Raw genomic sequence first — 72,089 nt, forward strand, 5'->3', positions numbered from 1 at the left:
AGGTATGCAAGTGAGGCCATACACAACCATCATGTCCCCAGATGACCCATCGGCTGATCACAGAACAAATCCAGCCAAACCCAACCTAGGTCAGAAGAACCATCCCCACAAATCATGAGCTAAACAAATGGTTGCTCTTTAAAACTAGTATTGGGGAGGCATTATTTTCTCACATGAGGAAGGCTAATTAATACAAACAAGGTGTATCTGAGCTACTCATGCAGGTGTTTGGAAAAACCCTGGACAAAGCCCTGCCCAGGAATGCACTGCGAGTGAAGAGTCTTCACTGCCTTCTCCGTACGCTCAGTATGTCTTCTAGTTTGATTTTCTATTGTTGTGATAAATAACGTGACCAAATGCATGTTGGCAGGGAAATGGGTTGTTGCAGCTTATACTTCCAAATCCGAGTAGATCATTTATGGAAAGTCAGGACTGGAACTCAAGCAGGAAATGAAACAGAAACCATGGAGGAATGCTGTCTACTGCTTTGCTGACTGGCTTATGTTCAGCTAGCTTTTTTATACATCCTGGCAACACTTGCCTAGGGATGGTGCTGCCCACTGTGGTCTGGGCCTAGGGATGGTGCCGCCCACTGTGGCTGGGCCCTACTATATCAATTTGCCATTGAGACAATCCCTTACAGTTGTGGCCACAGGATCAAAGCAATTCTTCAGCTGAAGTTCCCAGGTGACTACATTGTGTCAAGCTGACCATAAAAGCCAACCAGAATAATGTGACAGGTTGTTCTCAGGCACACACACTCATTTGCCCCCAAGAAGTAGAACAAGGTGAAGGAGTCAATTTAACCTTTATAAACATACTGAGATCCCCTGGGTTCATCCCTTGTCTTCCTTGTCGCCATACTTAGAGCGGTCTGAATCATATTCCTGAAAAACTTCAACTTTCCTCTATCCCTAGACTGCAAGCCCTTGAAAACTGGATAGTACGGAGGAAGGTACCAGTAATTCAACTGCCAAATGAGGAGAACGATAAACAGAGAAGGTATAGCTGGTCGGGTAGATGAACCCTGATAAGCAGGTTCACATGAGGGAAGGACAAGGAGAAATCTTTATTGGCTCTTGGTGGGGACTTTAAGGATGTATTCGGACACCTGGTAAGCTTGTCAACAGCAGACCTTGGATAGGAATTGAAGATCAACACCGAGGGATGCCAGGTGACCCACCAGCACTGAAGGGGAAGCACTGAGGCAAGGGCAAAGACAGCAAGAACTGTGTGACAGGCCAGCAAGTAGAAAACCCAACCTGCAAAGAAGAGTCTGAGTGGGATACTGCCAGGCACCACAAATAGGAGAGTGTGTCTCTTTTAAGTCTGGTGGGCAAGACCAAACATGGCATCAAAACACAGTTACTGAGTTCCTTGAAAAGTGCTGGGAAATATACCCCCAGATGCTATAACATGCAAGGTTTCGTTTCCCTGAGGAGCCTCTGAGGAAATCACCATGGCTAGAGCTATAACCTGGTAGAGTGCTTACCTACATGCAGAAAGCCCCAAGGTCCATCCACACTACCACATACACTGGGCACGACGGCACGCACCTGTGATCCCAACATTCAAGTGGTGAAAGAGGGAAGGTCGCCCCTGACTACCCTTCGAGATCAAGGACAACTTATAATACATGAAACATGATCTCTACATAAGATGTCACCAGTGGCTGAGGGCAGGTCACCTAGGATCTGTAGTCAGCCCAGCACTTTGGACTGATGGTCCGGAAGCCTATAGGTTGATGAAGCATGGCGAGCTGAAGGTCTCACTTTGTTATCTAAGTTCTTTGAATTACCATCTCTCCGCCCTGAGGGGGAAGAGCTTCACCATGCTATTGCAAGAACTCTAATTCCAGTGAGAATTTGAGGGGTAAAATTGGTGCGCAATTTTGGAGACCACTGGATCTCGCACATTTTTCTGCCCATCAGACACATGCCACAATGGTGGTTTCTGTTTCTCGTTTCTCTTAATGTGGGAGCTGTAGAAACGAAGCCTTTTCTATCCACATAGTGATGCTAGTGATTTATCAAATTAGCGCAGAGGTTAATGGCATAAACAGGTTTTGGTTTCAGCTCCTAGAACATCATTCAATTAGGTATTTGACCTTGAAAAAAAAGAGAAACTTAATCTCTCCCCCCTTAGTTTTTCATCTGCAAAATCAACTTAATGATAGCTTCTGTGTTTTGAAGAGTTAATGAGTTAAACATTGCACGGCAATTTGCATAACACCAGGTACATTGGTAAGGGCTGGTTTATAAATATTTAATGTTATTCCCTGTGCTGTGCTGTTAGCCCTCCCTCTCTATTATTTCAACTCCTAGCAGCACCACGGAGAGATAAAGCACAGGATAGCAATGAAAGATGAGTCAGGACCGCTGGCCTGAGCTACAAAGCCTTGCCTTGTGAGGACAGCAAGAGCTACTGGGGAGGTTTCACTGACCTACACTGGCCCCAGATTGACAGGCAGCCAGAAACCCCAGAGCAGTGACCCCCAACCACATCACCTCCCCACTTAAGACTTCTGATTGCTGTGCCTCTCGGCAAATAGGAGACGTTCCGAAGTCCTGGCCCAGGCCCTGGTCTGAGGGCTACCCAGTTCCATCTGGGCATTCTCTGACTATCTAAAATGTTATTCATTTGTTTCTAGAACCTCTTGTTCCCCCCAATAGACTGCAGAATCTACAAGAACAGAACATGATGCCCTAGCCGTGCCTGTGCCCAGCACCTGCAATGAAGCCGACGCACACCAACTAGTGACGCACTTGTGTTGAGTAAATAAATGTTCTTTAATATGAACAATGATCCCTGGTGCCTGCTGGGAAACGTATAGTTTACAGGAAGCTGTGTGTGTCCTGAGCTTACTATCCCAGTACTAAAAAACGGATGCTTGTAGAATCAAGGGGCTTTAACCCTGTGACTAAGGACACACATTTACATGTTCCCTACTCTGGGACAGGGCCTGTGAGTTCCTACCCTCGGTGAGCAAAGCACTGGCCGGGCCCTGTGGCCCAGCAAACATAGTAAAGGAGAAACCATGCTGAGCCCTGGTCTCAGAAAGGCCGTCTGCTGGCTTTGAAACCTCGGGCTTGTTTCTTCTCTCTGTGGTCCCTTCCCACGCTCAAAAGCAATTTGGGGATTCCAAGCCTCCTAAAATCCCATACCTCGATTGAAAGCTGCCCACTGTTCCGTAGAGAAACCCCATACTCAGCAACCAGACCCTCTTAGCTCCTCACCCCAGGCCCACTGCCAACCATGACGCAGAGGTCCCCTGCACACAGTCACCCCACACTCAAAGTCCCTGCAGTCCCAGCACAGGCGCCTGGCGATGTATCTGTTTGCTTGGCTTGTGTTTCCTCCACGCAGCCCTAAATAGCACTTGAAAAGAAAGGCAAACTCAACGACAAAGTTTTCTCCCTCTCCTGTGCAGGCGGCCGCCTCCCCCATCTTTCAGCTGACCCAGAATCTCTAGTTTTGCTGATTTCTTACTGTAACTGCCTTCTCATTTACCACACAGTGGAGATCTGATCCCTTCCTACTGAGACAAGTAGTTTTGCCTGCTCCTTTGGGCTTTTAGTATTCTTCCAAATTATTCTGATTGATATAGACCTCCATCCATGCTAATTATGCATAGCTTCTCTTATAAAGTGTGGTTTCCATGGTGACAGCGAGGGGAGAACAGGTGTGCGGAAAGCTGCGCTATATTAAATGACAGTTACCCTCTGCCTCTCCTTTGCAGATTGCTTTTTCTCTACATTTATTTATAGCAGGCAGTAATTAATCTGTGTGAATCTCATTGCTGGAGGGCGGGGGAGGGGAGAGGGGACACAGAATGATTAACAAGAGTCCTAATTATCCACGTACCTGTGAGTCTGAGAATTCTGTTTGCACAGGATAATTCCAAAGTAGAGGAGTCAAATTTACCCTCGCACAGAGACGCCGCTGCAGGACGAGAGAGGCTATGCCTATGAAAGGAGACAGTCTTCCAGCTGCCGAACCTCTGTGTAGACATCTGGGCTAAGCTAGTCTATGGAAGGTTCCAAAGCAGACACTGGGACCCTCTTCAATGACCCATCAAAGTATAAAATGAGATCAGGCCAGTGTCCTAGACTCCGGGGACTGTCCAATTCTACATACCACAGCAGAAATGCCACTCTCGAGCAGAGGAGAAAGGTGAGAAAGCTGGTGGCTGACCTCCTGTGGGGTCCAGAATGCTGCTAAACTGAACCCAGGAAAAAGTTCAAGACAGCAGACAAGGCCCACTTCCAAGGATAACACTGAGTCACCATAGGGCTTGAGCTTCCCACTGTGCCTCTGAGCCTAGGTTTCTCTAACTGTATACGACAGTGTTAAAATGCAAATTCTCGGGGCCAGAGCAACGGTTTAGTTTGGCTTGCTGTTTGAGGGGAAACAGTCCGTCGTGACCGTAGTAGCGTGAGGCAGCTGGTCACGCCGCATCCACAGTCAGGACATGGAGGAAGATGGAGGCCAGCGTTCATGGATTCTCCTTGGGTTTCCTTTGTATTCAGTCTGGGATCCCGACCCATGGGGAAGCACTGCCCAAGCTCACATCTCAGTTTAACCGGTTAAAGTCTCTGCAAAAACAGCCTCGCAGACACACCTCGGGTGTGCCTCCTAGGTGAGGACAAATCCAGCAAGCTCTCAGTGAAGATTAGTCATCACGCTACTCCTGTGGTAGACGGTAAGAAAAGGAAGAAAAATAGAAGAATGAAGATTATTCGCCTGATGCCAGAACTCACAGATGGCATCCCTGGGTAGCCCGATATCACATGTCTCCAGCAAGCAAGTCAGAGAATTCACCCACCCCTTCCAAACTTCCCACTGCACTGCGTGGATTCCCTCAGAGGTGAGGTGGGAGCTCCCAGGATGTGATAACAGCACAGGTCACGTCACAATTTTTCTGTTACCCTCAAGCTTTTGGGAGTGAGAATAGATCTAGTGTCATTTGAAAACCTCTTACCCAAATAACAATGGAGTAGAAAATGCAAGCATCTGCTGGAACCCCAAGACCTATGCTCACAGGACACAGCCCTCACGTCCGAAGCTCTGACTCTGGCGGTTTCCTCCCCGTGGATATTTTATTTCTAAAATGACCTGGAAAAATTGCACAGAATAAAAACAAAACGAGAAAATAAAAAAAACCAACGTGCATCCCCTTTAAAAAGGAAATCGCTTCCAAGTTAGCCGGCCTTATCGGGGTGGGGAGACTAAAACCCCTGTGTGACTTTAGCACAGACAGCTTCAGCAGAGAATGAGGAAACATTGAAGAAAAATATGGCTCGTTCTCAGTGGATCTCCTAAACACCACAAGAAACATCAAAAAATTATTAAATTCCCAATTACTGCCGCCTGTGCGTATGTTTTTCACAGCTGGAAAGCAAACTTGAAGCTCAGGCAGGACAAGCAGGCAGAATAGAGACGTACGGGAGGCTCTTACCAACTCCCAGAGGGGTTCACGCAATTCAAAACTGGAGCTAACAAGAGGTTGTCCGTGGGGAAATGCCCACAACTGAAGACAAGAAGTACCGTTCATTGCTGACATTCAATGTCCTCCATGGGACTGTGGACCTGGGGTCAGCTGAGAAGAGGCAGGGACAGGTATTAAGGATTGGTAGATAAATAAATACCATGTTCTGGCCTGGAGAGATGACTCAGGGGTTAAGGGCACTGGCTGCTCTTCCAGAGGTCCTGAGTTCAATTCCCAGCACCCACATGGTGGCTCACAACCATCTATAATGTGATCTGATGTCCTCTTCTGTCATGCAGGCATACATGCAAATAGAGTGCTCACTTGCATAAGTTATATAAATAAGTCTTTAAAATATATATATATATACCAAGTCATACAAGGATGCTGTAGTTTAATTTCTGTTACTGTGATAAAAACATCCTGCAAAAAAACAGCCTAGGGTAGAGTGAGCTTAATGTAGCTTCTAATCCCAGCTGATGAGACATCTCAAATGAAAACAGAGGGGGAAAATGAACGCACATTCACTTTCTGCCTTGCTTGTCTCAGCCCAATTTCTCCTACACAGCTCAGGACCCCCTCTGCTTAAGGAATGGTGCCACCCATAGTAGGCTGGTCTCTCTTTCTACATCAATTAACTTAATTAAGACAATATCACCAGAAACATACCCAGGGATCCATCCAATCAGTCTTACCAGATGATTTCAGATTGTATCAAACTGATGATCTGAATATCATAAAGTGGGTATGGGATGAATGAAGCTCTAGAGGGAGACTCTCACCAGTAAGTTTCTGGTCTGTGACAGTCACTCACATGTAGTCAGACATAGCCAATGGCTTACTGAGTTCTCCCACTATAATAACCCCCTTCCACAGACACAAGTCACCATGATCAAAAAATCCATCAGCAGACCCCTTGATTTGTTTTGACAATTGTTTTATTACTGTTACTGTTGATTTTTATTCACCTTTTATTTCCTGTAATGTATGACTAGGTAAGACCAGAGTTCAAATCCCACCCAGCTACTTAATTGGGTGGTATACTCTTAAACCAAGATTAAAGCTTACTGAGGAGAAACACAAATCTCTTTAACCTGAACTTCCCTGCAATTAACTTCATACCTAAAAATAGTTTTACAGTAAGGGGAGAAAAGAGGGAGGTGTTAGCCTAGCTGACACCTCTGGGGCAACGGCCAAGGTGACTTTACAGAGACAGTTCCAAAGTGTTTCTATGAGTTATAGGATGTGTCATGCCACAGGAAAGGCACCCAAATCCACTGTGTTTCTGCAACTTATTATCCTTGCTTAATTAGAATTTGTCAAGAAGCAGCTTAAGCAGCAGTTATCAAAAGGGCATAAATATCTCGGCATCGACCCTTCTGCCCCTGAATTTAAATACTTTCCCCCAAAAAAAGACACAGGAAAATGTCAGACTGCGTGGCCACTCTGCCATATGATCTGGATGGGGTGCTAACAGCCCCCAGGGTTAAATTGTAGCCGGGTCTGGTGACACATTGTCAGGTACCTACCTCAGAGCTTCACCTCAGCCACTGGGCAATGCTTCAAGTGTCACCGTGTGGTCCCTCTCCCTCTCGAAGGGTACCGACTATTATTAAATTAAAAACAGCTGAATCTGGCTGAGACAATTCATAGGTGACAATAGTGATGAGCCCCTGCCCACAGTGGCAGATTTTTCACCTAAGGTAACCATAACAACGATAAAATAGTATTACCAGGTAGGGGCTGCTGGTTACTGATACAAACGGAAATAGATCCTCTGTGTCCCACACTGCACCATTGCTGGGATGTCTGGCATCCTGTCTCTCCATCACATAGCAAAAGATGTCATGCTACTTGGATTACAGTGCTGGACCCTGAAGGCCAAGTTTAAGTAAAAACCCAGAGCCAGCAAGATGGCTCAGAAGGTAAAGGTGCTTGCAGAGCAAGCCAGATGACCTGAGTTCAATCCCCAGGGTAAAGGGGGTGAAAGAAAAGAACTGACTGCCCAAATTTTTCTTCTGACCTTCACACATGTACTATGGAGCACGCGCACACACACACACATACACACACACACGCGCGCGTGCACGCACACACACGCACACTATACATACATACCATGATGATGGTGGTGGTAGAGGCAGTGATGATGGTGGTGGTGATGATGGTGATGGTGATGATGATGGTGATGTTGATGATGACGACGACGACGACAACGATGATGATGATGATGATGATAAAACAAATAAATAAAAATCCAGGACATTCTAGGTAGAAAGAATCCATGACTCCAGTCCCAGACAGTCTAGACTCAAGGACAAGACCATCCATAAAGACATCTTCAGGACCACAGCTCCGACTTGTCCTGAGATAAAATATCCTCTGAGAAGGGAGAGGCTGGTCTAGGACAAGAGCCACAGTATGCCCAGGGACACAGTCAAGGGCACATTGGTCCAACCCTTGGCTTTCCCAACATACTGTTGTGTTATTCTCTTGAAGAGATACAAACAAAAGTTCATCTGAGACTCAGCACAAAGGTGCAGCTCCATCCAGTTCTAGATTGCTGAACCAGGAATTTGGAGTAGGATAGGTTACTCAAAAGAACATAAATGAGATTTTTTACTTACAGAAGTATGGGTGTGCTGGTTGGTTCAACTTGGCATGAGTTGGAGTCATTCGGGAAGAAGTGACATTGATTGAGAAAATGCCTCCCTCGGATTATAAACAAGTCTATGGGGCAAGTTTTAGTTTACTACTTAAGGTGGGAGGTCCCTGGAGGTAAAAGAAAGCAGGCTGAGCAAGTCTCTAGGAGCAAGTCGGTAAACAGCACTCCTCCATGGTCTCTGCTTTAGTTTCTGCTTTTGTGAACAATTTCCTCTCCAAGTTGGTTTCAGTCACAATCTTTATCAAAGCAATAGAATCCAAAACAACACAGTGGGTAACCAAAACCAGCTCTCACTGCCAAGCCCCACCCCATCATGGACTTTTACCTCTTGGACATTGTACCACAGAACCCTGTCTTCAGGCAACCTTCCATCCCCTGTGCATTCTACACACAGCCCTCCCACAGCCACATGCAGCTGCAAGGCAGGAGGGAGTAATGCAAGTGAGGGTCCAGTCGCCCTCCCCTTTCTCCTCTCATGTATAGAGTATGACTCTGTTGTCATGACCACGGACCTGGCTATCACCACATCCTTCTGCTATTTCATTGCCATGACTGCAGAGGCTGCATCACCTCTGCTCCCTCATGGTGATAAGATGGTCATATCATACCTGGGAGAAAACACATCTATTCATGGGTGCATTGTGAATGACACTCTGACTGCACAGGTGGACAGTCCCCAAGGAGACTAAACGGCCTGCTGAGCCTGAAGTCTTCATTGGCTGACTCTTCAGAGGAAATGCATACATTGGTTTCTGGTTTAGGGGATGAAGGCTGAGTCTGTGATATGCCTGAGGCCCACCCTGGCATACCATGATAATCATGCTCTTACCTCACACAAACTAGTGACTGAACTGAGATCCGACTCACGTCCTGACTCCAAGTCTGTAAACCAAGCTACCTTGCAGGAGAATGCGAATGATCTCACCAGCCTAGGCTCGCCTTTAAGGTTGTTCTCTCGGATGGCTTTGCTCTCTGGAGATCACTGAAGAACTCTGGGGAATGGGAGGGCAAGCGCACTATTTCAAAATGATTTTCCAAGATCAACCACAACCAAGGTGCTTGCTCATTTGATTTATTTGATTATTGGTGTGTTGCCGGCAGTTCTAGCCTGTGCTCTGGTTGGGAAACATCCTGCCAGGACCCATCTGTTAAGGCTCGATTGACAGACTGAGGCTCTATGGGAGTTGGGGGTGATGGTAGAAACTTCAAGGGGTATGGCTTAGTATAAGAAAGTTAAGTGAGTAGATGGGTACCCATGAAAAGGCTACTGGGGTCCAGCCTGTACTCTCTGCGTGTCTCTCTCTGTCTCTCTGTCTGTCTCTCTTTCCTCCCTTCATCCCCCTCCCTCTAGGTTTTATATCAAATACCTCTCCCGTGCTACAGTTTGGGTGTGATTCCAGTGGATCGCCTAAGTACATTGGGAGCTTTGAACTTACCACTCCAATCCTGGAGGATAAGAGGAGTTTTAAGTGGCAGAGAGAGCCTAGAGATCTCAGTTCCTAGTGCTTTCCTTGGAAACAGAAAGGGGTGAGTTCTATAGCCAGAACCTGTGTAAATGGGAGGGAGGAAGGAGGGAGGGAGGGGGACAGAGAATGAGGGAGAATGAGATAGAAAAGAAAGATGTGGGCATGATGGCAATGCCTTTAATCTCAGCACTGGGGAGGAAGAGGCAGGCAGATCTCTGTGAGTTAGAGGTCAGCCTGGTCTACAGAGTGAGTTACAGACAGCCAAGGATACATAGTGAGATACCGTCTCAGAAAAAAAGAAAAAACAAAAGAAAAGAAAGTCAGTCCAGGCAATGTAGTAGGCACTTACAATCCCAGGAAGGAAAAGACGGAGCCCACTGGAATTACGAAAATATCCCCTCTCACAAGTGGGGTTATACCCACTTGGACCATACACGTGAAAATTTTTATCAAACTGTTAGAAATATGTACATATTACTTGTTAAAAGCATATATCTCAATGAAAATAAAATAGAATAGGCTGAAGAGATGGCTTAGCAAGTGAGAGCAGTTGCTTCTCTTACAGGGGTCCTGAGCTTTTTTCCCTGCACGCATGATGTGTGCCTTTAAAACCACCTATAACTCTAGTTCCAGATCTGACACCCTCTTCTGGCTTCTTCAAGGACCCATACAGCCATGGCACGCACACATGCATGTGCATGTGCATGCACACACACATACACACATGTGCACACCCACATACACTTGCACACTCATACACACTTGCACACACATACACATGTACACACATGCAAATACATACACATACTTGCACACACATTGTATACATGCACTTGTGCACACATGAATAAAAATTTAATATAAATATATCTTTAAAAGCATGATACAAATAACTATGTAAGTAGAAATCATGGAAGATTTATGAAGATTGGATGAAATCCTAAAGTCCACAGCAAGAGATGGGACAGGATCCAGACTTCCTGAAATCCTCATTCTCCCCACAGGCAGTAACTCTTCTGGGACAGAAAGTGAGGACCTTGTCATGCCAAGCAGGGCAGGCATTTCCTGTCAGGACTCCAGAATCCATGTTCAACAACCTCCTAGAATTTGGGGTGTTCATTTGGACAGTGAATCAGGGCTCTTGGGGACAGGAGCCCTCTAGCAGCTCAGGATTTAAATAATGATGTGTCAAAATCTGCCTCCAACGTCTCAGATTTAATCTTCCCTGTGACCTTGTAGGCTTGCAGGATTATTAGAGCCAGCCACACAGAAGCAAAGAATATTAAAGTTGTTTGTCAAAAACCTCCTGCTTCTGTCAGGAAAAACTCCAGAACAGAGGAACATATGTGCTGGAAAGAGAAGAACCTCTCTGAGTGGAAGGAGGGCGGGAGGGTGGGGATGATGTGATGTGCCCAATGTTTGCCAAAAACTGCTAGGCTAAAAGGGTTGAGCCAACAGCCAGGGTTCGCAGCATTAACACGGAGTCCAGGGGCCAGCTCTTTGCTATACTTTCGAGATTAAAATTATGTGTCCTCAACATTTCCTTAGAACGAACATTTCTAAGTCGCTTGCCTCAAATCCTGCTGACCTTAGAAACCAGACATGCTATTGCTCTCGGTCACACACAGTCTGGACCTCAGCCTCCTCGCTTGTCCATTGGAGAAGTGTTCTAAAGAGTGAGGCTAAAAGAACGAGGGCTGAGAAGGTGGCTCAGGTGACAAAGTGTTTTCCTTGACAGCACAGGGGTATAAACCCAACCTTCGAAACACACACTAAAAACAGAACAGAGTGGGCATGGGGCCCTTGTGTCTGGAAAGGTGGAGCCAAACAGATCCACGGACCTCACTACCCAGTCAGCCTGGCCTGCGGGAAACATGCTTCCTCAGAAAATGTGGACTGCACCTGAGGAAAAGTACCTGAAGCCGTCCACTGACTGTCATGCATGCACGCGAACATGTGTGTGTGTGTGTGTGTGTGTGTGTGTGTGAGAGAGAGAGAGAGAGAGAGAGAGAGAGAGAGAGAGAGAGAGAGAGAAAATAACCAAGTGTGGCAGTAGAGACCTTCAATCCCCGACACTAGGTAAGCAATGGGAGAATCATGAGTTTGAAGCCAGCCTGGGCTATGCAGAGAAATCTCTCTTAAAAAAAAAAAAAAACAAATTATTGACACGAATTCTACAGAAAGACCTAGGACATGGTACTTAGCCACTGTGAGCTGTACATGTTAAAGCCCCAGGGACTCCTTTTCCATCCGCCCCTGAAGGCAGATCTCAGACTACACCAAACTCAAAATCAAGTGTGCACTCATGCAGACCCATAATTCAGCCATTCAGGAGGTTGACCATATGTTAGGGCCAGCCTGGATAGCTTAGCGAGGTCTTATCTCAAATATGTTTTAAGATCTAGGGAATCTAACTCCACAGTGGAGCACTTCTGTCCCTGCTACTACAGGGAATATATTATTATATTCTAAATACTCCCCTGGGAGGAGAGGTTGATCAGCAGGATCCCACAGAATGTGAAGTTGCTTCTATTCCCAACGTAGTCCTGATGACTCAGGACGAGGCAGAGCCTTGCACTCTCAGGTTAAACAGACTTATTGCAGCCTTACCACATCTGTCAGGCTCTGTGACAGCTTGAGAAAGCTTGAGTTCAAAGTGTCGTGTGAAGATGGCATTGACAGGCACCTGGGTGGGAGACGCTTGTGCTTCGCTCAGTTCCCTGGAGTCAGCAAGGCCATGGGGACAGACACACACACACACCTGAAAGAGGATCAAAGGACAAAGGGCTTTTGTTTCCTATTGCCGAGTAGCCTATCAGTTCCAAAACCTGGAGTCTTAACTTCCTTCACATTGCAAAAGGTTCATGAGCTGAGGGGTCCAGGAAAACTTGCTCCCATGATGCCTTCTCCATCACTCTCTGGTATGTTCACTGTCCTCCATGTCACTATACATGACAATTGCAAACCTCACATGGCCACTAGGTCTGAGACACACAAGGTAGAGATTGCCAATCTAGCTAAAGGCTGAATCTCAAGCACGTATATTTTTTAAAGTGAGAGTTGAAGACCCCATTAATACTGTAACCCATTAACAGTAATAGACATAGATATGTGTCACTTCAAGGCAAAATAAAAAACAAACAAACAAACAAACAAACAAAAACCCCTATAAGATCAGCATCGTTTATGAGAAAGGTGAAATCCTCCAGCAGAAAAACATCTAGTCACTGAGGTCCCTGTGCCTGGTTTATCCATGACGGGATGGAACAGGTTGACACTTGAATGGGACCCTCCATTGGTTGAGAAGGGGCATGAGGAAAGAGTGGTAGATGTCAATTCCCAAGTGTACAGGTTAAATCTCCCACTGCATACAGACAGGAACTAAGTGTCTATGGCTACTGTGTATCACCTTCCCTGACAGGCATGTGGCTGAGATTGGCAGCAAGGACCAGTTCCTGAGCCACAGCCAGCCTTTGCCTTGCCCATGACACCCACTTGAGGCTTCATTGACCCCCCCTCAGGTTTGTTGATGCTAAGAAAGGGTGACTAACTGGAACCACGGCATTCATTTGATACCTTATGCTTCCCATACAACTCTAACCCCTCTCAGAAATGAAGTACCTAACCTTCCCACTGCTGTGACAAGGCAACTTCAGGAAGGAAGGGCCTTCTTTGGCTCACAGTTAAAGGGAACAAGGTCGCACGCACCCCAGTCAGGGAGCAGAAAGAGACAAAGGCAGTGTTCAGCTATCCTCCTCACTCAGTTTGAGAGCCCAACCCACAACATGGCGGCACGAGCATTTTGGGTGGATCTTCCTACCTCGATTATTCTAACTAGAAATGTCCTCACATATATACCAAGAGGCCTGTCTCCTAGATGCTGTCAAGTTGGGAATAGTAGCCAACAAACTTTGGTTGCACACACACATGAACACACACACACACACACACACACACACACACACATCCCCAATTAGTACACAGTAGTGGCTCATGACAGAACACAATCTGAAACTCGGAATAATAAGGAAGTACGCCCTTATGAACTAGAACACTAGAGCATCTTTTCTTTTATTTATTCTTAAATTTATTTCTTTTCATGTATTTTATGTGCACTGGTGTTTTGCCCACATATATATCTTTGTGAGAGTATCACATCTTGGAGTTACAGACAGTCGTAAGCTGCCATGTGGGTACTAGGAATTGAGCCCTCGTCCTCTGGAAGAGCAACCAGTGCTCTTAACCACTGAGCCATCTCTCTAGCCCTAGAGCATCTTTCAAACTATGTCACCATGTATCCTTCCCACCCACAGGACAGCCTCTCCCAAAGCAACGGTAATTTGTTCTCGCCTGTCTGCCCCTTTATTCTCAATGCCTAACACAGAGATGATCAAACACTAAGCACTCTATAAATATTTATTGAACCAATGAGCGAGCACAGCCTGCTAACTCCATCCGTAGCCATATTGGATAGCTAGGGACTGTATTTCTCCTGTTGTTCTCCGTACCCCAGCTGGTGCCTCCGAAATGCTCAGTGAATGTTTGATGAGTGAATAAGTAAACAGACCCAAAGCAGAGGAAGGAGGAAGATGAAATACCTTAGATTTGACGACGAACCTTGCTTCCACCCCCGTGTCAAATTTTGCTGAAGTCTTGCACTCTAGATCTCAAATTTCCTAGGTGTTTTTTTTTTTGTTTTTTTTTTTTTTTTTTGGTTCTTTTTTTCGGAGCTGGGACCGAACCCAGGGCCTTGCGCTTCCTAGGCAAGCGCTCTACCACTGAGCTAAATCCCCAACCCCATTTCCTAGGTTTTTGAGAAGCCAAATCTCCTGTATTGCCCTCAGCAATCTGCCTGTTTGCTACTCTGGGTGAAATGTGGTACCAGCAATGGAGAAATAGCGGTATTGGATGATTTCACTCACAAGATTTTTTTTAAAGGTAGACTCTCATTTTGTAGCCCAGGGAACTGGCTAACTTGGAATTCACTATACAGCCCAAGCTTCCAACGAGGCTTTCACACCTACCCTCCTGCCTCAGCATGCTGAGAATTACAGGTTTGCTCCACCATACACACCTCGTCTGCAAGATTTCACGGCAAGAAGTAAAAATTGGAAACCAAAGTTTGTGAGAGTTCAGTAGAACGTTGTCTGAGAAAACACCACTGGAGCAGGAGAGGCAGCTCAGTGGGTAAAGCCCTGGCCTTTCAGGATCTGGAACCCACACTGAAGGCCAGATAGAGTGACACATACTTGGAATCCCAACGGTGGCATCTTCCCAACTTGGAATCTTCACGGTGGAGCGTGAAGACAAACAGGTCCCTGGACGGTCACTGGCCAACTCGCCTAGGCTGCAGCCAAGCCAATGAGAGAGGCTGTCTCAAAGGAAAAGTTGACGGCATCTGAGACACAACACCAAGAGTTACCCTCCGACCTCCACACCAGCGCACTGATGCATAGATGTAGAAGCCCACTGAGAAGACGTCACAAAATGAAGCACATTATTTAGGCTTTGGCAATTTCATCTTTGACCCATACCCGCCCCATCCCCTAATACAAGATCTCACCGGACTATTCCCTTTCCCCGTCCTTCTGACCCCAACACCAATAAGCACAGTGAAATCTGGTTTCCCTTTGCTGTGCATCCCGTGGCCTTCTCTCCTTATGATTCTATAAATCAGTTCAGCCTGCTCATGTCTCTCACCTACTGCCTTTGCTAGCTGCCTCCTGGGAAACATTCAATGATCCCCCTAAAGCTTCCTGCCCTGCCGAGCTCGGGAGAAAGGGCATTCTGTGCAACGAAGCGTGCCTCCACTGACACGGGTCCCCAGAGATCCTCTTCGAGCTTGAGATGCCAATGATGCCCAGACCTGAGACGCTAATACATCTTCTCCCTGCACAGAAACAAGGGCTGCAGCCTGACCAGCTGTGCCACTCACTTGCCTGGGAGATCATTATGTAAAGACCCACAGACCCAGCCTAGGAGACGCTTAAACTTGGAGAGCTCCAGAACTCTTGTAATTCTAGGTTCTGAACCCCAGGCTCAGACTGTGTCTTTATCGCAGTCAAACAGAGCCTTCTCCTAGTTACAGCAGGACGAGAGGGTCAAGTCAGAAAGCTGAGTCTGTGAGATTAGGCCAGACGCCATCAGAATTCCTGACACCAGCTAGGCCTTCTCCAGGTGAGGAGGTTATCCATGGGTACCAGGGTTTCTATCACTGTGATAAACACCATGACCAAAAGCATGTTGGTGAGGAAAGGTTTTATTGGGATTACACATCCATCCTTGAAGGAAGTCAGGACAGTAACTCAAGCAAGGCAGGAACCTGGAGGCAGGAGCTGATGCAAAGGTCATGGTGGGATGCTACGTACTAGCTTGCCATCATGGCTTGCTCAGCCTGCTTCTTATAAAACCCAGGACGACCAGCCCAGGGGATGGCTCCACCCACAATGCGCTGGGCCCTCCCCATTGATCACTAAGAAAATGCCTTACAGCTGGATCTTCTGGAGCCATTTTCTCAACTGAGGCTCCTTCCTTTCTGATGGTTCTAACTTGCGTCAAGTTGACATAAAAGCAGTCAGCACAATGGGGTAAAGAGAAACCTATGAGCTCAGACTTAAATCAGGTGCCAGGCTCCAGGAGAGGGACATCAGAGAAAGAAGCCAGGAGACCTACGAGTTTCCTTGTATCAGCTATTCTTCCAAAAGAACAGTCTCCAGTACTGTGACTTGGAAGGAAGTCACCACCTCATTTAGCTGTGTATAATCCTGGAGTCATTCTCCTTGACTGACATAGTTCTCCATCAGCCACAGCTAGCTGCTGAACGGGACACAGGCCTGGGAAACTGTGTCCAACCTCACTATACTTTCTTTCAAGGAAGAAACGTACATGCTGTACTCTTTATGAAGGGAGTTGCCTGTCCCATGGACAAACACAGCCTTTACTCTCTGTAACACTCTATCCCACACCCCTGCTTTCTTTTACCCCATTGCTTCTGGGAGTTGCATGAATTAAGACTCTCTCAGGCCCAACATAAAAAGCCCTGGTGCTCTGTACCCTGGCAGGTAACCAACAAATCCACAATTTGTTTCCAGGCCTCTGGTCACCCCGCATGCCCCTCACCTACAAGCTACTTTGGTCACCCTGTTGGGGAGTGGCTGTGGTGGTTCCTACCAGTCCATGACACCTCCTTCCTCAGCAACAGCGGCCCAGTAGGAATAGCCCGTGCCTCGTTGTTTGTGTCTCCTGTGAACTGCTATTCAACCTTAAAGCCTTCTTTTTTCTTCTCTAGGAATTCCAGCTCTGTATAAGTCTTGCCACGTTTGCCTCTAAGTGACCCAAGCAGGCCTTTTTTGTCTGCTTCTTTTTTTCTTCTTCACCTCTTAACTGATTTAGAACCAAATTCTTATAACAAGCCACATCCCTCGGATCTGCCAGATCTGCCTCAGATCTACCAAGTTCTTTCCAGCCACACCGATTGATTTCCCCGTGAGCTGAGCACTTGAGTGTGGACATCAGAGTTGGAAGTACCTAGCAGAGGATGGATACTGAGCCAGGGAACGCTCCCTCTGTAAAGACATCTAGACCTCGGCCTCTTATCCTAATGCCCCTTAGCAACAGCCATGCAACTGCCACTACAGCTGGGAGACCTGCCTCCCTATCTCAGAAAGATGACCGCCACATCGAGACTCCACCCCATGAATGCTCTACACATTCTTGATTATACTGGTTCCTGTTTGAGTTTAAATGTAGAAGACATCAACAGACCCAAGAGTGTATTCTGCCCAAGTCCAGCCTGGTGAACCAAGGTTATTCAGGTTACTTACAGAATTGTGTGGATACACAAAAGCTTCACCACTAACAAACGTCACCCTAGTTAGCCATTTACTTCCTACATAATTTGGAAGCATCTCATGAAAGCCTGGAGAGCCACCGTAGCCTTCCCCTCACAGGGAATGGTCATAATCGCAGTCTCGTGAGGGTCTTGTTGTGTGATCACAGTTGCTCTGATCAAGGGTAGCAACGGCAACACTCAAGCCTGAGGAAACATCTATGTGAATTCTGCCTTTGTCAAACATGTCCCATCTTACCATATGGAAGAAGCAGGATCTTAATCTCTCTCCCTCTCTCCGTCCCTCCGTCCCCCTCTCTCCCTCACACTCATGCACACACAAACACATACACACACAACACACGCACACACAAATACACACACACACACAACACACACACACTTGAAGAAGCCCTAAAGGGCAGCGTGCTCTGGAGTATCTGAATGTACCACTTGCTAGCCCGGGGACAGTGTCGGTGTCTCCAGATCATAGTGAATTTGAGGGAAGAACAGGAGCGGCCATATTTACTGACCCCGAGTCATTAGCCCGGTTTCATGTTGCACTACAGAGATGGGAGAAGGGGTTGGAGACAGAGAGGAGCTAACACCGGAAACTTTAAAGGGAATTCTTTCCCCTTCCCCTCCTAGCATAATGAACCAGGAGAGCCCCGACCGGTGCTGCTATGGTGACTGGAATATGAAACTGAAGCGCAATGGGAGAATCTGGGTGGAAAATAACAACACTACAGCTTATTACATGGGATGGGTTTCTGCTCCCTTCGAACTGCACAGACATTAACTAATTAATTGCCGTAGGACCCCAGAGTCCACAGAAGTCTCTCCCATCTATATTTTATAAGGAAAGAAAACAAGCCCTTTCTGAGCCAGGCAGAAGTGAGTTCTTTGTCGTCCCAGGTTCTCTTCCTTCCGTGCCCGCCACGGCCCTCAGGGAACACACATTTTTACATCTTAGCACAGTTCTAAAGATGCTATTAATAGCCCTAAAATCTGAGTGGATCTGAGCCGGAAGACACGGAAGAGCAGCACAGAGCCAAACCTTTCATTTCACGGGAAGAAACTTGTTTCAGCCAAGGACTTTCTGAGGTCAGAAAGCAGCTGAGGGGAGCCGCATCTAGATTGGTTCTGCAGGCCCAGTCGAGGGCCGCCTCATTCCCACAAGCTCTGCAAGAAAGCCATTACTGCTGGGCCCACAAACAACCGGCCATGTGTGTAGAAGACTGTGGTCGGTAGGGGCATGAGTATGTGTTATTTTTGCACTCACGCGGATCCATGTGGAAGCTGGAAGGGAGTATCATGTGTCTTCTTCAATCATCCCCATCTCCTTTTCTGAAGTACAGTCTGCCCTTGAACCCGGAGCTCAGGGATTCACTAGACTGACTGGCCAGCGAGTTGGGAGGGTCTGTCCTGTCCACTCCTCCACCACCCACCACAGGCACCGCCCATGCCCAGCTTACTTTGCATGTCTTTGCTGGGGATCCCAACTCAGGTCCCCTACTTGTGCAGGAAGCTCTGTAACAAGGCCTTTCTCCAGCCTCTTGAAGACAGTTTTTTGGGCGCTTGACATTCAGTCACCAGACTTTCACTGGGCATGGGACGCGTGATTCCTGCAACACTACACACACAGAAGGACATCTGCCCACTCATGTCAAGTGGGATATGGTGGAAAGTCAGCTCTGTGAGTGAGAGGCACTCGGAAAACCTCTGTCCCAGAGAAGGCACAGAAGTCCACAGCTTAGGGCACTTAGACATTTCTCAGCCACAAAGACCGTTCAGAGCACAGAGTAGATGTGCAATAAATAAGGGGTGACCAGTCAGCTGCTGCATTCCAGCCACCATTCAAAGGCTGTCTGAAGAAGGACGGGATGTAGCAAAGTTTCCATACAACATTTTTTTAATTTAATTTTATTTTTAATGATTTATGTGTGGCTATATACACACAAGTATAAATGTTTAAGGAGGCCAGAGGCATAAGATTCCACGGGACTCAAGGCATAGACAGTCATGAGCTGCCTGAGGGTGCTAGGAATTGAACTCAGGTCCTCTGCAAGAACGGTCCCCTCTGTCCAGTTTTAAGCCTCGGGGGAGATCTAGGAACCCAGTCTCCCGATTCACTCTGCCTTTGTCTATTTACCAAATAAACACATGTTGTATGTGGAGCATGGTTTGAGGGTTGCAGTAGGTACGAAGATCACAAAGTATTCCTCATCTGCGTTTGGTCCGCTCAGGGCAACTCAGAAAGTCTTTCCGTGCACAGCAGGTTGTAAGAGATCTGGTCCAGTTTCTTCGTGTCCACAGTATGATTTCCTAGTGGCAGGAAACCCAGAGCAAGGCTAGAGCCAGAGGGGTCAGGGTTATGAGCTGTCTACCGCAGCATACTATGCTGAAGTCAACTCCATTGCAGGACCTGTGGTTTTGACAGCTGCCATCATTGCTGTCATCGCCACCACACTGTGAGCATCAGGTTGTCACCATGCGCCACTACCATAGGACTCTGAGAGCCAAAGTAACTCACACTGTTGTCAGTGATCCCTCTTGGCGCTGGGCTGGAATCTGAATCAGAATAGAACTTCTGAGGGCAGAATGAAACTGAGGCAGACAGAGAAAGAGAAGGAAGGCTCAAAGACAGAGGCAACAGATATTTGCCAAGCCTAGCTCTTTACAGTCTCTGGGTCCTCTTATGTTACTTGCTTGAGTCACCAATAGCTAAGCAATTTTTTTTTAAATGCGGTCAAATTTCTTAAACCTCTTGGGGCCCATGCCAGTCGACTGATTAAAATATTCTAGAAAAACATGAGCTGCCCTCTCCAAGACTGTCTGGTTGAGGCCTTGCCTTCCCTCTCTGTTTTAGCTCATGTGTGTTCAACTCTACCTGGCAGAGATGTAGCACTGAAGGACAGGATTGCCTGCGTGGGTGATTTAAGGCATCTACAGAACCTGATGGTGGGGAAAAATGCACTTATGGGAGCTTTGGATCCCAAAATCCAGCTGTGGAATGGTCACTAGAGTATCATCACCCCAGGCAGCACACGCAGAAAGTCACGGTCACACCTCTGGGGAGCTCTGTTCCCTGGCAGACACTCTTCTAAAGATAAGCTATATCAACCTCTGCTGAGACCCACAGCAACACTCATTTCCACCCAGGCCTGCAAGCCCAGCTCCTTTGTCACCACATACCACAGTGCCTGAAACCCACGCCTGTGTCCAGACATGCACCCTCTGCCCAGAGAGACTTGAGTGCCTTTCAGACACGTCAGTCTCTCTTGACTCTATCCACCCTCCAACACAACCACGAACACCTCCCTCCATGATGTCACTGTCACCTGTTGTCCACATCTATCAGTCTGTCTTTCTCCCCCTCTTCGACAGTAGTCTCCGGGTCTCTAGCAATTAGCCAAGAGCCTACCTCATGTGAACTTCATTTGGAAACTGAATCACATTATTAAAGTGATCTTTGAGGCCGAGGGCTCGCATGCAGACAGAAGATACTAATGGGCATTGACGAAGAAGAGGCTTCCACTTAATGGAATTTACATTGGACGGATGACACGTGGCCCCTCAGGTTCCCTGGTCTCTAATTCATCGGGCAATGCAGCTGCAGAGCCTCCAGAGACAGCTGAGGAAAGTTTATGCGGCTCCTTAAATTGCTTTTCTTACAGACCAGGAGCAATGTGGGCTAAGTAGGCTGTGACTCAGCCAGTCATCTGCCCACAGGACACTCAGGAAGTGGTCACAGCACATCTCCAAGTACCTAAAGGATCCAGGATCTTGCCAACATCTCCATAGCACAACAGCTGAGGAGGGAGGGCAAGCCCAGGCTATTGAAAGTCCCTGCGCTCCCAAAGCCCATTACTGGTAAACACAGAAATCCAGCTTTTTAGTATAAACTATTTTCAGCCTTCTAGTTTGTCACCCCCTTCCTTTCCTTTCCCTCCATCGACTTCCCCACCATTCCCTGACACCGAGTGTGAGCCTCCGAGCACTAAATGCGTGCAAATGGAGTTTAAGGGAAATTAAACAGCCAGGCTCTCCCAGTACCTGTTCAGAGCCGACACAGACTTCCGATTTCCTGCTGATACAAATAATTATCCCGCTTTAAAATCTCCTAGGTTTTTTTTCCCCTCTCTCTCCTCTCTCTTTCCAAGAGAGACATTGCAAAATTGCCTTCCACAGTGCCATTCAGAGAACAGGGAGGAGAAATTTACCATATAATTTGTTTTAAATAAACTTTTTAAAGGTATAGATAACAAAAAAAAAAAAAAAACAAGGCTGAAGACTCTCAGTACAGCTGCCTGATTTTCACATGTAGCTTATCACCATCTCTCAGGGTCAGAGTTTAATCAACAGCTCTGAATCTGGGTATAGACAGAGGGTGGTCGTGTGGGCATAGGGAACATGGGTAGAGGACCCCTGATGCCAAGCAACATCACTTTGTCTCTTCTGTGCCAAGGATGGGGCAGCCTCTGGGGTTGAGAAGGACCATGGGATGGTGAGGCTGACTCTAGCCCTCAAGAGGCTCTCTCTGGTGGAGAAGCAGACAAGGAAAGAGTTAATCTTAGTGGACCTCGTGGAATGGCCATGGGACCAAGGAGACTGGAAGGGATAGATAACATACTAAAACTAACTGGTCCGATGATGCTCTCATGATGGACAGACAGACAGAACTAGTTTTGAGAGAGTATTGTCTCCTGTCCCCAAGACAGAGCTGTCATGGATGGGCTGGTAGCCTCTCTGACCCTCTTTCCTTATTACGGTGTCTGTTCTCTGCTGCTCCTGATGCTGCTGCCAGTGGATCGTCCCCGACCCTTCTCCAGAAAATGGTCCAGGACACAGGGCCTGCATTGTCCACAGATTACAATTCTCACTCCCCCACCGGGAGCCACCTGCACCAGTGGCTCGATGACAAAAGGTCATATGATTTTGTACTTGCCCTTCTCCCTTGACTAAGTCAACTGTATGTTGCAACTCAGTTCCTGGTAGGTCAGGGCTGAATCTGAGAAGTCATCCATGCGTAGGTCCATCCATGCTCTATCTCTCTTCCCTCCCCTTCTCATGCAAGAATCATACTTGCCATTCCTATTCCAGACTGAATAGACAAATATCCCTTCCTCAGAGATCTCACTTGGAATTTAACCCTGAGACTTAGCCTCCAGCTTCCTGGTTGTGGTAGAAACTAGATTTTCTTGGCAAGGTCTGAGATAGAGCAAGACCCTACATGTGTGAATACTGTCCCCTCCCAGTGGGTCCTAGGACAACCACACTTGGCCTTTGTTCCAGGCACTTTCTTCAGAACTCATCTAGCCTGGCTAACTGCAATTCCTGCTCCTAGGAATCCATGACACTTACATTTCCCAGCTATCTCCAGTTGCCAGTTTTCCTCTAGTAGAATCATGGCTAAACCACTCCTCCTGGAACCCAAGTTCTTCCGTGAGGGTTCTACCCCTGCGTCCCAACTCTACACACACACACACACACACACACACACACACACACACACACACACACATCCTTGCAAACCCTGGCTACATTGACTCTTTCAGCTCTTTCCTGAATCCTCTCCACTTCCACACTTTGCCCTCTTGCCTCACCATCAATTGTTTGAAATGCCCCCCATGACCACACAGTAGTGGAGAACCTTTCTCACCCACCCCACATGGACAAGTGAATCCTTGTTGTCCCAAGGGGTCGTTTCATTTGGTTTGTGCTAACCCAGCTTTCTGCACAAGGCTTTCTCTTCCTCTTGAACTATGTTCCCTGGATGGAAAAATCACTCGTTGTGGCTTTAAGTCACGTGTGTGTGTGTGTGTGTGTGTGTGTGTGTGTGTGTGTGTGTGTATACACATTCATGTGGGTGGATGCACCCATAAACATACATATGTGTATATGTGCACATGCATATGTGTTGGGCCTAGAGGTTCAAGTCCGGTGCCTCCCCTGATTGTTTCCCATCTTATCTTTTGAGACAAGGACTCTCATTCAACCTGGAGCTCATCTATTCATCTAGGTTGGCCAATTAGCCTCAGGGATCCTACTGCCTCTCCCCCTACCCCCAGCACAGTCTGTACAAGCATGCACCACCATGCTCAACTTTTTACCTGTATTCTGGAATCTGAACTCAGGTCCTTGGGACTGTGTGACAGGCACTTCACTGAGCCACCCTCTCAGCCCAAACATTGTATATTCTTACCTGGGAGGCAACAAAACAGAGATTCTCACGTTCGTTGAGCATTTACCACATGACCAATACACTGTAGCTTAACATTTTGTGCATGTTGTGTGACTTACAATAATGCCCACATGTCCCTCATGTGCAGCTTAATGAATTTTATCCATCTACACCTGTGAGCCAAGATGCTGTCCAAGGCAAGAAACTCTTCAACAACTCCTCCTGTATCTTCCACAGGAGTCAGCGATGCTCAGAGCTCTTTTGCCAAAGGTTGGTTTGGCCCATTCTTTTTTTTTTTTTTTTTTTTTTTTTGGTTCTTTTTTTCGGAGCTGGGGACCGAACCCAGGGCCTTGCGTTTCCTAGGTAAGTGCTCTACCACTGAGCTAAATCCCCAGCCCCGGTTTGGCCCATTCTTGAGTTCACACAATTGAAGTAGAAATAGAAACTCCATAAAAAGTAGAATAAAAAATATGCACTCTGGCTTCTTTCATTCAGCAGAATACCTGACTCATGTATGTATTTATAGTTAGCTGGCTGATGAAGGGTATCGCCCTCAGTATTCCACCACACTGTACTTATTCCTCCTGCTTTGAAGGATGTTTCTGTGCCTAGTTTTCTGATGCTATGAATGGGGCTATGCATATTCTGTCTTTGGTGGACACAGCCACCATTCCCTTTAGTACATCCTCGGAATGGAAGTCAACAGCCATGGCACACACAGTGCCATCGTTAGTTGACTCTACTACATGATTTCTCCTCAGGCTTCACTCCTATGTACACTTTTGCCCAGAAGCACAAGAGAACTGTTTCCACTCAGACACTTCATATTGTAATTTGTCAAGTCTTTCTATTCTATCCGTTCTACTGGGAGCGATGTGGTATCTTATCATGGTTTTAATGAACGATGCAGTCAAATGAACGAGAACATGTGTTTATTGGCCACTTCTAAGTCTTTGTGAAGATATATCAGACAGTTGGTATATGAGGAAATTTCAGTCAGGCTTGATGTTAGCCCCAAAGGGCAAGTGTTGTTATCTCCTTCCTATAGAAACTCCAAAAGTACAAGTTAAGTTGCCCAAGGTCATATACGCAAGAAAATGACAGAACTGCGACCTTCACACAGATGCACAACTTTCTACCTGAAGATAAGCTCTCCCATTATGAGTACATACAGTGCCATAGTCACCAGGGTTTTAACTAGCCTCTGAGCCCTACGCAAACCTCAGGGCTTCTTGAGACTCCGACAGAGTATGTGTAGTACCACCCCCGTCCTCTAGAGGTCATGACAGTGATGTAGCTGACAGAATAAGAGCTCAAAGTGTGCCATGCCCTCTCTTGGCATCTCCCTAGGAAAATTATCAAAAGTCTACTGTAAATAGAGAGTGGGACTTCCCTGCATGCTTGCTGCTGAGTTTGCTTTTCATAATACTGCAACGCAGAGATGTCTCTGGGCCAGTGGTTTTTAACCCATAGGTTGCAACCCCTTTGTGGGTCACATATAAGATATCCTTCATATAAGATAATCATACTATGATTCATAACAGTAGCAAAGTTACAGGTATGTTTGGGGTTCACCACAACATGAGGAACTGTATTAAAGGATCGCAGCATTAGGAAGGTTGAGAACCACTGCCCTAGACTAAAACTTATCAAAAAATCTTGAGGCAAAGTATGCACCTTATAATGTTAAAAATGCCAGAAGAAAACATGGCCACCAAGGGTCAAAACACAAGCTGACTCAGCCTCTCACCTGTTATGTGTCCAGTTTCCAGGCACATCCACCCATGAGCTAGGAACCCCAAGTTCATTACACATTAAGGGAAGTATAAATTAAAACCACAGTAAGCTTATCACTTCACACCCTCTGAAATGGCTAAAGCTTAAAAGATTGACAACACAAAGGATTGGGTCCCTGCCCTCTCTCCCCTTTGGGGACCCTTCAGACACATTTTATCTGCAGACTTCAATGAATGGGAACAGGTTATCGATTCTCTGTTATTAAAACCCAGAATGTGAAGTCACAAGACGTTTAGTTCAGTAGCTTGCCCAGTAAATTTTGGAGGGATATAATGTTATTAAATAAGTCTCTCGTGAGTTCTGTTGGAACAGCTCGAAAATAATTAATCAAGAGCTCCCAGAGTCAGTGTGCTCTCCGGTGTTTCCCCTTAAGTTTCCAAAACTTACTAAATTCTTTCAGAAACCGGTCTCTAGGCCAAAGGCAACTGGTACCATGATAGAAACCACTTTGTCACCTGCCAGCAACTAACCAAAAATATGACACCCTTGTTGTTGAATAGCCAGACAGAATCTATCTAGACAACTTGTATATAATAACTAATTGTTGAATGTGCTACGAAGCAAAGAAAGATAATGTTGTCTTAGTTTGGATTTTATTGCTGTGAAGAGACACCATGACCAAAGCAAGTCTTATTTAATCAGGGATGACTTACAGATTCAGAGGTTTAGCCCATTATCATCATAGCAGGAAGCATGGCAGAGTGCAGGCAGGCATGGTGCTGGAGGAGCCAAGAATTCTAGATCTTAATCCAAAGGCAGCTTGAAGGAGACTGGATTCTACACTGGACTGGGCTTGACATATAAATGACCTCAAAGCCCACCCCCTGGGACACACTTCCTCCAACATACCACACCTACTCAAACAAGGCTATGCCTCCTAGTAGTGCTACTCCCTATGGGCCAAGCATTCAAACGTATTAATCTCTGGGGACCAAACCTATACAAACCACTACAAATGTGATTGTTAAAATCAAATAAAACAAAAGGCTGAGGAGGACTATATGATGTAGAAACCTGGCCTCAGGTTGAGCAGATGGGAATGTCTACTGAAGAAAGCCTATATATACTGAAATTTTAAAGAATAGAAGTTTCGGGGTTGGGGATTTAGCTCAGTGGTAGAGCGCTTGCCTAGGAAGCACAAGGCCCTGGGTTCAGTCCCCAGCTCCGAAACAAAGAACCAAAAAAAAAAAAAAAAAGAATAGAAGTTTCTAGCCAACGGTTACAGGGTAGGGATGAGCATAAGCAATCTATTTGTGCTGTTCAGAAAACTGAGACCAGGCTCCTGGACTGAAGAAGGCAAAAGTGGGAGACATACACCAATAGCCAGATGAAAATCACAGGGGCCAAACCACATAGGGTCCTCCAAGTCATGCAGAGGGGTCCAAGTTCTGTTACAAAGATTAAAAACAACTGAAGGGCTTAAAGTGGGAGGAACAGCATGAGACGAGCTGTAGTCTGCTAACGGAAGGAGATCAAGGCAGCAGGAAACAGACAAAAGGAAGTGTGGAGTGGGTGGGCCTGAAGCTATTTTAATCGGGTCGCTGCTGCCACCACTCCTCCTGAAAACAGCCTATTATCAAAGCCACCTACTAATGAGCAGAGCTTAGAACCTTCAGCCTTCCACATCTACCAAGAAGGCTTCCTTCCCAGGCCCATACACAACATATAGAAAACAAGGCACTGCTTGAGGGGGTCAACAGATGTGGGGTTCCAGAGGTCAGACAAGGTTTAGTCAAACTAGAGAATGTTTAGATTATATGACTTGACTTCCCACTTTGGAAAATACATCCAGGAAAAGGCCTCCCAATTTTTCCTGAATCCCATATTCACTGCTGCTCTCAAAGCTTTTTGTCTTCCAAGCTGTCTTCATGGCCAATTCCCGTTCTAGCTATGATAAAATATCACAAAAATAATAATGGCTTGAGGAAAAGGGGGATCATTTTAGCTCACAAACCCAGGTAATGGCACAGAATGCATCATTTCAAGAAAGTTAAAGCAGAAGGAACTTGAGGCAGCTCGTCACACCACAGCCACTGTCGAGAGCGGAGAGGGATGAATGTACGCAGGCTCACCCTCAGCCTCCTTTCTATACTCTCATACAGTCCAGAACCCAAGCCCAGGAAGTGGTCCCACCCACGGCTGGGTCCTCCCACACCAGTTAAGGTAATCAAGACAATTCCCCCTCAGACATGACCACAGGCTGAGCTAATCTAAACCACCCCTCATGAAGACTTTCTGCCCAGCAGATTCTAGGCTACATCAATGGACAACTAGAGCAATCATCACAACCCCTTTGCACGTTTTAAGACTTGGCTCAACATTTCAAAATCACAGGAAAGCTTTCTTCACCCTTCTAAGTCCCCAGCTCTGTCACTCCCCACCCACAATAGTCCATTTACTTCTTCAGGACCAACTCTCAAAGTGAGATTTTCTTGTTTCTCTGTTTATTTTTTTTGTAGCTCCTCGCCTCTGTAGTGTCCACTGCCTTAGGGCAGAGCTGCTTGGACCTAGATTGGTGTCAGGAGACAATGATTTTGTGTGAGCCATTGCTATGGGTGCATAAGGCCTTGAGGATACGGATGGCATTTGGAAGAGGAAGATAGTTGAGCCAAGTACCAAATTCTCCTGTGGAAGAGGATTGTAGATAGACGGCACCTGATGAGGCACTGAGTAGTAGAAAGAACAATATTCCCAGGCATCGTGCATGTCACAAGAGCAGGTATTATGGGTAGTATGGGAAAATGTGTGCACCAGAGGGCCCAAAGGACACTAGCTTCACCTGGTTCCAGATAGTTAAGACGAAGAATGAAAAACAGCCCTTACTTGAGACAACCAAGGAATGGCCATATTTCAGTGGGAGACGGGAAACAGGAAAATGCAAATAAAACATTGAGTTCCTGCTGAGACCTCCAGTAGGTACAATGGAGTGTGGGACTCATTTAGAACTAGAAGACGTATTGCCCCAGAGGAATATTTGAAAAAGCCTAGAGTCATTGTCATAACTGAGAGAGGTGGGTAGAGAAGATGTGTACTATTAAATAGTAACAGAGGAGTCATCCATAATGGACTTATCCATCCCATAACTTCAATACTACCTGAAACCCTGGCCATATTTTGGATGGTGTTTGGATATAATGAATGGATAGACGGATGGATGGATGGATGGATGGATGGATGGATGGATGGATGGATGGATAGACGGATGAGTGGATGGATGAGTGGATGGATGGATGGATGGATGGATGGATGAAGACACCAATAATAGAATACAAAGCTATATAATTAATTAATATTTTTTATTCTACTTCAGCCCTTTATTTACTCTACTTTTTTTCTAGCTTGGTTTTAAAAGATATGTAATCACCAATGAAAATAAAAGTATAATGAAACAGAAATAATTAAAAACAAAAGATAACTCAGAAAAAAAAAAACCTTTATACTGTCTCGGTATTTTTCCCATGCTCCTGTAAGTAGCAGATTTACCAAATTAATTCTATTTCACCTTGGCATTAATATTAAAATTATTTTTCACTTCTTAAACACCCACCAACTGGTGGTGGGTGAGACAAAGCTAGATATAAACTGAATGGCAGGAAAAAGCAAGCTGGGACATAATTCTTTGGAACCGAAAAGTCACGAGCTTTATTACTTTTGACTGGATGATGAAGAGTTTATTTATAACCCCCAAAAGTCCTTTAAGTTTAACAATAAATAATGACTCATTCCTCCATAAATACTTCCTCGCAATGATCTGTGAGGAGATATTATTTTAAAATCTCATTAGATAGATTTTGACTGGCCTGATTAAGCCTTGTTGAGTAACTGAGTAAACACAGTAAGTTACATATTGGCTCAAACTGTCCCAATGGACTTTTTAGTCATCCTTTCTCAAGCCAGCCCCCTGGTGACCCTCTGTTACCTTGCTACCCAAATGCAAGTCAGAGGTCTACCAGATCTCCCAATCACTCAGCCAGCAGGCACTGGGATGTTAAGACTAGAACAGTTTCTTTGTTCTGAAAAGCTCTCAAGATGTCTACACTAGACCTTGAGAATCCACTGTAAGTGTAGTGTCACATGACAAGCATAAAGGGCAGGCATGGTAGCCACCTGGTGCTGAGGACCATGGCTCCCTGGGAGTCACAGGGAATCACCTTTAAGAATGCAAAAGAGGCTACTGGGTTCTGAGAGCATCCTCGGACACAACAGGAATCATGATTGCTTTCTTTGCACCTTTGCTCATGGGTGACAATTTCCACATCACATCACAACAGACTGCTAGGCCAAATGTCCAAAACGTTTTTTACTCAGGACTGGAGAGAGGATGAAGGATCCCTCTGTGGTAAATGCATTTGGGTAGCAAGGTAACCGAGGGTCACCAGGGGACTGGCTTGAGAAAGGATGACTAGAAAGTCCATTGGGACAGTTTGAGCCTTTATACAGTTGAGACTTTATCCCTCAAGTCACCCTCCCAGCCCAAGAGCCTGACCATGGTATAGGCCCATTGGAAGTCTGCTGAATGCTTCTTATAAATCTCAGTCGTATCTATCAAAAGCCCATTTCTCCTTTTCTGATTGTTGTTTTAAGCCAGCTCACAGCAGGGAAGCACGAGTCAGAGCAAACATGAAATTCAGTCTAGGCTAAGACACCCACTCACCCACTTGCTCTCCTGGTAATAAAACAGAAAACATGCTGGGACAAAATGGATGAAATAGATATTTATGCTCACTACTTTTCTCATTAATCTGACCAAATACCTGAGGAGACACAACTTAAGGCAGGGAGAGTTTATTGTGTCTCATGATTCAAAGCCATAGAGTCCATCACAGTGGGGGAAGGCACAGCATCTGGAGTGGGAGGCAGTTGGCTGCATTATTTCTGCATTCAGGAACTTAAAAGAGAGATGAATTCCAGTTCCCATCTGGCTCCTTATGTTTCCCCAGGACAACAGCCTCTGTCACCAAGAGACACATCCCTTTATTAGGAGAATGAAGAGATTAACAGGGTAGAGCAGGTCCAGCCATGCAGGGCCTAGTCATGAGCTTCATAGCCATAACTGTGTTTTAGGTTCTCACATTATGGAATCACTGGGTAGTACCTCGTTTCTTTACAGGCTGAGGGAAGGACCACAGCATCTCTAGTCTTACAGCACCTCCTCTTGCAACATCAACAGCCTCATCCACCAGCACAGCACATCCCAGATGGGACTATGCAATAAAAGAAGCTATACAGTGAGCACTCCTCAATATGACTCTGGGGACCCAACCCAAAGAAGATGGAGGAGTACAAAGAATTCAGAGTTTAGCATCGGAAAATCTAAGAGGGTCCCGCTTGCTGGATGGATACAACACCCTGAAAAGTCCCCTGTGGCAAATTCTCTATGCCTGATTTCCTTATTTATAAACAAGAGATGATGATGCCCACATACAGGTGACACCCCACAACATCTAAAAGGTTAGTTCAAAACCAATAAATGATGGCAGAGGTCAATTGTGCAAATAGAACCTCAAGGACAAATCGTCCCAAAGGAGCCAATGGATTGAGCCCTGGCTGTGAAGAGAAGCAGAAAAGGATCATGGAGCCAAGGCTGGCAGGATTCAAAAGGAGCCTCATTCGTTCCCATTATCCATTTCTCCTTAATTAATTTAGCCTTGGGCACACATCAGTTTATGTCCCTCTCAATGAGTCATTTATCTCTTCACTTTATCCCCTACCATGATCCAAATGCCTATATGGCCTGCTGCAAACTCATAAATTGAGAGCTTTATTCTCAAATAATATTTAGAGGTAAGGTCTTCAGAAGTTGATCAAGTCACTGGGCAAAGTCCTCATTAAAGGGAATAATGCCCTGTGAAAAAGAGGCCTTTACCCTTGTCTTAGTTAGGGATTTTACTGCTGCGAACAGACACCGTGACCAAAGCAACTCTTACAAAGGACAACATATATTTGGGGCTCGCTTATAGGTTCAAAGGTGTGGTCCATTATCATCAATGTGGGAGCATGGCAGCATCTAGGCAGATGTGGTGCAGACTGAGCTTAGAGTTCTACAACTTGAGCTGAAGGCTCCTAGTGGAAGACTGACTTCCAGGCAGCTACGATGAGGGTCTTATAGCCCACACCTATAGTGACACACCTACTCCAACAAGGCCACACTTCCTAATAGTGCCACACCTTGGGCCAAGCATATACAAACCATCACAACCCTTCATCATATAGATGCACACCTATGGGATGGAGAGCAGAGCTTCACCAAACACAGAATCATCAAGCGACAACCTTTGGCAGTCAGGTCTCTCCCACATTGTCATTAAGATGCTCCAGGCATCAAACGTGGTCTGTCAGGCTTGCACAGAGAATGCTTTTATCTTTACCTGCCGAGCCCTCTCCTCAGCCCCACAAGATCAATCTCTACCTCAGGTTTCCAGCTTTGGATAGATAAGACATCAATTTCTAACGATCATAAGCTATTCCTTTTTTGGTGTTTTGGGCATAGAAAATTAGAAGCACTTAAATAATCTTGTTTGTCACTGCCCACCCCTGCCCACATCCCTGGCCCAAGAGGCAACTGTATAAGGCCTCTGGGTTCCCGTAGGGGAGGGCCCAGGAGCGGCAGGACTCCTGCGCCTGAGACACCACCGGAACCTGAAGGAAACATACCGGATAAACAGTTCTCTGCACCCAAATCCCGTGGGAGGGAGAGCTAAACCTTCAGAGAGGCAGACACGCCTGGAAAACCAGAAGAGACTGCACTCTGTGCACATCCAGACGCCAGAGGAAAACACCAAACGTCATCTGGAACCCTGGTGCACGGAGGCTCCCGGAAAGAGCGGTGCAGATCTTCCCGGTTGCTGCCGCCGCGGAGAGGACTTAGGCAGTACCCCACGAGCAAACTTGAGCCTTGGAACCACAGGTAGGACCAACTTTTCCCCTGCAAGAAACCTGCCTGGTGAACTCAAGACACAGGCCCACAGGAACAGCTGAAGACCTGTAGAGAGGAAAAACTACACACCCGAAAGCAGAACACTCTGTCCCCATAACTGGCTGAAAGAAAACAGGAAAACAGGTCTACAGCACTCCTGACACACAGGCTTATAGGACAGTCTAGCCACTGTCAGAAATAGCAGAACAAAGTAAGACTAGAGATAATCTGATGGCGAGAGGCAAGCGCAGGAACCCAAGCAACAGAAACCAAGACTACATGGCATCATCGGAGCCCAATTCTCCCACCAAAATAAACATGGAATATCCAAACACACCAGAAAAGCAAGATCTAGGTTCAAAATCGTATATGATCATGATGCTGGAAGACTTCAAGAAAGACGTGGAGAACTCCCTTAGAGAACAAGTAGAAGCCTACAGAGAGGAATCACAAAAATGCCTGAAAGAATTCCAGGAAAACATAAATAAACAAGTAGAAACCCATAGAGAGGAGACACAAAAATCCCTGAAAGAATTCCAGGAAAACACAATCAAACAGTTGAAGGAATTAAAAATGGAAATAGAAGCAATCAAGAAAGAACACACGGAAACAACCCTGGACATAGAAAATCAAAAGAAAAGACAAGGAGCTGTAGATACAAGCTTCGCCAACAGAATACAAGAGATGGAAGAGAGAATCTCAGGAGCAGAAGATTCCATAGAAATCATTGACTCAACTGTGAAAGATAATGTAAAGCAGAAAAAGCTACTGGTCCAAAACATACAGGAAATCCAGGACTCAATGAGAAGATCAAACCTAAGGATAATAGGTATAGAAGAGAGTGAAGACTCCCAGCTCAAAGGACCAGTAAATATCTTCAACAAAATCATAGAAGAAAACTTCCCTAACCTAAAAAAAGAGATACCCATAGACATACAAGAAGCCTACAGAACTCCAAATAGATTGGACCAGAAAAGAAACACCTCCCGTCACATAATAGTCAAAACACCAAACGCACAAAATAAAGAAAGAATATTAAAAGCAGTAAGGGAAAAAGGTCAAGTAACATATAAAGGCAGACCTATCAGAATCACACCAGACTTTTCGCCAGAAACTATGAAGGCCAGAAGATCCTGGACAGATGTCATACAGACCTTAAGAGAACACAAATGCCAGCCCAGGTTACTGTATCCTGCAAAACTCTCAATTAACATAGATGGAGAAACCAAGATATTCCATGACAAAACCAAATTTACACAATATCTTTCTACAAATCCAGCACTACAAAGGATAATAAAGGGTAAAGCCCAACATAAGGAGGCAAGCTATACCCTAGAAGAAGCAAGAAACTAATCGTCTTGGCAACAAAACAAAGAGAATGAAAGCACACAAACATAACCTCACATCCAAATATGAATATAACAGGAAGCAATAATCACTATTCCTTAATATCTTTCAACATCAATGGCCTCAACTCCCCAATAAAAAGACATAGATTAACAAACTGGATACACAATGAGGACCCTGCATTCTGCTGCCTACAGGAAACACACCTCAGAGACAAAGACAGACACTACCTCAGAGTGAAAGGCTGGAAAACAACTTTCCAAGCAAATGGTCAGAAGAAGCAAGCTGGAGTAGCCATTCTAATATCAAATAAAATCAATTTTCAATTAAAAGTCATCAAAAAAAATAAGGAAGGACACTTCATATTCAGCAAAGGAAAAATCCACCAAGATGAACTCACAATCCTCATCTTCGGTTGGTTTATATACAAGTGTGCAATTTCTAGGCTTGAAAGTAAAATGATGCTATCTGGTGCTGGATAGAGGAGCGTTATTTTTTATTATGGCAGCTTGCTATTTTTGTAACATGGTGATTTGGTTGAACACAATAAAGTACAGTAGTAACTGAAAAAAACAAAAAAAAATAATCTTGTTTGTCTTTTTTTTTTTTTTTTGGTAGCAGAAAGCTGATCAAAAACTCTACCAACCATACCAAACCCACCTTCTAAATGCCCCTATGATGTTCACTGTGACTAGACAGGTGTGTCTCTCATCATAGCATTCAGACTGTGGGACATCCTCTGAAGTCTGAAGTAGTAACGAAGTCCAAGTGTAAACAGTTAACAGTACCACGTCCCTCCTCTCGAGTCCTACACCTGAAAGTAGGGACCCTCTTGATTAGTAAATATAATTGAGCCTTAGCTGACCACACAGTAATGGCTCTATTACTTAGTCAGGGTCAAGGCTCAGGACCAGAGAGTGAAAAAAAGTAGCTAGAATGTAATTCAGGTCTGTTTTCCTCCCTTCCTTCCTTCCTCCCTCCCTCCCTCCTTTCCTCCCTTCTTTCCTTCCTCCCTTCTCCCTTTCCTTCCTTCCTTTACTTATTCAACAACTACTCAGTACCTACCAGGTTCCTGTCCTGCAGAGCCTAGGCTAAGAGCTCCCTCTCTTTGGAGAACCAAAGGCATTACATCTGACCACACCCAGAGCACAGACCTACTTCTGACAGCCTCCTACACTTACTAGTTATTGAACCTTTCTGTTAATATCTCTAAAATGGAGATGGAAAGAGTATCTCTTCAGTAGAATTTTGTAAGGGTTGAATCACAGGCTTCATAGAAAGGCCTTAGGAGAGTGCCTGCAAATAGCTCCTACCCAGTAAATGTCATGCCGTACATGGTATTTGTGACTGATAGTCTGTGATGCAGCTCGAGATGATCCTTGTCTCCTAATGTTAATGGACTCTTGGGGCTCTCTCCCTCTGATTCTGTGCATTGGTCCTGTTAACTCACTTATAACCAAGAGAAACAGTAGAGGTAATGAACTGTCACCTCCATGATTAGGTTACAGAACTGGCTTCCAGCATAGAGATAGCCCCCTCCCCTCTTGAAACCCCTTCTCTCTCTTTCTCTCTTTCTGAGACGAGGTGTCACTATATAGTACTAGCTGTCCTGGTACTCATTCTGTAGACCAGGCTGGCCTCAAACTCAGAAATCTACCTGCCTCTGCCTCTGCCTCTGCCTCCCATGTGCTGTAACTGAAAGTGTTTGCTAACACCTCCAGCCTCCCAGGGATGAGAATTAAGTGTGCTCCACCACACCTGGCCTCCCTTGCGCTTGCTCTCACTCTGGATTTCACATCTTCACGATTGCCCTCTTCACATACTTGTTAGTCAAAGGAGCCACTTTGCAAAGAGCTGTAGGCAACCTTTTGTCAAGCGCCAATGAGTAATTCAGGCTTTCAACTCAGTAGCCCAAGAGAAACACAATCATACCAATAAGTCTGGAGATAAAGCCTGCTCTGTCTGATCCTTAAGGTGATTGTGTGAAGCCCTAGATAGAATGTTAAGGCCTAACTGTTCCATGGCTAGCCTGCCATTATAAGGAAATTTTCTCATATGTTGTTTCTGATGTTACTGGGAAACTTTCTCATGCCCAAGCTCATTACATATTCTGTTATGTAATGGAAACCAATCATGATAGAAGTCAGTAGAATTATTTTGTATCGTTACCCACAATAAGCTTAGACTTGAGCCAACCACCCAACAGCACTTCCTGCACCTATGTCTAAGCTCGTATGGTATTTGCCTTTATAAGATAACCATGGGATGGACCCCAACATAAGAAGATAACTGCATCTATTTAAAATAAGATTTCCATTTTGAATAGGGGTCGAGTAAAGTTCCCAAGACCACCCTGGGAACTGACATCCTACTTGGCAGAAAGAGACATGTGCATGGGTAACTGACATCCTTGGTTGGCAAGTTAAGACTGAAGTTAGACAAGACAATTCCCATCCTGGTAAACCAGTTAAGTCATCAATGTTAGATAAGTCCCCTGCTACAGTTGAATACCCCAACCAATGAAAAAAGGATAAATGCATAACAAAGACATGTTTCTAAGGAAATCCCCTATCCCTAAATCCTAAGTGGTGGGATAACTTGGCAAAGACATTTGTGGATTTTAGGCTTAAAAAACATGAAGGATCTTAACTCAATGTCAGAATTCAGTTCCTGAATCTGGACCATGGTCCTAATTGATCAGTCCTGGGGCGTGTGCTCAATAAACTCTCCCTGTCTGACTGAGATCAGTGTTTGTGAGGCAATTCCTGAACCCCAACAACTCTACCCCTAGCTGACACCTGGATGGTAACCATGTAAGCAAAATTCTGAAGCATACGACCTGCTAAAATACCTGACCCACAGAAACAAGGAAATAGCATTCAGTTTGGGAGTAATGTGTTATGCATCAAGAGATAAAAAACAATATACCACTGTGATCAAATTTTGTGCTGTAATTGGGCGATGTATTGCTGCAAACCCAGTAGCTCTTCAGCCCATGAAGCTGAAAGCCTCAACGATCCCAATCCAGTGCCAAAGACTGGAGAGTCACTCACTCTTCGTGGTGAATTGAATAAGAACAGCCTTCATAGGTTCATATTGAATGCTCAGTCGCCAGGGAGTGGTGCCATTTGAACATATTATAAAAGAAATAGGAGGTGTGGCCTTATTGGAGAAAGTGCGTTACTGAAAGTTCAAATGCTCATCATGTCAAGCCCAAAATCAGTCAGTTTTTCTCTCTCTCTCCCTCTCCTTCTCCGTCTCAGTCTCTGTCTCTCTCCCTCCCCCGCCCCCTTCTCTCTACCTGTAGATCCAAGATGTTGCTCTCAGCTATTTTTCTAATGCCTATCTGTATGCAGCCATGATCCTGACATGATGATTGCGGATGAATCCTCTAAAACTGTAAGCCAGCCTCCAATTAAATGTTTATAAGAGTTGCCTGGGTCATGGTGCCTCTTCGCGGCAATGAACAGTGACTAAGATGCTGTTCTTCAGTCCACCCTAGAGGGACAGAGAAGCTAGTCTGATAGCAGCAGAGGATAGCAGTGGAAGCAGGAATGGGTGTGGCCCACCAGCAAGATGCAGAGGTAAGCAAGCAGGCATCTTTCTCTTAGGACCTTTACATCTGGGTCACCTTCTGGGGGTGCTATCCACTCTGAGGAAGTCTCAGTGACTCCCTCCTAGGCTCATCCTCACAAACTTACCTAGAGTTGTGTCTCTTAACTCGTTCCAGGTTCCATCAACATGGCAACAAGATAACCATCGAAAGTGACAAAGAGCAAGCACACACACACACACACACACACACACACACACAGACACACACACACACAGACACACACACATACACACACACACACACACACACACACACACACACACACACAAAGCAACAACATGGATCCATTACTAGTCATATAAGGAAAGAGGACCTGAGAAAGCCACTGAATACTTGACACTCTATAGAGGGACATGGTGAAATTGTGGAATGATCTTCTTAAATAATAAGACAAATGCGGAGCTTTAAAGAAAGCATCTTTCAAGAGGTGGAACCATGTGACTCTTCAAACCCATGTATCATCTAAGATACGAAATTGGAAAGCTTCCCAGACAACTAAGATGTCTTCTTTTTGCCCTTTCAGCTATTAGGCAAATCACGTTGGGATTCATGTCACAAAATTTAGTGGCAAAGAAAAGACATGAAAGTGAAGACATTGAAATAAACAACCATATTAAGTTCAAAATCAATTAAATGTGTATTACTCTTTTTGAGGACACAAATAATATAATCATAACAGTTGACAGGAGCCATCCAGGAAAGGTTATGGCAATCAAGTGAGTTTCCTAGAGATGGCTCACAGTTTTGTATGGTTGCCATGGGTATGCTCTGGAGAAGCAAGGACCTCAGAGACTTCATCCAGAATTGTTCTCACTGCTGATATGCCTTTCCTGCCACCATTATATAGCTTAATGATTTCTTGGGTATTTACCCAACCCTATTGGGAAGATTTCCTACAGATTGACATGAAGATGAATTTTCATTAATTAATGCTGTTTTGATGAATTAATGGCTTTGTAACTTTCCTGATTTTTATTCAAATCAATTTAAGAAGAAAGTTTAAGGAGCTGTTTTGCCAAAAATAAGTAAAAAAAAAAGTTAGTTACTCCTCATAGAATAGTAAGTAAAGGCTACATAAGAAGGAATACAATGAGCTTTCATAAATTACATTAAGAGAATAGGCTCAGGATAAATTTGTGACCAAGGACAAACATTCATTCAAGGTCAGGTCCAAGTATGAAGCCACAGGTGTGCACCATGATAAAGGGAAGTCATGTGAAACTGTTGCTTTGAACTTATAATGAACTTATAGAGTGAAACAATGCTTTGAACTTACTATTAACATCCTTCTATAATTCCTCTTCTGTGTAACATTTTATCTATGAGGTAATTTTTTAAGAACTTTTGTCTAAGAAAGTATAAGAGAGACTGAGAGAAGAAATAAAGTGTGGCTTTTGGGGCTCTGTCCCAACCACCAAATGTGTATCTGTGGACTTATCTACCAAATGTGTATCTGTGGCTTTTGGGATTTGCTTCATCCACTCTGTGTGTGTGTGTGTGTGTGTGTGTGTGTGTGTGTGTGTGTGTGTGCGCGCGCGTGCGCGCGCAAATATATGCATGTGTATATTTCTATACATATATGTGTGTATACATGTCTGTGGTATATATGTATGTGTGTGCATGCAAATATATGTGTGTGTATATTTCTATACATATATGTGTGTATACATGTTTGTGGTGTGTGTGTGTCTGTGTCTGTCTATATGTATGTACATTATATATATGTCTGACTGTCTTTATGTATGTACGCTTAAGAGTTAAAAGAGTGCAGAGTCTCTCACTAGACACTCTTGCCAGCTGCAGATAATTAAGTTTTGTTCTGTCAGTAGTACTGACCCTATAAATCACCCATCAATGTGAGCAGAGGTGGGGGTGGCTGCTATCAGCATGACCCCAATCACTAACACCAAACCTCCTTTAAATGCCTGCTTTGATTAACTCCCTGATGTCAAATCTGACTTTTGACAGTAAAATGAATTTATGAGGATTGCACAAAAAAGTAAAACTTTTGAAACATCACTTGGCATTACAATATCCTGAACCAGTAAGGATATATCTCCTTTTAAATCTTGAGCCAAGACTTCTACATGGCCCTGCCCTTGGACAAATCCCATAAATCAATTTGAAAACGACCCAGTTTTTGTACATGATCTGTGATATCTATGTATCTAGGCCTTGCCATTACAAGGGAATAGAGATAAGATTGTCATCTATAAACAAGCCTTTAAAAAAATACCTCAGAGTTGCTTAAAGAAGGAGTCAGCTTCAAAGGGGAGTCTGGTAGGAAGAAAGATGGCAGAGTCCATGAGCCAAGTCTTAAGCGTGTCGTCATCAATTTGCAGAACTTTACAATTTGCTTCTTTAATGGGTATATGGAGTACTTACCTGCTGTGTTGGTTTTCTCGTTGCTGTGATAAAATATCTGACAAAGGCAACCTAGTGGGAAAGCGGTGTGTTCTGGCCCTCAGTTTCAGTGGGTACAACCGTCATGGTGGGGAAGATACGGTGGTAGTCCCATGAGGCACCTGTCCACATCACAAGCAAAAGCAGGGAGAGATGAGTGCTTGGCTTGGGTGTTTTCTCCCCTTTATTCAGCTCAAGAGTTCAGCCCAAGGCATGTTGGCGGCCACACTGAGGGTAAGTCTATGCATCCCAATTAAAATTCCTCCAGGCATGAGACAAGAACCCATCATCTGAAAGACATGCTAAGTGTTTCCTGTCACCAATGGTCAGTGCCATCAAAGGAATCCCATAGGGTCTTCTTGGTGAAGGACACATTTGGAGAAAGGACAGCCAAGATTGAGAAGGCAGCCACTATCTATTGGTTCTGTAGACAGTCACACAGGGTCTGAGAAGAGACCTATCATGAGGTTGCATAGGACACCTTGTTGGCATCTAGGACATCTCCTCAGCGTATCACTAACCTTGAGGTGGAATATCCGTCTAGGTGTTGAGACATCGTGGCCTTCAGGGATTTTATTCCTTCCATACATAGAACATTTCAGGACAGTGGGATACCTCTGGTCTATCTTTCCCACCCATCCCTCAGGGGCGAGGGGGAAGCCAATGCCAACAGATATTTGACAAGATATCAAGACATTCAGCACCAGATCAATAACTGAAACTCTGTTCACTCAGACCTCATTCCACTCTCAAGCCTGAATCATCTACAGAACTCTCCCTAGACTATGATATCATTCCTAGTGCTGTGACTGGAACTCAGACCAGCCTACTGAACTAAACTCATTCACTCCAGACAACCAACGTGGCCAAACAGGACTCAGCCTAAGGGAGCCTCAGGCTTAAAAGAAGACTCAGGAGGAAAATATGAGCACAGAAGCACCAGCAATTACTACCAACGGACAGAGCCTATCCTTAATGCCCTAGATGAGAGCTGAAGACCCCCGTGCTCCAGTTCACACCTCCCTGCTCTGGGGCATTTTTGCAACAGCCTCTCGGTTCTAATCTTCGCAGATTTCCTCCACGGAATGTGGTTAGAGGGGGTGGCAGTATTGGCTGATGATCTGGAATTAAACCGACTCCTAAGATGTGGGATGCTCTTTACTAAATGAGAGCTAATGAATTCCACAGAGAGCTCATGGGGGAAAGGAAAAAATAAGCCCTCTGTCTAAATATACTTCAGTTCATGAAAGGCAAACAAAGAAAGCTCACCTTTGAAAGGGTGTGGGTCCACCTGCATGAAGAAGAGGCCTGGACTCTGGAAACTGCCTGACTGAGAATGCCTTTTGGCTTTTGAGAGCCACCCTTCATTGTCGCTGTGGTCAGCAATAGCCTGCATGGGAAGGTGAATGAAGATACGTAGCTGAGGTATTGTCCATTGCACCATGGAAATATAACCCACGGTACGGACTGTCTCCTCCTCAGAAGCCAATGAAGAAGAAAAGTGCTCAATGACTCTATACCTTTTCTAAAACCCAAAATTGGTAGCTTCAAAATGGCGGCAAGTTCTTTGTCACTTTGTTACTCTGAGAGAGTAAGACTAATCCAACCTCCTGTTCAAAGCAGGCCATTCTCTAGGCTCCACTTTGAGCAAAAGGAAAGAGCAGATATGGTGCTATATGACTTCTGAGAGTTGTTCATAAAAGGGATGTTTTCCACAAGGCATTGGGGCACATGCCCCTGACCCCAGGCATGTGTTTGAGAGGCAGACACAGGTGCATCTCTGTGAGTCAGAGGTCAGCCTTGTCTACAAAGCAAATCTAAGCCAGCCACGGCTATAAAGTGAGATCCGAACCCTCCCAAAAAATAGGTCCTATCAAGCTCTGGCTGTCTTGGAGTACTGGGGAAAGCCAACTGCCATGTCATGATGGTTCTCACTCCAAGAGACCATGCTATATGTGGCCTCTACAGAGAGGAGGCAGCCTCCCTCCAAAAGCCAGCACCACCAAATCTCCAGCCCGGTGAATGAAGCCTTACCCCCACCCCACACTTTCATATCCTTGGAGCCACCCAGCATGACCACCCCTCAGTCCATGACCCATGGGAATCAGAAAACAGAGTGCTTATTGTGTTGATTTAAGACAGTTCATATCAAAATGGTAGATGGTTTGAAAATACAAGCCTGGTTCATTCTTAGCGGAATATCATGACCCCATCGAAGAGGAGGAGACCAGAAGGGGTTGGACTTGGAACAGACCAGATGGGGAGAAAGATGAAGGAATAAAGGGAAGAGACAGCAAAAAGACAGGAAGCAGAACTTTTCTTCCCACCCCACGTGTTCCCCCTGCTTCTCTGAATTTCTCTACTCACTGCAAACACATTTTCTTTTTGTAACTTTTTATTCTTTGTGAGTTTCACATCATGTAGTCCCATTCATCTCCCCATTCCCTCAAATCCACCTTCCATTCTTGCAACCCCCCACAAATAACACACACACACACACACACACACACACACACACACGCATAGAAAAGCATCCCATTAGTAGGGCATAGCATGTCCCAGAGTGTATCCCTCTGTCCACACATCATCACTAGCAAATGTTCATTGCAGTGAGTCATCACATTCCTACTCTCTCTCTCTCTCTCTCTCTCTCTCTCTCTCTCTCTCTCTCTCTGCGTGTGTGTGTGTGTGTGTGTGTGTGTGTGTGTGTGTGTGTGTGTGTGTGTGGAGTTGCTCACAGAGGCCAGAAGAGGGAATCAAGCTGCCTAGCTCTGAATTACAGGGGGCTGTGAATTGCCTGTCATGGGTGACGGGAACTGAACCCAGGGCGTTGGGAAGAGCAGCAAGTGTTCTTAACTGCTGAGCCATCCTTCAGCCCCATGGTGGCAGATGCCAGGGTCTTTCTATCCTGTGTGGTTCATCACACCTGGCACTGTGTTCTGCCTACAGTTAACCGAGACCAGTGGGCAAAACTGACTCGCTAACCGAATGCTCAGAGGAACACTCTAACAGGGTTTGGTGGAGAAGTAGCTGGCAGACAGGAAGTTCCAGGTGAAGGCCAAGCCACAGCGTTTCTCAGAGACAGAGTAGACGACTATTACCTTGCAGTGGCCCTCTGGAAACCACATTGGCTGGTGCTCTTTGTCCCCTACTACATTGTCTTTGAACTTGATCATGTGACTATATCAGCCTACTGAGCCTGATGCAAGTGGGACTTGCACAGCCGCGTGTGGAAGCTTAGCCTCCCACAAGGCTCCTCAACATTCAGCTGCCAGGGTTTGGTTTAGGTTTTGTTTTGTTTTGTATGCATCATTTGTACAAGTATGTGCATGCATGTTCATATATGTGCAGCTGCACACGTATGTACATGTGGAGGCCAAAGAACAACCCCAGCTGTCATTCCTTCAGCACCACCCACCCTCTTCTTGGAGACCGGGTTTGCTAAGAAGGCTAGGCTGGCTGGTTAGTGAGCCTCACGAATCTGCTCGCCTCCGGTTCCCAGCATTGGGATTACAGAAACACACCACCGTGTCTGGGGAATCAAACTCAGGTCGTGTTGGCTGTAAAGCAAGCTCTTTACCAACTGAATTGCTTTGGCAGCTTCCTATGTCATGTTTTGAGGACATCTTGAAGGAAATGCTAACTTTCCCTCGGATGAATAATGGCATTTTAGACTCAGCACCAGCCCAAGACTCTGGTTGACACAGAGACAAAAACGCCTATTTGTGTCCAACCATGAAACACTAAGAGATAATTAATTATGGCTGTCTACAACAGTGCTGTATGAAGCGTAGAGTAGGAGCATTCCGTAGGCCATGCACTTTGCTCCGTTGTAGCTTTGAAGGGTCCACAAGCTGGAGTTGACTTCCTATCACTGCTTTCCAAATGAGGAGGGTCTATGCATAGAAGGGCACATCAGAGTCTCTAAAGGGGCAGAGGTGTCTGTTTGTCTTTGCTCTCTTTCTGTGTCTGCCTCAAACCTGGTTCTGCCTTGTATTCTCTTTTCCATTCATCTGTATCTGTTGCTAAGATCCTCACCTGCCCAGTGAACCATCCAGAGTTACTCAAGGCAATAGACACAGAGCCCTGCCCTAACCCATCTTTCCTTCCCAGACTGGAGTTCCAGGCTCAGGGTACAAGCAAACAGCTGTGTAGAGATCACTCGCCAAGCCTGGATTTCGCCCTCTGTAGAGCAGAAATCAGTCTGTCATAAGCTGTTGCTGAGAAAACCAGGTTAGAGAGACACAAAGCCTCGGGCAGAACTGAGCCCAGCCTTCCTGGAAAAATAAGTTTCTCCTTCATTTTCCTTCTCCCTGTTGAACCAATTTCTGTTGTCAATTGACTGGATCTAGGATCAACTAATAGGAAATCTATAAGGGATTATCTTATTCAGTTTAACCGAAGTGTGAAGACCCACCCTGGATGTGCTTGGCACCTTCCAGTGGCAGCCCAGATAGAAGGAAATATAAGAAACTAAAGCTTTTGCTTTCTGCCTGCTTGCCTTCGTGTCTTACTGGCAAGTTCGACTACTCTGTTGACATCTTGCAGTGACTGCAGACAGATGATAATGATGATGATGATGGTGGTGGTGGTGATGATGATGATGATGGTGGTGGTGGTGGTGGTGATGAAGAAGAAGGTGGTGGTGGTGGTGGTGGTGGTGGTGATGGTGATAATGAAGAAGATGGTGATGATGATGGTGGTGATGATGATAGTGATAATTCCATTCTTCTCTGCCATGAAAACCCAACTTCTTTGACCTTCTAGCACAGAGCAAAAACCAATGACTGTCCAGCAGTCCTCCAAGCCTTCAGCATCAAACTAGGACTGCTAGAGCATCCAGTTCATGGAGTGAGCACCTAGCAGGTTCTAGGCCCTTCAGTGTGCCATACTACCTAGACCAAGCTAATAAGTTGTCCTTTGCTGTTGGTTATGTCCCTCAAGAGAGCCCTGGGGAAAACACAGTTCCCCTGTAGTGTGTTCTTTGTACTCTAGTCTCTCTACCAACTGTGAACCCTAGGTCATTTCCCTGCACCTCACTAGAACCCAGGAGCAAGGAAGCTATAGGTCTCTGTCAAGTGACACAGGAAGTTCTCACGAAGTTTGGTGTGGTGAAACCATCCTGGACCCTATCCCACAGAAAATTAAATGTGCCTATTTTTTTATGAGCCTTGAGACACAAATAAATAGAGCCTTCACGTGCTCAAAAGGTAGAAGACAATTTAATGCCCCCCAATATGACGCCAACAATGGGAAAGAGGATAAACGTAACCGGTAAGAAGCACGCTCACGATGATCTATATTATGATCTATATATGTATATTCAGATCTCAGCAGGCCCTGCAGAGTTACGGATGAGCTAATTAAAATGCTTGTGTTTTTAGCAGTGATGTTTATTGAAATCATTTCATAACCATCCAAATTGGGGTTTGTTTTCAGCTATAATGCTATGCTACCTGGAATATTCTGACCTAAATTATTTATGGGCCTAAGAATAGATTTCCTTCCCCCCAACCCCTGCTGACTCCAGAGATAGATCTCAGGATGTGGAGAGTTGTGGTGAGCTCTTAGAGCGTTTGCAAGGCTTTCCCGCATTTTGTCTGCCTGCTAAGATTCATAGAGGCCCATGGAGGGCCAAGGGCAGAAACTGACTTAGCCCCTCTAGGGAGTTACTGAGCTTCATGTGGACCCTACAACATGGACGATTCTCAATAAGTTCTCTTAAATGAGTGATGGCTGGTGTTGCTGATGATGGTTTCCCATGGCAACCCCTAGATAAATCATGAAGGAAGACTCAAGTCTCTACAGAGGATAAAGTTGAAGCTCAAGAAGTTGTCCAACCTGAACTAAGCCTGCTAATTAGACCTGGGACGTTCTGACTTGAGTTCTCTGCTTTCAAGCTTGGGTCTTTCTGCATGGCGTCCTACAGGAACAAACACACACATGTGCTGGAAACTGCAGAAAGGAAGGAGTCCTGGAGATCACTAAAGCAAGGGTGGAGAAGCAGCAGAATCCTTGAGGCCAGCCCACAATGATGAGGTAAGTATCCTGACTCTTCATCCATATAAAGAACTCACCAAGCACTTACCAACTGAGTTCAGAAACACGCCAATGAGCTGTGGCCCAGGTGTCTCACCGCTACTGCCACAGCGGCCCTGAAATGTCCATGAAGTCCAGCTGCCACAGAAGCTTCTAAAAGTGCATTTGTACAGCTTTTGCTGACCATGATTCTTCAAACAAAGCTAGACTCAGAATCTCCTAGACTACAAAGTCTTATTTTTGTTTGCGTGCATCTCACTGTCAGAAGCAACTTTGCAAAGCCCAGGCTGATGGGAGGCAGGGGGTGGTGGGAGAGGCTTGGAAAGATGATGTTTCTCAGTTTCCAACCTCCATCCTTGGATGGGATGCCAGCTCACAGAACCACCTGACCATATCCATCACCGATCACGACCTCACCATCCTAGCTTGGCTTTCCCAGAAACGTTTACAAACCAGCCAACAGCAACAATACTGGATATGACTCGCTGGCTCTCTCGTGAGCAACACTGCTTCCTCTTCCTTGAAAGGAGAGAGTCAATGCCCCCATAAGCCACTGAGAGATTGTCATTCACCTTCTACTTCTGCTATATGCCCCCCTGAAACCCTGTAAATTGTTTAGACATCTTAAAACATAGAAGGAAGGAAGGCTCAAGGAAGGAAGAGGTATACTACTGCTCTGCCAAAGGAACACGTCAATAAAATGATTCCTAAAGCCATTGTGCTCAGCCATCATAGAGAAGTTCCCTCCTGCTGTAGATGGGAAATAACAGAGACCCACACCTGGACAGTGTGCAGAGAGGGAGATTCCGGAACACTCAGTCCTAAATGGGATGTCTTCATCACACCCCTCCCCTCAGGGCTCAGGGAACTGTGCAGAAGAGGAAGCAGAAGTCTTACAAGAGCACCAGGGGATTAAATGACAAGAAGGAAATAATGTCTTCCAGATAGAACAAGACGATACACACATGAATTCACAGAGACTGGCCATGTATGTGTGGCCTGCAAAAGTCTAGGACAGATGAGGTCCCAGTGCTGAGAGAGGAAAATGAACATGGGCTCCCACCCCCAACCGAGAACCTATTGCCATCTACGTGCATAGGAAACTCGAGTGTCTCTAACAGAGTCTCGCTGGGTATACTGAGCATGCTTACGTAATACACCATGCCCAGCAATACATGGATGACACAAAACAAACTCAATAGCATTTTTTGTAGATTTTTTTTTGCCTCATGTTGCTTTATTTGGGCTTTTTTTTTCTTATCTTTTGAATATATGTTATGGTTTCAGTTTAGGGTTTTTATGGATTTGGGGTTTTTGTTTTGTTTTGGTGTGTGGGGGAGTGTGTGTTCATCATTTTACTTTTAAAATATTTACTTATTATTATTATTTTAATAGCGAATGTTGTATGGGTGGTGCACATGAGTGTAGATGCCATCAAAGACCAGAAGAGGTTAACAGCTCACCAGGAGCTGGAGTTGTAGGTCATTGTTGGAATGGTAGGCAGCTGTCCAGAGTTGGATTTTAACTCCTGTAATGCTGGTTCCATGTCCCTTAGACTCTCATTCCATATATGTTGTTCCACCTGCTTAAACTGGCCTAGGGTAGCATACACATATGCATCATAGTCATACATACACACACATATGCATCACACAGTCATACATACACACACATATGCATCACACACTCATACCTACACACATATATGCATCATAGTCATACATACATACACATATGCATCATAGTCATACATACACACATATGCATCACACAATCATACATACACACATATATGTATCATAGTCATACATACACATATGCACCACATATCATACATACATACACGTATGCACCACACAGTCATACATACACACACATATGCATCACACAGTCATATATACATACATACACATATGTACCACACATTCATACATACACACACATATGCACCACACAGTCATACATACAAAAAAGGTTTGGAGCTCAATGAAGTTGTCCAGTCTTACCCAGAGCAGCTAACTAGAGATATAGGAAGAAAATCGTGAGAGTTGATGTTTTTCATGTTCATGCATTTTTTTCTTGTATTTTTATTTGAAGCAGGATTTCATGTAGCCAAAGCTGACCTTGATCTCCCTATATAGCTGCGGATGGACTTGAACCTCTGATCTTCTTGCCTCTACCTCATCAATGCTGGGATTACAGGCACGGACCAACAACGAATCTGCTTTGTTCACGGCTAAGGATGCAACTTATCGTTCTCGGCAGGTCAGGGTGAATGCAGAGGTTGGGGGCACCTAGAAACAGGTCCCCAACCCCGAAATACTTCTCCCTGGAGCCTTCATGCCTGAAGTCCCATTGTGAACAGATTCTCTCCCCCAACCCTCCAAAAAAACTTGCTCAAAAAAAATCTTTCTATTCAGAAACAGCTTCTAGGGGTGGAGACACCAATGGTGCCGAGGTTAAGAGCAATGGTTGCTCTCCAAAGGAGCTGGCTTCCAATGGCAGCTCACAACTGTCTATAACTCCAGTTCCATGTTATTCAATGCCCCTTTCTGGTGTCCTTGGGCACTGTGTGCATGTGGGGCACAGACAAAACCCCTCTACACATAAAATAATAATTGTCCTAAGCTTCTAAGGCTGTGGCTATGACGCAGTTGGCGGACTACTTGCCTAGAATGGACCAAGCTTGAGACCTGAACCCTAAAACAGAACACACTGGCGCACGTCTGTAGTCTCAACACAGAGGGGGATGGAGGGAGAAGATTTGGGAGTGTAAGGTCGTTTGTGGCTACACTGCAAGCTCAAGGGAAGCCTGGCTATATGATATATATGAGAGAGACAGACAGACAGACAGACAGACACAGACAGAGAGACACAGAGAGAGAAAGACAGAGAGAAACAGACAGAGAGAGACAGAGAGAAACAGGCAGAGAGAGAGACAGACAGACAGACACAGACACAGACAGAGAGACACAGAGAGAGAAAGACAGAGAGAAACAGGCAGAGAGAGAGAGAGAGACAGACAGACAGACAGACAGACACAGACAGACACAGAGAGAGAAAGACAGAGAGAAACAGACAGAGACAGAGAGAAATAGGCAGACAGAGAGAGAGAGAGACAGAGACACAGACACAGACAAAGAGACACAGACAAAGAGAGACAGAGAGAAACAGACAGAGAGAGAGAGAGAGAGAGAGAGAGAGAGAGAGAGAGAGAGCGAGCTTGCAAAAGGTTTTTGTTTCATTGTCATGGGGATTCTTTACTCCCTAAAATTAAAACTGACAACTGAACAGGTCAGCGCCTCGGAAATGGTTTTGCACCTACAAAACAGAGGAGCAGAGTGGTGAGGCTGCGTGCCCTTTGGGACAGACGCCCGGGAGTAGAATAACATGTCGGGAGGGTACGAGGGCAGAAGAGAAATCTTTTCCTTTATTTCCCCGGAGACAGCAGTCAGAGCCAGGAATGAAAGGTGACAAGCCCAGGTGTCAGGTGGCAGATTAGCTTTGTTCCAGGGATCTAGCAGGACTAAGGGATTCACACAGTGACAGCCCGTGGGCAGGGACTAGTATCAAATGTCAGCTAGAGTTTTTGCTATGTCAACGGCAGACTCTGGGGGGAAACTTGGACCATAAGCAAGGACTCCAGTGGGTGGGGCCTCTGTGGCTCTCTCATTTAGAAAACTCAACAACCGCTTGGAGGTTGGTCAGATACTGCCCTCCTGCTGGATACAGACCCCTCCTGAATTGGTCCTTCTGGTCTAGGAACTGTATTTCCTGATTAAGGCTTTCCTGGTCAGTGCAGTCCCCTGAGATTCTCTATATGGGAAAACGGCCCCGGAGCTGTGAGCTGGATGTCAGAAATGTCCTCTGCTCACCCAGATGTCTACTCTCCAGCCCCCGGCCCCATGCTACAGAGACTTCTGCACAACACAACAATTCCAAAGCATCCTTCCTTGGGACTCCAGTTGATCCAGGTTCTATACAGCGTCTTCCCTAAGTCACCTCTAGAGCACACAATTCCCTCCCAGGACCCAGCTCCATTCACATCTCTACAGCTCTGTCTTGGTGGTGTTTCTCCACCTCCCCTCCATGAGTCCATCTCCAAACCACATTTAATTGTTCTAAGAAACACAGCAAAGGGGCCGAGGAAATGGCTCAGTTGGTAAGATACCTGTCACACAAGCCCTAGGACCTGAGTCGGGATTTCCCAGCACCTACGTAAAAGCAAAGTGCAGAGGCCAGTCTGTAACACAAGTACCAAGAGGACAGGGATGGGAGAGCAGCAATCCTAGCTGAACCAATGAGCTCCAGGCTCAGAGAAAGAGAGCCTGTCTCAAAAGCTAAGGTAGAGAGAGAAGGAATTAGACGTTATCACTGACCCTGGCCTCCACAAGCACATGTACAAATATACACACCACATACACTCATATACACATGAATCCATATACATACATACATATGAACATACATACATACATATGTATATACATAGAAAGAGAAAGAAGGGGGATAAGCCAGAAACAGTGGTGAATCCCTGAAATCACATCACTAGAGAGGCTAAGGCAGGGGAAATGCTGAGAGCTTGAGGCAATCTTGGGCTACACAGTAAGTTCCAGGCTAGCCTGGGCTATATTATAAGACCCTGTCCCAAAAGCAAAGGGAGTAGGAGAAAAAGGGAAGGAAAGGAAAGGAAAAGGAAGGGAAGGGAAGGGAAGGGAAGGGAAGGGAAGGGAAGGGAAGGGAAGGGAAGGGAAGGGAAGGGAAGGGAAGGGAAGGGAAGGAAAAGAGACCCATACCCAAATCTACTTCGCTTCTTTTGCCAGAGTCGGTATGAGAACCAGTCTATGGCAGGCGAATTAGGCCACTACTTAATGGCCTGGAATTCCAATTAAAGGAAGGAGCCATTACAGACTTTATGAGGCCGCTTGGCAGTGGGGAGGAGTGTCTAACCCAATCTCAGATCCCAGAATGGCTACCTTAAGAGGGAAAGCAATTGCCTATCAGATTTGCCGTGGGTGGGAGGAAGCCATAAACTACAGGGAGACCGGCTCGTTAAAATGGTAATGCTTCCGTCCCCACGCTTGCTCCTGGACACCCTGAAAGTGAAACTTAGGACAACCAGGGAGCCAAGTGTTCCTCCCCTTGCTCAGTCTAACTGTTGTCATTTTATGCATAGATACATAACCACGTCCCCTAAAGCCACACTGCACTCTCCAGTGCCACACTCCAGTCCCCAGCAGGAAGACAGAAGACCGATAACTGATGTTATCAGGGAGGAACATGGAGGACAATCAGGAGGCTCAACCAGCATCTCCCAATTCCTTTGAAACTCCTAAAAATGCCTCAAGAAAACCACACAATGTGAATGGGGTAGGGGTAGGGAAGGCGGGAGGGTGGGCAGCTAGCCAGTGTGGAGGTATGGAGGGAGGCTCAACTTCTGAAAGGTCAGCCAAGTTGAAGAGCTCCCACAGAACCCAGCCGAGTCATGAGCTGTCATTGTCTTACAGGTCAACTTTCTGTCTGTCGATCTGTCCTTCTAACCCTGTACCCTACAGTTGATCTCCTGAGAAGGCATGGGCTCAAGATTATAGAGACTGTATGGGGCTGAGCAGTAAATGTAGACCAGAGAAAGTGTAAATTCATCACAGACACACACACACACACACACACACACACACACACACACACACACACACACACACATAAATCCTAATCAAATAATATCCCCAGGCAGAATTACGCTAGCCATTCTTGACCTCTTCAAACCTACCCTCTATTCACTCATTTAACAAGTGCTTATTGACCTCCTATTGACCTCCCAGGCATTGTGCCGAGAGCTGGTGCTGTGATAGGGGGAAATTCTATCGCTTCACCCAAGGCTCTCACTGACAGTGGTCTTTGGATTAAGTTCTCCACAATCAGATTCTGAGGTGGGAAATTTTATGTGGAAGTCTTACCTGGGAGAATTCTCAGGAGATCAGCTGTCAGGCACAGACAGCTGTGGAATGACAAATTGGCAGGCAGAAGGCTAGCCTATCATGCAGTTACAACTCACAACTCAGGTGGGTTCTACCAGGGCTCTACAACTTCGCTGGCCCTTCAGTTTTGCCTGAAGTTGAGCTATGGTCTCTCCACAGCAGCCAGCTGTCTGTCATGCAAGACCCTGTAGGAAAGAATGTGACCTTGGGGGGTTGGGGATTTAGCTCAGTGGTATGAGCGCTTGCCTAGGAAGTGCAAGGCCCTGGGTTCAGTCCCCAGCTCCGAAAACAAAGAACCAAAAAAAAAAAAAAATGTGGCAGTCCCTGTCTCTAAGGGCAAGTCCAGCAGAGAACTGTGAACCACAGGGAGGGGTATTTTTATAGCTGTATAAAGAGAACAGCATCTCTGCAGAAAGGCCCTGCCCAGCCAGAGCTAGGCCCCCTCCTCCTCTCTGCCCTCAGTGTGGTCCCACCCAAGGTGCCCTTCAGGTCTGGTCACTTAATTGGCCTGAAACCCTAAATCGCTTGTGGAATAACGTTTGATTTCCCGAGAGGGACTGTGAAAAATCTTTTAAAATGCCTTAATAATTTTCTTCCATGGCTCAGTCTGGTAGAGAAAGCCTGTGGTAGCAGCAACTTGGGAAGTGGATGCAGGAGAATCAGAAATTCAAGATGCTCCTTAGCCGCAGACAGTTGTGGACACTCAGTCTGGGCTACATGAGATCCTGTCTCAAAAATATTTTAAAGATGTAGTTTAGTTTCTGTGTATGAATGTGTGTCTGAGTGTGTGTATGAGTGTGTATGTGTGTGAGTGTGTGTCTGAGTGTGTGTATGTGTGTGTATATGTGCATATGTGTGTGTATTTGTGAATATGTGTGTGTATGAGTGTGTGTGTGTTTGTGAGTGTGTGTATGTGTGTATGAGTGTATGTGTGTTTGTGAGTGTGTGTGTGAGAGTGTGTGTTTGTGAGTAGGTGAGAGTGTATGTGAGAGTGTGTGTCTGAGTGTGTGTAGAGTGTGTGTATATGTGCATATGTATGTGTATTTGTGAGTATGTGTGTGTATGAGTGTGTGTGTTTGTAAGTGTGTGTATGTGTGTATGAGTGTATGTGTGTTTGTGAATGTGTGTGTGAGAGTGTGTGTGTTTGTGAGTATGTGAGAGTGTGTGTGTGAGTGTGTGAGTATGAGTGTGTGTGTGAGTGTATGTGAGAGTGTGAGTGTGTGAGTATGAGTGTGTGTGTGTTTGTGAGTGTGTGTTTGTGAGTGTATGTGTGTGAATGTGTGAGTGTGTGTGTGTTTGTGAGTGTGTGTTTGTGAGTGTATGTGTGTGAATGTGTGAGTGTGTGTGTGTGTGTGTGTGTGTGTGTGTGTGTGCCCAGAAGGCCAGTAGGGCATCAGATACCCTGGAACTGGAGTTACAGGCAGTTGTGAGCCAACCAATGTGGGGGCATTTGCAAGAGCAGCAAGTACTCATTGCTGAGCCATCTCTCCGCCTCCAAAACCTCCCCTAAACATAAGTAATAAGAAGAAAAGGTCATAAATGTGAGAGGAAGTGGGGAGACACAGAAGGAGCTGGAGGGGAAACCGGCTGAGGGAAAATAACATAAATATAGTACTTGTGTATGAAATTCTCATAAGGAAGTAAGTAAATAAATTTTTCTCTTCATTTCCTTGATTTTATATTTTTAATACCATTATTCTAAATCCTCCAGACTTTCACTCTAAAACTAAACAGCCTGAGAGTTTAGTACCTACATTCCTACTTACCAGGTACTAGCTCAGCCCTGGGCGGTGCTGTTTTTAATTTCCAGATGTTAACAAGGTAGAGTCCAGAAACAAATACTGCTCAAAGGACCCCTCAGGGCCCAGTGAGGATGGAGGGTTCTTCAGCTCACTTAAAGTCTCCCTGTGTTTGGGGAAAAAAGGATAACCTTTGATGCACACTTCAAGTTAGCCAACCTGTGCCTACAGCAGTGACACCAGCACCAAGCCTGTGCCCATGCAGTGACATCATCACCAAGCCTGTGCCCATGCAGTGACACCAGCACCAAGCCTGTGTCCATGCGGTGACACCAGCACCAAGCCTGTACCCATGCAGTGACATCAGCACCAAGCTTGTGCCATCCAGTGACACTAGCACCAAGCCTGTGCCCATGCAGTGACATCAGCACCAAGCTTGTGCCATCCAGTGACACTAGCACCAAGCCTGTGCCCATGCAGTGACATCAGCACCAAGCCTGTGCCCATGCAGTGACATCATCACCAAGCCTGTCCCTATGCAGCACCAAACCTGCACCCGTGCAGTAATATCAGCACCAAGCCTGTGCCCATGCAGTGACATCAGCACCAAGCCTGTGCCCATGCAGTGACATCAGCACCAAGCCTGTGCCCATGCAGTGACATCAGCACCAAGCCTGTGCCCATGCGGTGACATCAGCACCAAGCCTGTGCCCATGCGGTGACATCACCAGCACCATCATCTGCAGCAGCAGCAGCAGCACATTCCAAGTGGCAAGTTGGCTTCTATTTGGATGTGATGCATCGAAATAACTTATTTGATTTCCCGTTTTATTTTATTTTGTTATTTTTGTCATTGTTTATTTCAGTTTCCCATTTGCTGTGCATTTAACAATATTAAAATCGGGTTTTATACCTGCACATACGTCAGGAAATTACAAAGGAGGTGCTGCAATCAACACTGATAGATTCAAAATCTGTGCCACAAGGTAAAGTTGGGGGCCGAGGAAGATGCCTCAGAGGGTAGAGGTGTTTGGTACCAAGCCTGACAAGTCGAGTTTGATGTCTGGAGCCCACAGAAAGGAAAGAGAGAAAGCCCACTCCCAAAATAATCTTCTGATTTACACAGTAGCACACACACACACACACACACACACACACACACATTAAATAAATAATAATAAGGCTTTTAAGAGATGAAGCCAGAGGATACCACAGAGGCAAGGCAGGAGAAGCCCGAAATCATCTGACCATCTTCTCACAGCCCCTGTGGCTCTGCCAACTTTGTGAACCCATGCTTCTTCTCACAGGCCTGTTAGAGGACTAAAGAGATTTTTCAAGTGTGGAAGAGGTCTAAGGCATTTGTAAAATTAGAAAAATGGTTCAGTCAGTAAAGTCCTTGCTTTGCTGAAGGACCTGAGTGTGAACCCCGAAACCCATGTTCAAGAGAGGAGAGGAGAAGAGGGAAGGGGAGAGGAAAGGGAGGGGAAGGGGCAGGAGGGGAGGGGAGGGGAGGACAGGGCTTGCTGTCATACACCTATAATCCCAGAGCTGGGGAGGAGGTGAACACAGGCCGACCCCTGGATACTGAGCCAGCCTACCTCAGTTGGTGACACCCAGACCAGTGAGAAACTGTCTCTTTTTTTAAAATAGTGGACAGTGCTTGGAGAATAATACCCAAGATTGTCCTCTGACCCACACAAGAACATACACACACATGTGCATGCCCTCAGAGAGAGAGAGAGAGAGAGAAAGAGAGAGAGAGAGAGAACAAGCAGACAGTTCTGTTGCTTTCCACCTCAAAAAATCTAATGTTGGGAAGAAAACAGAAGATCCAAAATTCAATGACTTCCTCTGCTTCTGAAAAATGAAGCCCATTAGGTCGTGCCCGGTGCTGGGTTTGACCACAGCACTGGCCGTTCCCGAGGAAAGCAGGATGAAAGCGAAACTTAGCCCCGCCATGAGCCCACGTGCTGCATGTGTGCTCGGGGTCTTTTTAAAACTGGTATGTGTCAGATGGCATTGTGTGGGTTCATCATGTACTACACGGTGTTCTGCATGGTAGACGTGTGTACACGGTGGAATGCCTGTGTAGCTAATTAACAAACTTCAAGGTGACCACAGTTACGCACGATTTTCTCTATTCTTAAAAAGCACTAATAGACTGGGTTTCTTAACTTCCCCCCAAAAGGCAGGAGACAGGGCCTGTGAGGGGTATTACAGAGATGGAACGCGGGTCCTTCAAGGCCGAGATCATCCCTGCTGTATGTAGAGTGGGACAAATCCCAACCACCACACCGACAATAACGAAGCTTGTCTCTGCTCAGGCTCAGGCTGAGAAGCCTCCATTAGGCCCCCAAGCTGCAGAACTTGGGGTTCCCACTGTTGGTGGAGACAGGTTTTCGATACCTGTATTAGTGAGAATTCCCAACCAGAGAGGTCAAGGTTACATCTTAAAACTATGCGTGAGGAGTTGGTGAGACGGCTCAGTGATAAGCAAAAGACTGGAGTTCAGATCCCCAGGACCCAAGTAAATGCAGGTGGGAGTAGGCACTCACCTATAATTCCAACACTCGGGAGCCAGAGACAGGGGATGTCCCCCAACCAAACTGGACTAGAGTACAGTGCCTGTAACCGTGAGCTCTACGTTCCATTGATCCATTCATCAATGAATTGGATGGAGAGCAATTAAGAAGATTCCCAACATCAGTGTGAAGCCTCCACACATACCCATGAGAGAAAAAGAAAAGAAGACAAGACTGACTTACCTGGTTTGGGAACACAACACATCTAAAGAACACTGTTTCACTTCCATACCAAATAAAGATGGTCTACTTCAACACCAATGACAGCTATGCCCAGCTTATAACCTGACCACAATGAGGTTCGAGTTCTAACAGCCCATTAGACAGGCCTTTCCCTCTTCAGAAAGTCTAGTGTGGTTTGGGGGTCCCCACAAACAAATTCTCGGATTCAAGTTCATCCTCTGCACCTGACAAAAGCTAAAATGATGCTTAAAGCATTTATGTAGACATGTATGTGTACATGTTTATATATGTGCGTGAGTGTGTGGATGCATGTAGAGGCCAGAAGTTAATGTCTGCTACCCTTAATAATTAACCACCTTATTTCATGAAACAGGGTCTCTCTCATCATCTCCCTGACTTGGCTAGACTGGATAGCAGGGAGCCCCAGGGACTCCTGTGCCTTGCTCTTCAGTTCTAGGACAGCCACACAGACTGTCACACATGGCTTTTATTATATAGGTATTGGGGATCCAAACTCAGGCCCTCAGACCTACACGGCAAGCACTTTATCAATCAAGCCTTCTACCCATCCCTTAGTTAATCTTTGAAAAAATATTGAGGAGGCTGGAAAACGGCTTAGCAGTTAAGAGCGCTGGCTGCTGGCTTCCACAGAACTCTTGTTCACACCCCCAGCACCTGCATGATGGTTCACAGCCCTCTGTAACTCCAGTCCTGAGGAATTTAACACTCTTTTCTGGGTTCTATGGGCACCAGGCACACATTGGTGCACAGACACACATGCAGTCAAATACAAGTAGACGTCGTCATAGTCACCACCACCACCACCACCACCACCACCACCACCACCAAATGACTTAAATGTATGTGAGTCGATTGTCCTCAGGTGTCTTCAAAACAAAAGCAAAGCTAAACTAAGAAACTACCTCTACACAAAGCCCTTAGCACCCTCCCAGTAATGCCTATGTTTGGTGAGATCAGATCTGATGAAAGAATATAAAATTTACATGAAAACCGTAAGTATACGTATTACAAACATGTCTGTGAAACACCCTGGTTTGCCCAACATTGGCCTGGTTCTACCTACTAAAACCCAGCAGATGCCAACGGATCACCCTAGACTCCCTGGTCACTCCCAACGTCTCTGTTTGGTTAGTAAATTATAAAGTCACCTTAACTAGAACAGGTAAATAGAGACATTTTCTGTCTCAAAAACGATGATTCACAAGGGAAAAAAATCCCAAATGAAATATTATCTAGCAACATGGCCTCAAAAATGTAGAAAACAAAAGAATTACAAGGCGAATTGGATAAAGCCAGACAAGTGGAATGTCGTCACGCGCCTCCCTTGGCAAATGATACATGAATAAAACAAAAAAGGAAAGATACATGGGTTTTAATTAATATACTTGACATACTATTTATATATAGACACATATTTGATATATATAATATATTTAATACATAGAGATAAAAGTTAGGTATCTATTTGAAACATGCATGAAATACTTAGGAAAGTTAACCATAATCATAAGCTTTATACTTATAAAGAAAGGCTTAACCAGTATCAGAGAATCTTCCAAGTGATTTCTGATAACTGGGCAATAAATAAGGAAGTATGAACCGAAAACAGAAAGAAAAACCTTCTGGAAATTGAAAAGCACACTGATAAACCACACTGCCGATAAAAGAATTCCACAAAATATTTAGATATTAAATATGAATAATATGGAAATTACCTATTATTCATATTGGCAGTTTATGAATGAAGCAGTCGGGATAAATTACCAGCTGTGAATGTGCCTACAGTCAGGTGGCTTCACTCGCAACTTCCTTACACAAACACAGAACTCCATTACACATTATAGAGGTCTGCACGCTACAGTGTTTCTAACTGCTGTGCACCCTCCTGCGATGGATCCTCCACTCAACACAACCTGAGAAGCAGCCCGGTGGGGGACTGTCTAGATCAGTTTGGCCTGCAGGTATGTCATGGTGGGGGTGTTGTCTTTACTGACTTGCAGGCTGAACCATCCGCTGGGTTTGGACTCTGAGCTGTGTAAGAAGGCAGAGGCCAAGCTGAGCGGAAGCACGCATGCCTTCATTTCTTTCTCTGCTCTTGACCGTGCACGTGCTGTGACCAGGTACCTGAAGGCTCCTGCCTTAACTTCCCCACACCGATCACCATAACTCGGAATTCTGAGCTAAATAAACCCCAGCTCCCCTAAGCAACCTCTGCCAGGGGTCCTTGGATTACAGCAACAGAAGCAAAACCCAGACACTTCCTCACTACGACATAAAAAACTTGAGCTATAAACATTGTCTTCTCATTTGCTTTCCAGTGTGCAGTTCCTAACACACAGCTGACGCTCACAATTGGTTTGCTGAACGAGAACATTCTAAAGAAAAAGAAATACTCTGGAAAGACTATCTGTCAAATAACTCGGGATGGTAAGTGCACATCAACACTCAATGCCCCAGAGCACTCCGTGCACCAGACACAAGGTGTGAGCAGAGAGTCGCTCTCCACACTTGTCTCCTTTCAAAGCCAAGATGGCCCCCTGTCATGAGAAGTGTGGAGTGCCAAGTCAATGACTAGTGTTCAGCAAAACAACACTTCCTCAGGCCAAAATGTGGTACGACAAAATGTGCCTACAATCATAGCACTCGGGAGGCTGAGGCAGGATAGATGAGCTCAGCACTAACACGGTGACACAGCGAGGCTTTGTCCTTTAAAGATGTTACTGTGAATCTGGAGGATGCGCCTCCATTGGATGCACAAGCTTTATTTCACCGCCAAGGGAAGTATGCACTCTTAAATCCTCGGGTGTGAACTAGTGACAGAAAAGTGCCATCTAGAAGTAACCAGCAGATTACATCAGAAAGCGTAAGCCTCCTTTGTTTAAGAAGAGAAAGCAGCTTTGCAGGAGGCCATGATCCTCACCACACATAGTCAGCAACAGGACTCTCCACAGGTCATCTGGAAGAATATTGTACGAAAGTGACGGTGGTGTGAGGAAAAGAATGGGCTCGTTTGAGCAACGAGAGGGGGAGGACTTATGGGGGGAGCACCTGGTAGGCTAAGGAGGTGACCGTAGGTAGACAAGACACATAAAAACAGCTAGCATACAACCACAGATCCAAAGCAACTTCTACCGGTGAAGGAAACAGACAAGAGGGAAATTTACAGCTGAATTTGGGGTGACAGGAAGGAGTATGTTCACAACAGCCCTCAGAAATGAGTCTGTGACACGGACCTTCCTCCAAAGAAGAAAGAAAAGAAATGGAACTTTACTGGATCCGTAACACACAGCTGCACCCACTGGGAGAAACAAGGCCTCCGATGTCCCCCAAAACCTTCAGGTGGACAGCAAACACAATAATTAATGGGTAAGTTCACAGTTCCTAGGGAGCACCCAGGGTCTGGACTCTGTCAGCAAACAAATCCCTATGTCATCAGGGTGAACGTTTCAGATCTTTGTATAAAAGCAAAGGATACTTAACTCTGTTGCTGTTTTTCTTTTCAATGTCTAATGGGTGATTTTGTGTCCATCTATGCTGTGAGGAGCTGCTTGGATTCTGTTAAGTAAGTACTTCTCTCGTGTCCTTGCATTCTCAAGACAAGCAGTGTATCTTAGTAAACTTGACTATGGACTGCTGTACTTTGGGTGAGAGCGGTTCAAGTTCCCAGCTGATTCCATTTCCTGGTACTGATGGAGTCCTGAGGACTCTCACCTAATCAGTGGATTAATCCATTGATGGACCTATAAGATTATTGAGAGGTATTATTGATAAGGTATGGAAACAGGGAGGTGAGATCTGATTGGAGGAAGTAGTGCATGTCCTCCAAGGGCCTGTCCTCACTCCCTGGCCGTCTCTCCGTTTCCTGGCCACCAAGGGTGAAGAAACCCTGCTCCACCGTGCCAGCCACCACAATCAGTCTGCCATGATGCTCTGTCATACAGACCACAGCAATGGATCCAGCCACTCACAGACTGAGATTATGAGCTGAATAAGTTGTGATGGGTGACACTGTCAACTTGACCAGATCTAGAATCACCTAAGAGACAGCCTCTGGGCCTGATAACGTCCAAAAGGATTTATCCAGTTAACGGGAGTGAGAAGACCCACCCCGGATGTAGGTGGCACCATTCCATAAGCTAGAGTCCTGGGCTATATTACAAAGAGAAATAATCAGGACAACAGCATTCACGGTGTTCCGCCTCCTGAATATAGATACAATGTAACCAGCTACCTCCAGCTCCTGCCATCGGGACTTCCTCATCAGGGTGAGTGAACTGTGCCATCAAACTCTGAGGGAAAGAAAACAAAGCAAAACAAAAGCAAACACACACACACACACACACACACACACACACACACACACGCACACACACACACACAGCCAAAACCCTCCCTCCCTTAAGTTGCTTTTGCCAGGGTATTTTATTACAAGAGAAAAGGTGACTAAGGCATTGATAATTTGCTTCTTTCAGGTACTGGGTCACAAGTTTGAAAACACTGACGTGGAGCCTTTCATCAAAGAGTCACACATGCTAGAAGAACTGAGAGGTCCGGCACTGGTTTCCTTTCCTTTAGTTGGTTTCTGAGTCAGAGTCTCAAGACACAGCCTAAGTTGGCCTTGACTGCCCCCCCCCACTTCCCGGAAGTCCAGAATGAACTTGAGATCCTCCTGCCTCAGTCTCCCAGACAACTAAGACGACAGGCTGTCCCACTAAACCCAGAGAGTAGATTCTTATCTAGAGGCATCGTAGACACACTTGCAAAGCTGCCTCTAGAAAATAAATGTCTAGAAAGACACACGTACTTCCAGCAAGATTATGGGAAATAGCCCAGAAAGTGTATGTTCGCTGGCCAAAAACAAACCCACAGTTCAGACAGGTACAGTGGGAATTTTTTTAAAAATCATTTTTTAACAACTATTTATTTATTAGGGTGAGGCACATACCTGGAGATCAATAGAAAAGTTGCAACAATTGCCTTTCTCCCTCCACCACGTGACTCTCAAGACTGAACTCAAGACTTAGGCTCAAAGGCAAGAGCCCTCACCCACCACACCATCCCCATGGCCCTTGAAGTTCACTTTTGCCATGAGTTTCTTTTGAGAGTCCTATATAATAAAGACGACGTGAAATCACAGTTTATAATTTCCACATGAGGTCATAAAACTTGCCAGTGCAACTTGATGTCTTTTCCAGCCTTAAGCCAAGTATAGTCTCTTGACCTGGCTCAGCTCAGATCTGTTGATCCAAACATCCCTGCTATCACATCCCAGAATGACTGTTCAAGCTTCCAAGATACCAGGTATACAGACGGTGACCCCTTCACAGTCCATCTCTGAACCTTATTTTAGCATCTTTGTCCCAGCGCCAGTGCAGAACAAACTCCCCAGGAGCTAGATGACGTCTGACGCCTGAAAAGGTCATCGAGCAAACTAAAACAGCCTGGAGGGTCCAAGGCAGATCCACTGCAGGCAACAAGAGATCATAGGCCCAAATTTCAGTCAAGTACATTATGCATAGTACAAAGTCATTAAGACCAAAGAGGTTGTAGTTTCCTTAAGGGGAGCATTTAATCTCCACCCCCAGAAACACAGCACAGCTCCTTCAAATCCACACCAAAAACCTCCCTGGGAGGTCTTTGGGTTGGCTTCAGGTTGACCCAGTTAAGGGTTTCCTCACAGCCAGCCCCAAGAAGGCAGTTTATGTCCAAGTGATTTATGGAGGGAGTGCTCCCAGAGACACCTGTAATTGGGTAAGACGAGAAGGCTGATGTGGAGTAGAAATCATGCGATATGAAACTCTCCAGTGAGGTCTACCCTTGACCCAGTCCTTCAGGCAGTCCTTGCAGTATAAATGGCATAGTGGGTCTGTCTGACTCTAAGCCAGACGATGAGGAATTTATAAGTCCCCTCCCGTGCAGCACCCCAAGTCAGTGGTTGACGTCTGCTGCTCCAACATAAGAGACTGGACTCCTGTCATCTACCATCAACAGTCAAGAGAAGGCGGCTGCTGTGATCCAACCAGGAGCCACAGCACACCATGGCTGGACATACAAATCTCACTCATAGATGAAGCCCAGGACACTAGAGAGGGTATCAACACCATCGCCACTTGCCGTTTTCCCTAAATGGGGCCGCACACAGAGATGGCCCCGACATTCATCTTTCAGGGAAATTCAGTGGAACGCAGGATGAATTTTGCTCTTTCAGCAGCCAGAAAGGATTATCTTGCGTCGAAGGGCCATGCTGAGAGATGATGTTTTGAGAGAATGCGTTGAATTGATACCTCAGAGGACTTCTTACAAAGGCATGATTTATACATCACAAGACAAAGAGGATTTATACAAAAGAAAATGGATTCCTTTTCTGAACTGTTTTGAGAAAGACAGATGGCTTCCTGCAAACTGCGGTTCCACATCTGTGAGCTGAGTGTTACCAGAAAATCACTAAGGTAACGCTGCCCCTGGGACGCACGATGCCATCCTCACCACCACCCACGCTGCCTGTGGGGGCGCGTGGATGAGGGTGTGAAAGGGGCCAGAGAAACAGTTACCTAATCAGACTGATGCCTACCACTAACGGCCCTCCTGGGGGAAACTCATATTATCCAAACGACACAGTTAATAGCCAAAAAGGACATTTTTAGCTCATTAAATAGTACAGTAATTGCTGCTCCTCTGGCTACTGCTGTTGGCACATTTGCCGGCCCAATTCTTCCTAGGAAGGACCTGCTTTTACATTTTCTTCAGTGGTATAGCCCCAGTAAGCTGTCTGTGCCCCTGTAAACAAGCCCTAGCCCAGTTTCCTCCAAGCAAACCTGACTAAACTCATTGAGGGCTGGTAGGGCTGCTCAGTAGGTAGACGCTTACCATCAAGCCTGAAATCTCCAGAACTACACGGTGGAAATAAAAATGACTTCTGCACGCTGTCCTCTGACCTCCATGTGCACACCACAGCAAAAACGTGTGAGGGCACACATGCGCACGCACACACATAAATAAACGGAACTCACTGGGTCATTTAAAAAAAAAAAACCATGAAAGTGGAAAGGAGATTATTGGAAAGAGGAAGGGAGAGAAGCAAGGGGGAGGGAGGAGAGGGAGTACTCCACAGTGAGTGAGATCAAAATGCATTTTTTCCGTGTGAATGTCATAATGAAACCTGTTATCATATACGATTTGTATGTGCCAATATTTTTTTTTAAAAAAAATCGGTCACCAAACAATGGTCTGCTCTTACCTATAGGCAATCTCATCATAGTCATTCTCCTGTCTATAGACGGCTTAACTAACTCCCTCTCCGTCTTTATGCTAGCCATCATGTATCTGTATGTTGGAGAAAATACCAAAGAGTCTAAGATTTGTAGAAAGGTGGATAAGGTTAAGACTTCTTGATGCTTATCAGGCTTCCGAGTGCCTGACCACAAGGTGACTGGAAATTACCAAAGACAAGATAGAGTCCTATGGGGAGTGGGGGCAGAGGAACAAAAAGTAGCAGCTCCCAGGAAACCTGGGAAACTTGAAAGCCTTTGAAACACCATTCCACAGAATCAGCATTCAGCACAAAGACTGGTGCATAGCACTCCAGCTCTGAAAACACTCTGTGTCGTTTAACCCTTAAATGACTCTCCCGTGGTGTAGCAGTGGCAAGTGTAGGGAGGGGCTCTAGTGAGAGTTTAGATCCCCAGCTGGGTGAGGGTGAGGACCCTCCTTCCATTCCAGAGAACAGGAGGCAGAGACAAAGAAATTCCTTCTGGAGCAGAGGCCAGCTAGAGCAGCTGAATTAGGAAACTGTGGGTTGAGGTGAGAGATCCTGCCTCTGTACAGAAGGTACAGAGAGGGATGGAGGAAGGCATCTCCTCATGCGTCTGTGTCTAAGGATAGACAGACAGACAGACAGACAGACAGACAGACAGACAGGTGGATGGATGGATGGATGGACTGACGGATGGACGGATGGATGGATGGACAGACAGATGGGCAAGCAGGCAAATAGGTAGGTAGATAGATAGACAGACAGAACTATATGTTAGTCTCTTTCTCACATGCACACACACACACACACACACACACTCAGAGAGAGAGAGAGAGAGAGAGAGAGAGAGAGAGCACACTACCTCCCACTGAGCCATCTCCCCAGCCCCTTCGTGCTGCCTTAAAACAGCAAGAGAGAATAGCTCTTCCCCAGTCCACGCATTTGATGCTGGCACTCCTATTTACACATAAACTACAGTGATATTCATATAGAATTACTTTTGAGAATCATCAATAACTGTTTGCCTCCAACACTGTAGTCAGACGCTAAATGGTCCGTCCCAGGCCTCTACCAGCATCTCCCTGTGGGTTTCCTAGTGAATCCACAGCACCCTTGGCATTTTGCCATAGAGACAATCATCGGATGTGTCATCGAATCATCACAGGAATAATGTTAAAGTTCAAAGATGGGTCAGTGTTTAAGAGCACTGGCTGCTCTTCTAGAAGACTCCAGTTTGATTCCCAGCACCCACACAGAGGCTCACAACTGTCTGTAACTCCAATACCAGGGATCCGATGCCCTTCTCTGTCTTTCCGAAGGCTCCAGGCTGCTACATGATGCACAGACATGCGTGCGCACAAAACACCCATACACATGAATCCAAAAAGGTTTTAAGACCTGGGTATCAACACTGGGGAGATGCCTTTGTGGGTAAAGTGCTTTGTGCACAAGCATAAGGACTTGCATTGGAATCCCCAGCACCCATGTAAGAGCTGGCATGATGACGTGCATATGTAATTTCAGCCTGGGGAAGGTGGAGACGGGGGATACTGGGGGCTCCAGATTTAGTCAGAGACACTAAGGAAGGAAGAAACACAGTGGGGAAGGAACCCAGCACTGACCTCTGGTGTCCACGGGCCTGCGTACACACAGGTGAGCCCACTCACACACACTCATAAATACACGCGTGCACCACACATAGGATCTTCCTTAGAATTCTTACGGGCACAAAACATTCCACTTGGGGTTAAAGCAAACGATTATTTTCCTTTGAATTTATGAAAATCTCAGTTCTTTCTTAGAGCCGTGGTGGATTCAGAGGTGTGAGGGAGGATAGTGTTTATTTTTGTAGGTTTCAGATCACGGTCATCTATCCAAAACAGAATGCCCACCTACACACATGCTCACAGAAATTCTAGCAAAATCAAGCACAACTAAAAAGTAACTTTTAAAATAGGAAATCCCAGCCTAACCAGATGTCAGACACTTCTCCAAAATGTTACATTCAGTTAATCTTGGATTTCGCACCTTCTCCCGCTTGGGTATTACCAGAAATGTATTAAGTTCATTTTTCCTCCATATACTAATTCCATAATTCCGTCAGTGAGATGCTGCCGGGCGTTCTGGCATGAATCTTTGTTTACAAAACCTGAACTGCTTACTGCTCTTGCTCCTAGTCCCATCCGTACAGTTTTAGATTTCTTTCCTCCTGATACTTGCTCCATTGTTTTACAAGGAAATTAGAATCTCTCCCATTGACATTTGTCTTCGGTTTCCAGTATCTTTCCCATTTTTCAAAACCGTCCCAGTGCCTGCTCAGTTCCACCTCCCGCACTGTCTTTCTGTCTTTCGTATCTGCATCCTGAGTGACTTCAGAAGTCAGGGAATGAGAGCCAGCAGAAAGCAGAACTGCTCACAAACTTGGAGCGCCATCTGTGCCATATGGGAGAAACTCTGAGGACAGTTCTTGCTGTTTTCTGTGTTATCCCGGTTGGTTGGTTGATTGAGAAGGAGAAGGAGCGTTTGATAAATCGTTCAAGCTGGGCTTTTTGTTTGTTTGTTTGTTTGTTTTTTCATCTTCACATTTGGAAAAACAGGGCGGAGTTTGGTGGCTGGACATTCTAGCGCCCTCATGCTTCTCTTTCAGGTATTGCTTCTCAGTAATTTTCCTCCAAGGAAGGAGACAGGAACTTGCTTGGCCTCTGTTGGAATGTAAAATGTCCAGCACAGGCTCAAGTGTTTGAGACTTGGTCCCCAGCTAGAGACGCTGTTCTTAGAAGGTTGTGGGAGTTTTAGGAGAAAGAGCCTCACCAGAGGGTGAGTGGGGATGGGTACAACTTTACATCCCAGCCCCTCTCTCCTGTCTCCTTTCTTGTTTTCTGACCATAGATGCAGTGTGACTGGCACCCTCACGCTCCTTCCCAACCCTATTGGCTGTACCCTAAAACTGAGCAGAAGTAAGCTCCTCCCCCTACAGCTGTTTCTTGCTAGCATAACTAGAGAGGTAACAGATATACTAGGTAGGTTCTAGAAAGATCTCAGAACTCCCAGTGCATCAGTCACGCCTGTAAACTCCAACAGCACCATCACCCCTGCAGGACTGTTAGCCAATGGTGAACTATGGTCTATGGACAAGGCCTTGGACACAGTACGTCAGAAAGGAGAGAGGTATTCACAGTCATTGGCGAAGGACTAATATCTGAAACATGAGGAACTCAATAGCACGACAATAATAAACTGGCAAAATAAGCCAATTACACGAATGATATTTATCAAAAGGATATGTTATGAATGGCCAACATGTATATGAAAATGTGTCCAACATCACTGGTCATCACAGACATGCAAATCAAAACCACAATGTAACCATCTCACTCCCCAAACCTAACACATGTAACAAGCACACATAGAGGGACCAGGAAGCCTTCGGGTGCTGCAAATGTAAATTAGAACAGACATCATGGAGAGCAGAATGGGGCAGCCCTCAGAAAGCCACAGACAGGAGCTGGAGTCAGTGCTGCTCTTGCGGGGGACAAAACTTTGATTCCCAGCACCCATGGCGGGCAGCTCAGGACCACGGACAGCTCCTGCTCCAGGTGAGCCAGCATCCTCTTCTGGCCTCCACGGGCATCTGGGCAAACACACACACACAAATTTTAAAGGAAAAAAACTAAAGCTAGAAGGGACAAGATGGCTCAGTGAGTTAAGGGACAAGACTGGTAACCTGTGCAGAACCCCAAGGACCCACGTGGTGGAAAGAGAAAGCCAAGTCCCCCCCCCCCAAGAAATCCTCTGATCACCACAGGCATGCCATGCACACACGTACACAGATACACTCATGTACAAACACAGCGAGAGGGCGAGGTGGAGGGAGAGAGAATAATCGAAAGGATAAATATAACGGAAATACTTTACATAGAAATAGAGCAACCGAATGATCCAGGAATCCAGCCCTGGGCCTGTGTGCAAAGGAACGCATGTTGTAGAGACAGTAGTTTCCCCCCACACTACTTAGAGCACTGTCCACAACAGCCAAGACGTGGGATGGGCCCAAGCCTCCACCCTTGTATGAAGAGGTGAATACGGGGCTGGGGATTTAGCTCAGTGGTAGAGCGCTTACCTAGGAAGCGCAAGGCCCTGGGTTCGGTCCCCAGCTCCGAAAAAAAGAACCAAAAAAAAAGAGGTGAATACACACGATGCACACATACAACAAAATGAACGCCTCTGTGGCAGCGTGAGAAGCCCAGAGCACTTCCTGTCAAGAGCAACATCAGACACAGGCTCAGAGTGTCTCCTCACTTCCATACAGAAACTCTGAAAAGCTGGTCTCTGGGAAATACAGTGTGGAAGAGAGGTTGCTAAGGGCTGGGAAGTCTGAGGTGGGGTGGGAGATTCAGAGGGAGGGTTAGCGGGTTCAGGCACAGGAGACAAAGCTTCTAATAACAGTCAAAGCCCAGTAGGGAATCGATGCTAGGCAATATTCAATGTGTATTCCCAAATAGCTAGAAGCAAGGATTGGGAATGTTCCCGACACAGCAGTCACCCTGATCTGACCGCTACTCGGCACGCACATGTGTTGAAATAGCTCACTCTACCACATCAGCATGTATAATTACCGTGTGTTGATTCAGAGTCAAAAAGAGGACATGAAGTTGGCAGGAAGGTAGGGTGGGACACTGGGAGGGGTTGGATGGAGGTAGTGATGGAAGATTATGATCAAATTACACCGTATGAGTTATGACGTGACTGCTGTCAATGGAGGTCAGAAGAGAGTGCTGGACACCCTAGAACTGGGTTCACAGACGGTTGTGAGCCACCACGCGGGTGTTGGGAACTGAACCCAGGCCCTCTGCAAGAGCAGAAGTTAAGTATTCTTACCTGCTGAGGCATCTCTCCAGCCCCAATGTTGGCTTTCTTCTTGATGCCTAGTAATCTTCAAGCATCACAGCCAGAAATGAATGTTTACTATGGAGCCAACAGTTGCGCCATGGAATTGTTTAAGGTCTCTTATTCTATGCTCATTCCCACATTTCCAGTTGACTCCCGTATCTAGATGTCTTCCTCCAGGGCCAGTTGTTTTACCCCTCACTTCTGCCACGTAATTTCTCTTTCTTCGTTGCTTATTATCTATATCTTATACTTTCCTGGTAGGTGACATCCGAGTCACCATGGAAGGTCTCCTGGTCATAAAATATCTTAAAACACATTCAGGGGCCCTGAGGACTAAGACTGGGGGAAGACGCATAGTCAGACTGAGGAGCCACCTCGAGCGTCGCATACGGTAGGGCGGTTTGAAAGAGATGTCTCCTATTACTCTCGGGCACTTGAATACTTGATCTCCTATTGGTGAGTGTTTGAGGGTTAGAGGTGGGGCGTTGCTGGAGGCATGTCCAATGTAAAGTTCTCTCTGGTTCCCGTTTGAGACATGAGCTCTCAGCTCCTGCTCCAGCCACCGTGTCTGCTTGCCACCTGCCGTCTCTATTCCACCATCACAGACTCTAACCCCCGCCCCCTCAGAACTGTAGCTCAAAGTAAACCTCTCTACAAGCTATCTTAGTCCCAGGTGTTTCGTCCCAGCAACCAGAAGGTAACACCTAAGGATCTCCCTATCGTTAACCCCGCCTTGGAAATGATCATCTCCAGCCATGATATCCAATGAGCACTTACCATTGTTGGGTTACCTGTTACACATCTTACACAGGCTAGCCCTTCAAACCATTGTGGCTCAGTTAATAGCAAGAGAACAGCTTTACAAGTAGAGAAATTGAAGCTTCACAAGCGAAGTCATCCACCCTGGGTCACTGAGCCAGAAGGTAACAGGCTCGGGATTAGACCCTGATCAATCTGACTCCAGAGGATTATCGACCCAATAGGTGGCTCATCCGTGTGTCCACACACCTGGTTGTCACGTGATGATGCTCAGCAATGCCGTGAAAATCTACGAGACAGTCGGCGTCCAAGCTTAATAGTCTCACTCGCAGAGAAAAGGATAGCATCTCATTACTTTGTTTAGATACAAGAGCCTGAGTGTTCATCTGTGGCTGTCGCTGTGACTGAATACTAGACAGGAGGCGGTTCGTGCAGTGGATCATGCAGCACAAATGTTCACTCAGCTCAGAGGAGAGGCCATGCTTTCTTACTTGTTCACTCTGGCTTGCTCAGCCTGCTTTCTTATACCAACCAGGACCTAGGGGTGGCATCGCCCCCAGTGGGCTGGACCTTCCCACATCAATCAATAATCAAGAAAATGTCTTAAAGACATTGGAGGCAGTTTCTCAGTTGATGTCCCCTCTTCCCAAAGGACTCTAACTTGTGTCAAGTTGATGTAAAACTAACCAGCACACCATCTGAGGTCCAAATTCTGGTGAAGTAGACACAAGAAGATGACTAGAGCTCAGTGTCAGCCAGCTGGCCCAAACTCCTGAGCTCTGGACGTTTTCTCAAAAAAATAAACAAGCAAGCAAATAAATGGGCAATATGGAGTGACTAGGAAGAATGCTTAGTGTTGACCTATGACCTCTACACACATATGCACATACATGCACCTACACGTGTATATTCTGTATACATACAAATAATAGTAAGTTGAAGAAAAATAAAAGATATACCAGTTGGCTTGTGACTCAAACACAATTAAAAGTCCTGATTTTTTTTCTCCAGGCATATAAGTGTATATAACAGCTGTGTCCAGTCCCCACCGGGATCACTGTGGATTAAAGGGGGTGGGGGACATAGCCATAAACAGCATTAAGAGCAAATGCCAGTCACAGCCACACTATTGGGAAACCCTGGCGGCAAGTCACCATTGGTGACATAGGAACAGTGACATAGGCCAGCCTCGTGTGGCTCTTCCTCCCTGTCCCCACCCACTCCCCCAAGCCAAAGGTATACCAGAAGCAGTAGTGGATACGGACACCTGTCTCTTTGCCTACCCTGCATTAAAGCTGCTCCTGCTTTGTTACAAAGCCTCTTATTGGCTTGGTCTTTTGCGCTGTGTACTCGGATGCTGAGTTCTGCTCTCCAAGATCAGGTAGCAGCAGCGTGGACAAAGGCATTGTCTTGACCAATGTGCTGTAAGGAAGGCTCCCCAATAATCTCTGATTGGGTGATAAAAGGCGGCCTGTGACTGGGCAAGAGACAGAGGAAGGCGGGACTTACGATTGAATAGAGGTTCTCAGGTAGAGATCCCAAAGAGAGAGAAAGGGAAGAAAGTAGTCTTCGTTAGCAGGAGGGACCATGAGCACGTGGCCAAGAGAAGCTCTCCCTGTGGACACACATGAAGAGAACAAGTTGGGCGGGCGAAACTCAAACTACAAGTAACAGGGGTCCTATGACTGAGGTGGAGATTAGAATAGCTCAGAACCTGCCCAGCACAGTGCCAGTCACTTGTTAATAAATTCTGATATCTCTGTGTTGTTTACTCGGAAGCTAAACGGGAAAGAGTGGAACAGAATTCCCGTATAATAATACTACTATAAGCACTAAAGTCTTCTTTAGGGAAAATGTCCCTTTCTGATATTTCATCTCGTAACCGCCAAGGAGACAGGTTGTGAAAGTGCTTGCGTTGCTAATAAAAGCAGCGCTTTCCAGAGTTTGTGTGACTGCCCTGTCTCCAGGCTGCTGGCAGTTCATGCTGCACTCTTCCAACATGGCCTTGAAGGCTAACAATAGTGTGATTTGGTTTCATTGCATTTGATTAGCTTAGCGTGCATATGAAAACCGGTAATTCACTAAACAAGCAGCAGACAGTTTGCCAGGAAACTGAAAGAACCTGGCCTCCGGAGAGACCGCTCTTCCTTCCTCCTAGGGCCGGGAGCAACGCCATATCTCTGTGCTCTTATGCGATTCAGCAAACAGCAGTCCCCCAAATGGGACCATCACTGACCACAGTGCTTCCCCATACCTAAAATCCCAGCATTTAGGAGGCTGAGGCAGGAAGATCTCACGTTCAAACAATCCTTGAATTCAGCAGGATGAGACAGGAAGGTCTCAAATTCAAGACCAGTGTAAGCTTAAAAAACACCCTGGGGGTGGAGAGGTGACCCTCCGCTCTTATCTAAGGGTCATCAATTATATAATTAAGTGCCATCAATTATCTTATTGTCATGAGCAGGCAAGAGAAAAGTAATTCCTTCAGGTGTGTTCAAACTCATCAAAAAAAAAAAAAGTCTAAAATACGTCACAAGCAGTCCAGCCCAGCCCCGGCTCTCATCCCATACTCTGAGGTACCCTGGATCAAGTTATTCTCAATCAGGGGTGATTTTTGTTCCTCCAGACAAGCTATCTGACATGTCTGCCCCTGGGGGTTGTTGTGACTGGCATCTACTACATAGAAACCAGGGACACTGCTAAATATTTTGTAGTGCCCAGGACAGCGGCTCGCAGTGAAAAATGATTGGCTTGAAATGCAAAGGGCGGCATCGAGAAGGCTGCCCAAGACCAAGTGCAGAGCGGAAACACCGGGACGGACCGAGTCCTTACCAGGAAGGACATCAGATCCCTAGATATCCGCTCGTCTCAAGCTTTACACGATGAGGATTCTGTGAACCAAAAAGCACACACAAAACAGCCTCAGCAGTCAGAAG

General features: G+C 45.8%; 1 long non-coding RNA gene across 1 annotated transcript; it reads right to left on the bottom strand.

Moving 5' to 3' along the window:
* Positions 1-15,210: 15,210 nt before the first annotated feature.
* On the bottom strand, positions 15,211-53,812 carry LOC120094274 (uncharacterized). Its single transcript, XR_005488509.2, has 4 exons — positions 53,494-53,812; positions 40,980-41,100; positions 39,693-39,832; positions 15,211-23,652 (listed from the first exon to the last, which is right to left on the bottom strand). It is a non-coding gene; the product is annotated as an uncharacterized LOC120094274 (long non-coding RNA).
* Between the last annotated feature and the right edge of the window lie 18,277 nt (positions 53,813-72,089).

Source organism: Rattus norvegicus, chromosome 8 (genome assembly GCF_036323735.1).
Source record: "Rattus norvegicus strain BN/NHsdMcwi chromosome 8, GRCr8, whole genome shotgun sequence".
Taxonomy (NCBI): domain Eukaryota; kingdom Metazoa; phylum Chordata; class Mammalia; order Rodentia; family Muridae; genus Rattus; species Rattus norvegicus.